Raw genomic sequence first — 72,089 nt, 5'->3', positions numbered from 1 at the left:
TCTGTGGTTCATTTCGAAGAGATCTTCACGTTTTTACTAACATTAGGGTATGTCTATGTCCCATCTAGATCCACAGTATCCTCACCTATGATAGGTTGATACCCTCGTCGATGGGTGTGTGAGCGGGAATGTTTCCGTTAAAGGCACGGATATCTTGACACCCACAACCAGCTATCTTTAACTTCTCCCTCACCCACCCATGTCTCTATTTTCTGCCTTCTCTCGCTCCTCGCCCCTTTTGTTTGTCCTTTCTTCTGCCTTACCACCCGGCCCTTCTACGATCTTCATCGTCCTCATATTTTACACTGCTGCTATGCTTCTATTACGACTACTTTTGAGAAATAATATGTTCTGTCCTCTTTCTCTCGCTGTATAGTTATCATGAAATTCATGAATATCCGTCCGTATACTCATTCAGCTTTGTTTAAAAGGGATGGTGCAGTTTCGATTGGATTGAGGCTTCAGGTTTCCAACTTCTTATGGTGATATTTGTTGAAGATAATGTGAACCCTCTTATGAAATATCAAACAGCACAATAATTCTAAGAGAAATTCGTAGTTAATTTGATAAGAAACATATACATACTGTAGTGTTGAAATTGCTGAGATGGTCGCTTTGTTTTACTTTGTTTTTGGATTCAGCCATTTCAAAACGGATTCTCATCAAGTAAAATTCTGAATTCCTCTTAGAATGTACACTTATAAAGTCGTTACTAAGTATCTCACAAAAAGTTAGAAGCTGGATCCTCACCTCAACCAATACTTTACTATACCATCCCTTGACACTCTGTGCTGTTGCCATGAGAGTGATCATCGCACTTTACTGAGATATGGAGCAGGTCACAACAGAGTCAAACAAGGTCAGCTTTCAGTACTGTGGAAGTAGATCCATTGATGGTGACTCGCGTGTCTCCATGACACTCCGTATAAAGCCTCGCCCTGCCAGATTTAGTTTTCCTTCTTTTGGAATTTTCGTCGGTGGGCGGTGGTTAGTTTGTCCTACTTAACTTTCCAGCAATTTTCCACACCACTGTAAGAAATGACAGAGACGGTTTTGGTTTTAGTCTCCCGTCAAAACGAAAAGTACCAGGTCCATCGTGAAAATGAAAGCGTGTGCGCTTTTTAGTCATATTTCTTGCAAATTTAGGCAGTCACGTTTCCACACAATTGTTCACCGACTATCCGTCTATAGGTCTGTTCTGAGTACAGATCTCACTTATACGCCATGTCTACTTAAATCATGAATTTGCAGTCTAAATCACGGATTAATCAATATTCTTTGGATAGAGATATGTCGTTGAGACTCTATAGTGTGTTGATTGTTGGCAAATTATAATATCTGCATAATTAGATAATTTTCGTGAAGAACCAGTCAGCCAGTCGGTAGACGAAATCACGCGGAGAAAGGTAGATTAGATGATTCATTAATGATGATCAGTCGATAGATTTACACTCTTTTATACAGGAAAACTTGTATAAATCCATACAAATGTGAATTGTCAGAGCTGATCATGCCGTTAATGAAGGCGGAAAGTGGGATGGGGGTAGACTGTCCGTATTCTTGTGCTATTCAATTTAGTTGCGAGTTGTCAAATCCAGATTTCAGCCATGAAAACAAGAAGAGTAAATGAATAGGCCTACTAAGTGTCATGGAATTGACAGCGAGTGATTTTATTTATCAATCATAACATTTAAGAATAAGACTACTCGGCATTGCACAGGATTGTACTGCAATACGAATGAGCTCCTAGTAACAGCCTTTTCTGGAAAGCAAAGTTTAAAGCTTATCTTGCCCTAAATTACAGGAGCTGTACAGTATGTATTATAACACGCATTATGACGTCACGCATGTGTAAATCCTGACACGACGGCTACACAGAGTGAATGACGAATCGGTGTCCGTAACCGCAGTCATGATGTGCTGTGTATTACTCACCGCACTGGCCCCGTTTAACTCCCTCCCGTATAAAGCTTGGCGACTCGTGTTTGACCCATACATCAATTACGATTGTCGGTGATAGACACTTGAATGACATTATAAGGAGCGTATGATCTGACATGAACCTCTTTTATGAGATCCGAAATTATCAATGCGTTAAACAGGAGATTTCCTTCAGGTTTAGCGGCACCCTCCCCCCCCCCCCAAAAAAAAAAAAGAAAAGAAAAGATTTAGGCCTACATGTATGGAGAACTTTCGTGGAAAAAACGCCAGTTAGCTGACAAAAGCGTCGTCTGTGATATCAACTTATAGGAACACAATGGAGTGCATGATGCATTGTAGGCCTACATAGCATCAACTATGTAAAAATAGTGCCTATCCGTTATTACTTGGAGATTGCTTCATGATGGAGTGGATATTCAAGTCCCGACCTCTCCTCCTCCTGCCCATCCCTTGATAAACTCTGTTTTGTCTTTTTTATTTTATGTCATTTTTGTGTTCTGGAATTATTGCATGTGCTACGACTGTTGGTGAGTCATTGCCTGCTATGACATTTATACATTCATGAATTGTTGCTGTATCTTTAGTGCATACCAGTTAAACTGTCGTCATGTACCTTCACTTATTGTATTCTTAACTTGAAAAAAAAAATAAACGTAATCCAGGAAAATTCAGGGGTATGTGAGATTGCATAGAATATATTTTGCCACAAAATTCAATCCGCAAGTTCATGTTTCAGAAGTCGGACATGATATTCCCACACACAGAAAAAAAGATAATTATTACACACATACACACACACACACACACACACAAACCAAACACAAGATTTGCAGTCACATATTTTTGATAGGTACCTCGTTAATTGTGTCTTTTGTGTGTGTGTGTGTGTGTGTGTTTGCTTGCTTGTTTGTTTGTTTGTTTGTTTGTTTTGTTTGTTTGTTTTTGGAGAGGGAGGGGTTGAGGGGTGCGGGTAACATCTACCGGGAATATCCTTCCCTGTCCCTGATAATGTTCTTTCACTGTGTCCCCTATGCACACCCCTTCAATGCTGTCAAAACACTGTACAGGTGTGAATGGACCATCGTTAGATTCTAAATCAAATTACGTCCCGCTTTGTCACCGGAAATAAACGCTTTCACCAAATATCCATGTCTCTCTCGCCTCGATTTAGTCATTTTCCGTCGCCCGAGATTGAATGGTCAATGTTAGGCCTTTAATTGTGAATTATACCGTCTACCAGGCGGATTTTCGTTGAATTCTGGCATTTTATTATTGATTTTGTTTTCTCAAATGATTTGTTGTAGTTGTTGTTGTTGTTGTTGATGATTTTTTAAAGGATATTACAAGTCAAATCTTTCGTTCCCATGGGATTATTGGATATTACGATGTATCATGGTGAAATTTTAGTGTCGCCGTCATACCGTCCCTATTTTTTTTCTTTGTGAAGATGAGGAATGCTTGCTCGAAGAATAAGACTTTGTTTGAGTGACATCAGAGGCACAGACAGTGAATTAACCTCACCAATTACCTCCCCAAGCCAAGAGGGAGACTCTCGAAATGAACAAAGGCATTATCGTCCTTACATGAAAGGATCGGTTCAGATCAAGAGTTCTAACGGGAGGTCATGCCACAGAAGAAACCAAAACACAAAACCATTAGCAGAAGGTTGTGTACAGACGGCGCGGAAACAGCTATTGTTCAAACATCATTAACTGCGAATGGGACCAGTGAATGGGCGAGGTTATAACGATGCGTTTGGGGTTGGATACCAAAGTAAATCTTTTGGCTCCTTCGCATGAAAAGCTTTATTTTGCACTCCCTTAACAGTTCAAGCGATTAACCCCCTAGCTCCCCCTCCCTCTTTAGAGGTGTCTGAGCACAGGTCGTATAAAACGAAGAATGGTAATTCTGTCAATATTGAGATTTAGCAAATAAATATGTTGGTTATGTAGCAATTTAATCTTCATTAGCTTTCGCTAAATCTTCCTGTGATGTGTAAAATGTATCGATAAGATCTGCGTATACTTCTTCCCTAGAACACGTTTCAGGACTCTGCGATGTGTGGTTTCGTCCTCAATGGTGTTGTATGTGTATAATTACGTTGTATAACTATAATCACCAGTCATACATGTATGGCGCGCTGCATGGGAATCCTTGTTGTACGCGGTAGATAAGATTGTGTGGTATATTATTAGCATTAAAAGCAGTTTGACATGATAAGGTTATTTACAGAAATAATCAAAGAGCGCCTATTCAATTTGTCAAGTACTAAGGACAGTAGTGCTTGCGTTGAAAACTGCAAAAGAATTGTTTTCAGTAATTTATTTCTCTTCTTTTTTCTGGTGATATTTCCAACCTCTTCAGATCTATGATCATGGCTCTCTGGAGATTATCGTCTTCATGAAAATTTGAGGTCCCAAGAGGGTGTCTTTCATCGCCGCGTACAAGGCCTACCTATCTCTCACTATACTCGCACATCGAGGGGACGACGCTGTGCGGTCATTTCAGCCTACTGTGTCGTCTGTCATGCTATCAAAGCTGTGAAGGCGGTCGTGCGCTTTGGACCTGTCAATCTTCTCTGTATAGTGACCCAGTTCTCTCGGATTTGTGTGTTGCACATTGCACCTGCAGATTTGAAGTTTTGTAAGTACACGTTGTAATATCGACGTGCACTTACAGACTGTAGCACGAGTGATATTAATAACCAGGATTTGAACCTTACATACACACTGTAGGGATACTCATAAAGAGTCCGTGTTGCATTGATACAGGCCTACTGAGTTTGCATACACTTGCAGTGATGCTGAACTTCAAAAGGATTTTCTTTCGGACGCCTCGAAAGACAGTGACCCGAGCTCGCTGGTTAACGGCAATGTACATCTTCGTGTTCGTACTGATGGTAAACCATTGCAGTGCCGTGCTCGGCCTCCATCTCGACCTACTCGAGAAGCATCCGGACATGGGATTCAACCCCGAATTCATCCAAGCGAACACATCGGGGAAATTTTTGACTTGCAGGGACATCAGCCGCATGCAGCAAGTAGCTCCCATCGGTAAGGGCACGACGAAGGAGGTGTTTGGCGGAACCTTCCGGGGTCGAGGCGTGGCCATTAAAATGGTGACACCGTCGGTGAAAGACGTGCAACTCTGCTTTAACAAGCGGGCTTACAGGCAGAAGGAGGAATGTTACGAGTACGCCAACTACAAACTGATGAAGGAAATAGCTTACAGTCTGCAGCTTAGCAACGAACGAATCCTGAAGGTAATGACTGGTCAGCGGAACTCGAATATATGTTTGTATTACATGGTCGTTCAGTGTCACACAACATGTTTTGTTTTTATATTGCGATGTGAAGAATAATGTCTATGTGTCCAGGATGCTGCTAGAGTCAGGTAAACCCCCACCTGTGTATCTTAAAAGGTAGAATATCAGTCGATACCCCACCGCATAGCACAACATCGTTATATTATGCCATATACATGTAGGCCTACTTGAGCCATATCACAGCAAACAGGGTATATTCACACGTGTTCATCATCCACTGTCAATATTAGAAATCACGAACTTTACTATTGTTATTATTATGATTATTATGATTATTATTAGGATTATGATTATTTCTTTTCTTTGTCAGTATTGTTATTTATTCATATATTTGACCATACAATCGGTTGTAACATGTTATACATAGAATTTAGATGTTAAGGAGTGGCTCATGTGATAGGCGCACATAAAATTCTCTACTACACCGAGAGGCATGTGAGCCCTAATGTGTCACTCCCTAGCACATAATAACGATCGATATTCGAAACAAACCTGATGAATCAACATTGTCAATAAAGCAATGAATAAGAAAGTATTCAAATACAACAATGACGACATTTTTAATGTAATATCAAGATTTGTAATACAATACATGTATGCAAATCATCTAATGGCGTAACCATAGGCGCCGGAAGTGGGGGGGGGGGGGGGGGGGCGGGGGCCCCCCCCCCCCCCCCTATCCAAAAAGTGGGGGGGGGGGGGCAAAACGCATTTTTGCCCCCCCCCCCCAAAAAAAAATATAATAATAATAATGATAATAAAAATAAATGAATAAACAAAGAAAATAAAATAAATATGTATATATATGAATAAAAGGAAAAAAATGTGGCTACAAACGGCAGCTTTTGGACTGTAAAATGTCAAAATTTTCAAGCTCGCTCGCTTCGCTCGCTCGCATCCAGCAGTTGAGCCCGGTACGCCTCCCCCTTAATTTCTAAAGCGAAAAACATACCTACGACGGCAGTTGTTGGACTCTAGAATGTCAAAATTTTCAAGCTCGCTCGCTTCGCTCGCTCGCATTGAATCGTTATGCCATTCTCCTAATGTTGCTGACAGTAATTGCCAGTAGAACAATTGCGCCCGATGCCCCCACCCCTTAATTTCCAAAGCGAAAGATAAATATAGCTACAAACGGGAGTTTTGGGACTGTAAAATGTCAAAATTTTCAAGCTCGCTCGCTTCGCTCGCTCGCATTGAATCGTTATGCCACTCTCCTAATGTTTGCCAGCAGTTGCGTCAGATGCCCCCCCCCTTAATTTCCAAAGCGAAAGATATAGCTACAAACGGGAGTTTTGGGACTGTAAAATGTCAAAATTCTCAAGCTCGCTCGCTTTGATCGCTCGCATTGAATCGTTTTGCCATTCTCCTAATGTTGCTGCCAGTAATTGCCAGCAGTTGCGGCCGATGCGCCGCCCCATTAATTTCCAAAGTGAAAGATAAAGCTACAAACCCCAGTTTTGGGACTGTAGAATGTCAAAATTTTCAAGCTTGCTCGCTTCGCTCGCTCGCATTGAATCGTTATGCCATTCTCCTAATGTTGCTGCCAATAATTGCCAGCAGTTGCGCCCGATGCAAATACATTTATTTCAAAGCGAAATATGTAGCTACAATAATTAAAACTCCAGTTTCGGAACTGTAGAATATCAAAATTTTCAAGCTCGCTCGCTTCGCTCGCTCGCATTTTATTGTTATGCCATTCACCTTATGTTGCTGACAGTATATAATTTGTCGATCGTTTCACACGTACCGTCATTCCATAATCCATGTAAGGAAAACTTACAATGTTCCTCAATGACTGCGTTGTTGAATGTATCACATTCCGTAATGTATTGTAGTCCCATTATTGCTCACGCACACACGCACAAGCATACAGACCGTCGAAATTACTTTATGGTTCCCCCCCATGTTTCGACCCACCGTACGCTACTTTACATATATATATATATATATATAATAAATGTGTGTGTGTGTGTGTGTGTGTGTGTATGTGTATATTGTGTAACATATGCATGGTCTAATCTTGAGCCCCCTCCAATGTTTGCCCCCCCCCCCCCCCCCCCCCCCCCCAATCCAAAACTGCTTCCGGCGCGCCTGGGCGTAACCACATTCGATAGGATGTATGATGAAATAGAAAACAATACTGAAATAAAAGATTTGTAGTCAATTCTGCTCAATAAGAACTGCCTCATTCCTTTGTCTAGGTACATGTAAATGAGTAGTCATCTGACTGAGCAAATTTGAACAGGTGTATCTCTTTCAACGATACTGAGTAGTCTATTTGTCTAGCATTATTCGTGCTTATAATATTTCTGTTCTGTGTACGTTTATACACTGAACATGGTATACGTTGAAACGTGTTCAAGTATCGATAACGTTGTATTCTCCCCAGCGCCAGCTTTATGTCTAACTTGACCCCGATTTCTGGGGAGTGGAGCTGAGAGACCTGCTGAGGTCACACCGTGCCTTTGACCCTTGTACAACCCTCAAGAATAAACATTCTTCCTTTGCTACCACTGAGGCTCTAGGAATCAAAATTCCCTGGGGCCGAAATGGTTTAATTGTCCTCCCTGCTGCGCTGGGGTTTTCCTGGTGCCCCCTCTTGGTAGGATGGGGTAACTTACAATCGCATAACTGAGAAAAAAATCTCGACAGGGAGGCAGTGACTCCTGAACACCCTGAAAAACAACAACAACAACAACAACAAAACAAACAAACAAACAAACAAACAAACAAACAAATCGACACTACATCTCGCCTCTCCTTCCTATGCCCCCCTCCCCCTCTCTCTCTTTCTTTCTCACCATAATGTGTATTACACCAGAATGTGATCTTCACGTAAGTACGGACGTAATGCGTCTGTATCTTTCTCCCTCTATCTCTCTAAAAATTAAGATTTTGATGGGGGAATGATAAGGTTTACAAAACGGTATTTTAAGTTAGGCCCATTCAAATTCACTGTATGGTCTAGTCACTGGGGGATGGAACGAATGAATTTAAAGCTTCATGGCATGTTATAAACAAAAAAAGCTTAAAAAAGACGCTATCTTTATGTAAGGGGGGTGTTAGAGTATGTGTACTGTAGAATAAAGTCACTTGTCAGGATGGCTTATTCTCACCCCGAATACATAATTTCATCCAAATGGATATATCACACAGAAGCATTAAACAAACCAAATATGTGGGCGTCAAAGCAGTGACAAAGACAATGTGGTACACATTGGATTACATTAATCACCTTGTTGGTGTTGAGATTTATTCAAGGTCACGCATCAGAGCAATCAGTTTGATCTCTTTGAACCATGAAAAATAAAAAGAGTTATTATACATATACAAATGACAGAGATAAGAATGTACTCACATATAAGTCCACTCTGAATTCAATAAAGGGGATTGGGTCATGCACTACCATTCAATTTTCGCGCAAAATGCTCACAAATACAGTTCTCGCGGTCGACTTAACATGCTAACTGATGGCGAATCTCGTCGGAGCGCTCAGTTCATGAAGTGACGAGGAGCCGCGAATGATGACTTGAAGACATCTCTGCGTTGAGTTGACTCACACATACAGTTGGGGGGGGGGGGGTTCAAGTCCAAATGAAAGTTACTTCGGGATTGCTGCACATTCTGAAAGCTGCATGTCTGGTCCTCAAAACACTAAGTAGTCATTTGACTCTTCCTTAGGTCGACCAACATGATAACAGACCATTTCGAATGTCCAGTAAAGCGTCCAGAAAATATCATTCGAAACATCTATACAGTTGGGGGGGGGGGGGTCCTCGTCCAAATGAAAGTTACTTCGGGATTGCTGCACATTCTAAAAGCTGCATGTCTGGTCCCCAAAACACTAAGTGGTCATTTGACTCCTCCTTAGATCGACCAACATAATTATAACAGACCGTTTCGAATGTACAGCAAAGCGTCCATAAAATATCATTCGAAACATCTTATCAACTTTGAACTGATGTACAGTAGACATGACTTAGTTATGTCAAGACGGAATTCGGTGTATAGATGCAAAAGGTTGAGTTTCTCCACTAAAGCATTCAAGTATATAACAGCTTGGTCTCTGAGAAATTTGAACACGTCCTTCCACTTCACAGGGCTTGGGGAGAGGAGAGCAGGGAGGTGGGAATCCACCTCCCTGGGGAGAGAGACTGATTCGAAGTCTTTTTTTCCAATATATAGGCCCTACTATCATATATACTTTCCTGTTCCTACTATCCCATAATACTTATCTCTGGTATCGTACCCAAGCTTTCCTGACTAACCCTTCTCAAAGAAACTTTATACAAAAACTTTATACAAAAACTGACCATGAATGGTAAGGGAGAGAGAGAGAGAGAGAGACAGAGAGAGAGAGAGACAAAGAGGCAGAGGGAGAGATGGGAGAGAGAGAGAGGGGGAGGGAGAGAAAGAGACTTAATACAAAGCATTTTACATGTATGCTCTACTCTGGTTCTTTGTACGGCATCACAAAGTGGCAAACTTCAAAGTAACGTAGAACAATACCAGCCACTTTTATGTGGTTTTCTATCTCTAAGTCACTGTCCAGTCATTGCCACTGTCCAGTCATTGCCACTAAATCCACTATTCAAGTAGGGTGGCAGTACCTCTTTTGTTTCATAAACTCATTCAACCTTTAGGTTGCGTGGTGGCACTATATAATACACTATGTACCAAGCAGCTATTGTATCTTGGTAATGAATAGATTCCAGCTTTCTGGTTCCACAAACACTATGTACAGTAAAATGGGCAAGTTGCTCCATAAACTTATATGACATGTCTTGGCATGAAAGCTACTCATATTCCAGCCTTCCGTCATTACAATCTCTACAGTAAAGTGGGCTTGTTACTCCACCACTTTACATTTAGAGAGTGGGAAAATGGATTCCCAGATCCGTTAAGACTATAAGTTGATACGTAATATTGTGATTCCACAGTTTCAAAAAAAAAAAAAATGATAAAGAAAGGCGCGAAAGTCAGAGAACGCTCAGAACCCAAAATAAAGCGAGTTTACCAAGATTACATTGTAGGCCCCATGAACGCAATTGTTCGGTTTTACCATGCAGTCGGATGTATAAAAAAAAAATGTGGAAGGAATCAGTCATTATTTTTTCTCTTTTCGTTACGTTTTAAAAGTCAATTCATTCTAAAGTATTCACAGGTGTTCTTTATTTGGCTATCCGCCAATTCACCACGCCGAATCAAGCCGAAACATGTGAACTACACCACCGTGAATTCCCTCAATCTGGAACACAGCCGTTTGCCAACACGAGTTCTCCGACTCACTGTCGCGCAATGTCAATGTTGAAGGCATTATGCAAACAGTAATCTCTCTGTACACGGACACGAAAAACACTTAATGTTGACGAAACTTACGCCTGAAAGGCTCCATATTGTGTTAGAGCACGAGGAATGACATAATCGAAGCGTGAAATGGCAATCGGTGTCTGGAGACACTTTTTTTTTGTTAAATCATACCCCTGGCAATTGTTCTGAAACCTTTGTTGTCGGTTGAGTGAAACAAGGTGTCAAAGTCTTAAAATCAAACCACACCAAAGCATGTCGTTCGGTAAATTTGTTCAAGGGTTAATAGTGTGAAGTATTTGAGAGATTACAGTGTGGTCTCTTCTCATCTGTAAAATAATACAGTCAGTCCACTATATTTGTACCGTAGGGTACCTACAGCAGTAGGGTACCTACAGCAGTGCCCCTCCCCTGTGGTGATGTCCTCTTTTCAAAAGTCCCTCTCAACCACAAGCTTTCCTATTATTTTGTTAAAAATACTGATGTAACAAATGCTATTTTGATCATGCTGTTTTGATCGGTTTTCTTTCGCTGTTGTGAGCAAGTCATACAAATTACTGTGTTGTTACTGTGTGCCACGTTTGGGCAACTACTAAGTAGCAGCTAAAGAAAAGGGGTTTATAAAAAGTTTCCCACTTTTCCAAATTTTCATATTGATTTTGCGGCAAGGTTTTAGTGCGTGCTTGATATGTGTGGTCATCTTCTGGTTGTATTTCTTGTGTACATAAAATCGCTTTCAGGGCCTTAAATAAAGGACAGAGCTAGTGTGATTGAACAACTTGCCGCTCTTCAGCACAGGCTACAATAGCTGTCTGTAATACTAAGTTTTATCCCAATCAGAATTAGAGAAGATCTGACCTGTAACCTTCTGTGCCTTAACAAACCCGGAGAGCCTTCCGTGCATCACAATCCGAGAGTGATGACATGCGAGCAGGCAAAGTAGATATATCGAGTGTCATGTCACTGTGAGATAGTGTAGCCACAAAACTCTGAAGAAGCTGTGATACGCGAGCTGACTGACAATTCAAATACGAGTTCTGAACCTGAAGTGAATATCAAACATTCAGGTGCGGATGCCTCCCGTACTGAAATCGAGTAGGCCCACTATACTTTATAAGGGCAGCTTTGCCGGAACGAGACGTCCTGTTTCTCTAAATGTTATTTAGGTTACTTAGCAATGTGCAGAAAACTATTCTAAGCCAAGTTTCACTTAATTGAACTTGGAATTGTTGCATTGATGTATGCTATGCATTATGAAGTTTCAGCGAAATAAGTGGTTTATGAAATCAGGTATAAAAAGAAAATGAGTATTTTCCTGTGTTTACGCGCTCGTGAAATGTCAGCTCGTAGACAACATGGCATAGTCATGCCGGACTGGTATAGAGCATTATGTTATGATTTATGTGTATTCTCCAGAGAACAGCTATGCTGTCGATTCCCGATCAGATTGACCTCACAGAGACCTTAATTTTCCGTATTTAAGGGTCATCTTGATTTGCGGCCTTGTACCATGATATAACAAATATAATTTCTGTATTAATATACATTAATGTATTTCATAAAAACAACACCAGAACGTTAAATGCTTCTACCTCAAGTAAATCAAGAACTTCACAATTCAACAGGTCATAAAAGTTTATTAAGTATAATTACACGTGTAGCAAGCATTAAGACGGCAAGGATGACATTTTTTTTTTTTTGTAATCAGTTGCGTCTTTCATTTTCACAGCTCCTTGGATTCTGCGTTCGAGGCGACGCTGTGACGGGGTCTGTACGCGACCAGGGCATCGTTTCTGTGGTCGAGGTTGGGAAGAAGCTCAGCGAGTACCGACTGAAGCAATTCACCTGGGCTGAAAGACTACAGGTTGGTTCAAGACACGCTGAAGTAGACCAAACAAGGGTTTGCTTATATTTTATAGCAAACCATGACTGGGATCGGTGGACTTTGAACTTTGTTCCATTCCATGTAGAGCTACTTGTATTTTCCGTAGAATAGGATCAGAACATGTATGACATTATGCAGTTACCGTATGGTATGCAAAGAGGTTCAAGAGCTGTAGAGTTCCCACTCGCTATGTAGGCTGTGCTTAGTTTACTCTTGAAGTTGTCCGTCTTGGGTCACTAAAGAACTTGAATTGTAGAAATTCTCACGTTCTATCTCTCATGATGATTAACGCGCCGAGTGATTATCCCGTCGAGCAGGTTTTGATGGGCGATGACGTCATCGAGATGGACATTACTCCAAAGGCTCATCGTCAAACGTCAGGTTTCTCAGTTGTCTTTTCATTTACTGAAGCAAAAGAAAGCTGTTGAATGTCAGTACTTTCGAATATTTTTTTTTGTTGTTGTGAATACATGTACTGTATAAAGAATGAAGACTGTGCATAAACCTGCAAGACGGAGGGAGGGAAAGGAATTGTTGATTAATCACTGAAAAATATAGATCAAAGCCTGCACTATATGCCTATACTCACCAATTTCATATCCTGGAGACTCAACACAGCTTCGTGCTTTTTCAATTCAATTCAATTCAATTCAATTCAATTCAATTCAATTCAATTCAATTCAATTCAATTCAATTCAATTCAATTCAATTTCATATCCTGGAGACTCAACACAGCTTCGTGCTTTTCATTCTTTCTTTCATCGGAACTTTGAATAACAAAGAGAGGAAAGAAATCGTGTTATAATTCCTCTAACACGAAAGAGAACATGCTTGCTATCTATGTATTTCTTTACATTTTTTTGAAAAAAGAAAGAACACAAGTTAGAAGGAAAGAAGAAAAACGAATACACAGACACCCGAAATAGAACTCGGAAGTGAAAGATAGAAATAACAAGAATATAATGATTGCACAAATTTGGACACTCGTTGTACGAGCTCAGTGTAGTGACTTGAAATAAAATCGAAGAAACAAAATATCTCACCCATGGTGACTCAACACAGTTTCCTTAACCCTAAAAAGACTGGGCTATTTTGGTAGCCCGAAAGACTGGGGGGAGGGGGGGGGGGGGGCTAAGGCCCCCCCCCCCCCCCCCCCCTTAAGATCTCGGTCGTGGATCGCGCGATCGCCGCGGAAATTTGCACAATGGTAGTGTGCGATGTTATCTACAAGATCGTATATCTAAATTTTTCAAAATAGTCTTCTTTTATTTTAGTTTGATTAATTATGCTAATTTATGCATGGAATCAGACTCTTTGATCTAAATCAGTAAATAAAGCTCCAAAAGTGCTCATTTTGTATCTAGTTATTCTTTGTGGCATTCTTAGCAAATGTACTTGAAAAAAAATTCGGTATCAAATTAATTTCTTATTTATTTTATTGTTTTATGAATTTCTTATGTATTTCTTTGTTTTTTCAACCTTTTGTTTTTGTTGTTTTTTAACAAAATTTGTGGCAGACACTTTTCGAAGCATAATACTCCTAAAACAAATTAATTATAGCCATTGAGAGTAAAAATAAGCATATTTATATGAACCATGTGAAAAAACTCAATTTGCATTGACTTTGTACACAAAATCACATTTTTGAGCCATTTTCGGACTCACGTGCATACAAAAAGTTATGTAACTTCAGAACCGTCCCCTCGGGCATCACAAATGTGGTGTCAAAATGTGCGGTAAACTCGAAAGAAAAAAGTCATACAGCATCGCAGCGAGAGCATTGCGTGTTGCAGAGTAATCGCGCGAAATGTCGAGGGGGAGGGGGCCTTTTAGGCCCCATCCCCCCCCCCCCAGTCTTTTTAGGGTTAAAGACACCGCAAGTCTCTCGTGGAGTCGGGCCCAAAATCTCCGACCACGAGATAACTTGCTAAATCTAGGCAATTTGATCGGAAGCGTATAACAGCAAGAACGAATTCACTAGGAAGAAACCACTTGAACATATTGAACGAGTATCGTTGTTTTATAAACAAATATGTTGCAAAGTTACATTATTACATGCTGTATTATACATTGTACGTCGCAGATCGTGAAAAGAGCACTCGCTGTACGCGCGGCGCGTTCTTGAGGACAAACCAAAGAGATTTGGGACAAACGCTCAGTGGCGTATCTAGGGAAAACGGCGCCCGGGGCAAGCGCGAAAATTGCGCCCCTAATTTTTTGAAAAAGTGTTCAACCCCAACCCCATCCCGGTAGGGACTTTAAACAAAGTCCACATGATATGCTTTTTCAAGCACTTAAAAGGGTTCTTTTGAGGGTGATTTAAATGTAATGAATTTTGATAAATTTTGGCGAGCGAGCGCAGCGAGCAAGCCGAAAATTTTGTTATTTCAGCTTAGAAAACAATGAATTCTTGTCATTTTTTGCTAATCAAATCTTACAATTCCAATCAAGATATAGTGACGGCCTTATAGATAACGATTTATACCAACAAACTGCATTCATGAGGAATTTAAAAAGTACTCTAAATTAGTACGCCCGATTTAGCCGAAATTTGTATATTTCCACGTCATCATCACGTTTTGTTCTTATCTCTTTTTTCTTTTTCTTTTTTTGGGATAAATTTTGGCGAGCGAGTGCAGCGAGCGAGCCGAAAATTTTTTGTATTTCAGCTTACAAAACATGGAATTCTTGTCAGTTTTTGCTTATTAAATCTTACAATTCTAATCAAGATATAGTGACGACCTTATAGATAACGATTTATACCAACAGACTGAGGACTGAGGACTAAAACTAGTACTCTAAATTAGTACGAGCGAGTGAGCCGAAATTTGTATATTTCCGCGTCATCATTACGTTTTGTTCTTATCTTTTTTGATTTGGGTTTTTTTTTGCGCCCCCCCCCTCCCATGTTCGAAACCGTTGGCGTCCTCTCTTGATCCAATCGGCGATCGCTTCAGACACGAATGAAATTGCAGCCGCTGCTCCGTGTAACATTTTGCCTGCTAAATATAAAATGACATGTGTGAACACAATAGACATTGTCATTTTGTCCGCGTCATCATCACGTTTTGTTCTTACCTTCTTTATTTATATAGATTTTGGCGAGCGAACGCAGCGAGCGAGCCGAAAATTTTTGTATTTCAGCTGACAGAACATGGAATTCTTGTGTGAACACAATAAACATTGTCATTTTGTCCGCGTCATCATCATATTTTGTTTTTATCTTGTTTGACTTGTTTTTCTGCCCCCCCCCCCTTTTCCGGGTGATTTTTTTTTCTTCTTCTTCTGTTCTTTCTCCTTCTTCTTCTTCGTTTTTTTTCTTTTTTTTCCTTCGTTTTTTGCGCCCCCAAGGAGTGGCGCCCGGGGCACGTGCCCCCCTTGCCCCCCCCCCCCCCCCCCCCCCCCTAGATACGCCACTGCAATGCGCACATCATTACGTCAAGTCCAGCATCTTGATAGGTATCATATTATATTATATATTCACACGTACAAAACAGCGGGTTACCGAGCGCTCTAATTCAGAAATAAGAGCAAGATTTCTTGGGTTGATCGCCCTGCTGATCGCGCTTATTTTCTTTTTTTCTCTTCTTCCTTTTGTTTTCGTTTTTTTTTTTTTTTGGTCGCGTGTGAATCCCCCTATTAATCCACTCAGGGTATTCCAACCTGTTAGTTAATTTTTATAAAGATTAACAAAACGATTTCACTCGTGCACTCGTGCCTTTGATACCACCTTTTAATACTTCCATGTTTCTACATTATAAGCACGTATAAACTCTTTTTGAAGTATAACACCATGTCGGGTATGGTTTGTTTGTTTACATGGAATTAGATTCTCCCTGTATAAAACGTATTGAAATCAACAGTAAAAACCCGTTCAGAAGTATATGTGCAAAGTGTAAATTAGATCTATGTGCTGTGGAAGTGTTTGAAATTTTGTACCTCAATGGAAAGCCGATTTCATCTCTTTCCCCACATTAATTTCCGCCATTGAATCTGATGTTGTAATTATATTCATCTTCAAGTACAGTTCCTGATAGATGGATATGTTCAGTTGCTGTTCGGACATGTCAGGTCGAGTAACATTCATTTTTATTTTATCAATCTTTGCACAATTATTTCGCGTAGCCCCTTGCTTTAGCCTACCATTATCTGATTTTGTACCGCTCATCATTTATAGATAGGGGTAGCAAAAAGTCACTACCATGCACGATAAAGAAATATCTTCCTTTGGAGAGTGACTTGTCAGTCAATAACTGTCTGCCTTTCTGTGGGGCAGATCCAGCTTGGTACATATATTATATACTGTACTTTGAATGTTTTTGAGTGGTGGCATTGAAATGGGTTCAAAGGGAATAAAACTGTAACGACTCCATCTCTTGAACATGCTAGGCGTAAGAAATTGACCAGAGCTGTGTAGTGGGCTGACGTTTTGTAATTCTCTCTCTCTCTCAAAAACAAAAACAAAAACAAAAACAAAAGCAAAAACAAAAACAAAAACACAGAAAAAAAAACACACAAAAATAAACCAAAGAACAAAAATCGGTCATTTGGAAAACACTTTAAATAAGTACATGTAACTAAATAATATCCAAGCACACGTTGAAAATACCCATCTCCTATAGGATCACAATAACCTAGTAAAACGTCCTATCAGAGGGAGTAATTCATGTTAAGATTGTGACTGCCAGTACATGTCTTGATGTGACCTCTGGCTAAAACTCCCTCTGGTCCGTATAAAACGTGACGCTGCGCTTTCATGTGCCGACTTTGAACTTCAAAAGCTTGCGTGGTTCGGAAGTGACCGTCATTTCCTTTGCATCATGGGAAGGGGTCTCGCGGGGAATGGGTATGTATCATAAATAACCCTGACGACTCAACAAGCGCGTATCTTGAAGAGCTGACTGCGAACATAAACACAATGATGGTTTCCATTACAAAGATAGTATAAGCCCACTTTAATACGCACACATGTTAATTCTGTAATGATTCTTATACTTTTTAATGTGATTTCAGGTGTAATGGGACATTACAATAACAAAGAATTTTGCTTCAATCTTGGTCAGAATAGGGCGACTTGATTTGTTATACGAAATATCTCATCTGGGGCAGATCCAGAATTCTATAAAGGGGAGGCACCTTGACAAAATTGAATGGGGAGGGGGCGCATGCACCTCCATTTTTTCTTTTTATGTCTTTTGTTTTTGATAAAAAATAAAGAAGGGGCGCACGCCCGGTCCACCCCCTCTGGATCCGCCACTGACTGTGATGAAATCCATATAGGAACGATTGCAGCTAGCAATGGAGAGGGAAAATTTTTATTGTAGATGTCTCCTCAAAGCCTACACTTCAAGGCGTGTCATCGATATATTTTTTTTTCTTCTCTCCCCTACGTCAAGGTCGGGAGCGACATCGCGGAGTTGCTCGTATTCCTGGAGAACTCGCCGCTTGGTTCACTGGAGATCGGAGACCTCAAACTGAGCCAGTTCATCATGGTCGACGGCAGGATCAAGTTGGGCGATCTCGATGACATGTCCAGCGAGGAAAGGCGGTGTCAGAAGTCACGTGATTGTGGGATACTAGGCGAGAACGCGGGTATGATACTGCGTGCTTTGCTTGATGAGATGTTTTTTAGCTTCGGATTTTGAAGGTAGTTTTGTTCTGGATTAGTTAGAGAGTTAGGTAATTGGTTCTATTCTTGTATTGTGCGTGGAAGGACTGAAACCGTCTAGCATTTTCTGTTTGCTAGTAGGGTATACATTTTGTTTGCTGTGGAGGTATACGTCTGAGATTCGGGTGCGAAGGAGACTGCACTTGAATGGTGAGGCGACCACTGATCTCTCAGAAATCAGTGGAGGGTATAATAGCCGGCCAAGTTTTCGTCCTTGCTCTTATGGTTGCCAAATTAGCTAAATTAAAGGGGATGGCTAGTAACTGATCAGTGGAAATCAGTGGGAATGCTGGGGGATGATTGTTCCAATTTTTGTGGGATTCATTTAAGAGTACATTATACGTCTATTGTTGTGTGAAAATTATTTGCTTCAGAACGGTCTCATATTCAAGTAATGTGCAGTTTAATGCCCCGTCACTGTACAGGCATGCTAACCTGGAAACATTAAACTGCACATTACCTGAATACGAGACCATTCTGAAGCAAATAATTTTCACACAACGATAGATATATAATGTACTCTTAAATGAATCCCACAAGGATTGGAACAATTATCCCCCTGCATTCCCACTGATTTCCACTGATCAGTTACTAGCCATCCCCTTTAAGAATGTGTGAAACATTTGCCTAGTGCAATGGTACGATAAAATACACTTTGAAGTATTGGTAACTCGCACTTTAGATGAAACACGTTCCTCACCGTTTCAGAATCAAGTTGTATATGTTTCGCTTTACGAACAGTTCTGCATGGGTTATATTAATTTTTGTCTTGCAATCTCATGAAAATCAAATCGATATCAACGAGCAGAATATACACCAAATTAATCAGGTGAGACATTGATAATTTCTTCAATATGTTATTCTTTTTTTTTTTGAAATGTAGTATTCTTTTTTTTCAGTTTCGTGCGTGTGCGGTGAGAGTTGTCAAATTTCAAATAAACGTTGTAACTATTCATTCCACTTTCTGCGGACTATATACAGACATTTTTACCCCTGACGTTTGCCTTGCTTCGAACCTTTTCTTACAGGAATCGAATGCCTGAACTCTACCTGCATGGGGATCAACGCCAAAGCCAATGTACTCCTTGCCACTATAGAAATTTTGGAGCCTCTCTTCGCCAACCCGCCGGACAGAATCAAGGGAAGGATAGACTTGCTTCTCAAGAAACTCATGAACTATCAACTAGACGCGAACGAACTTCATCAGTCGCTGGTCGACTTGGCTGATGTGTTTTCAACATTGTCGTGACTTTGAAAAAGAACAGAACTGCTGTCCAGGAGGCCTAGTTTTACTACCGTGTGTCTAAAAAAAACTATACACTTCCGAAATGCCCGCCGAAAAAAAAAATATACACTTCTGACGGAAAGTTTAAATGTATGGATAGCTCATGGACTCAACTTTCATATGACACCAAAAAGTCTGAAAATATTTCATGCTTAGATGAGCACTGCTCACTTTTGTAAAGGGTATGAAAATTCGGCTGCGCAGGGATTAGCCTTCCAATTTTGCGAGAGGAGAGTCCGTTGGAGCTTACAAAACTGAAGTTATTAAATTCATGATCAATTGCAATCTGTGGGAAAAGATTTATTTGTAAGGATAGTTACAATATGGTTTCATCTTTCATATGACACCAAAATACATTCTGCTACCATAAAAGAACGCTGCTGTGGTGTGAACTAAGGCCTCTCCATCTTTGGTTGTCAGTCCAACACTCCAAGATGAATTAGGGCTGAGTAACAACTTACAGCTCTTAATTTATTCGTAATGTACAATGTATCATGATCAAGTGACACACTGTTACACACTGTTAGATTTTTTAACATCAGTGTCTTTGAATAAAAACCTCCACCCCACATTGAACATCGTTCTCATTGATTTACTTGGCCAGGTAGAGATTATGTTACATTGAATATTCAAATGGATTGTCAAAAAAAAAAAATGTCGATGATGTCAGCTATTTATTCTTTATAGGTCAATGGGTAACCTAAATAAGTAGTCAATTTTCTGAGAACAACTGCAATGTAAGGCGAAGGTTTTCATTCAAGTCACAGATGTAAAAAATAAGAGTTTGTAACATGAAAATTGCAACATGAACCATCACCTCATCCTGACTCATATGAACACATCATTGAGTCTACCAGAGAAATTTGCAATGCTACAATAAAATAAATGCAACTGGGGTTTACTCATGCATTAAAGTTTGGTTTAATAACCACAAAATTCACTCAGGAAACCCAATCTGATCGCATTTGATCATGAGTTTATCATATCAACTTCAGCTTTGTATAAGCTCCAACGGACTCACATGTCGCAAACTTCAAATGCTAATTCCTTCGCAGCCTAATTTTCGTACCCTTTGTAGTGAGCAGTACTCATTCAAGCCTGAATTATTTTTAGACTTTTTGGTGTCATATAGTGTCGTCCATAAGCTATCCATACATATAAACCTTTTCCCCCAGAATCATTATATTTCTTATTTGGCAGCTATTTCAAAAATGTATATTTTTTTTCGAGACACCCTGTATACCAACTCCATCATGCTGCGCTGCGTACTACCATGGACCTACTACACATATGGACCATGAACGGAGGTCTTTCTTTGATCCAGTGTTCACCACCGCCACCGTACCTGATTATGTGCATTTTAATGAGTACATTCAGACGTTTGGACAATGACGATTGTGTAATCGTGCATCATCACTGACAAAAGAACCCGGTTTTCCTCATTTCGGTCCTATTTGGCTGAGGTGCCTTTTCAGACTCAACTGCCTTTGAATAAACACCAATGATGGGGAGCAGCAAACCTGAAACAAGGACAAATTTTGCGTCACAAAATTTGTAATTACTGAAGCGGCCACTTGCGGCCATGCATGTCACATCCCTGAATGGCAAGACAAGCATGTCTTCTACTGTCACTGCCCATTTTTATTCTGAAACAATGTGCGACAAATGGGGAAAAATAGATTACAAATCACAGTCAACCTGCTTAATTACTTGCTTTTTCATGTAAAGTACTTACATTTCGCAAATGAAATTGCTTTAGCGATGATTTCGCAATATGCACTACAGCTGCACATGCATATTTCTTGATTTAAGAGAGTTATTATCTTCTGCGCACGTAGTTTTTAGATTTCTCAAAGCGCCGTCTTGTTTTTATCCAGGCTGGCTGTCGGTGGACAACACTGGATCAAAGCAGGAAAGCATGTTCAAAATGTTTTTGTGCCGCTTTTGACAGAAACAGGTGCACGAATTAATTAACGAGCGATGAATGTCCATGTGTAGTAGGTCCATGGTACTACTAAAATGTATTCGCAATAATTGTGATCCCAACAGACCACTGTAGTACTGTAGTGAAGATGAATTCTCGCTCTGAGTGGCCTTCTGAGCAATGTAGGGCAACCCATAACGTGCCTCAATCATTCAGAAGAAAAAATACAAAATGGAAAAAATACTATGGGTCAGGGGCTTTGTGTGTGCGTATGGGTGTGTGTGTGTGTGTATGTGTGTGACTTTGTTGTGTGTGTTTAACATCATTACGGAACTACTGGTCCATGATCATTGATTCGCTCCAAATGACTTTTCACATGAAAGCAATATTTTGTCTTTGTCTCTATGTAGTTCAGTGACAAAACCATTACACTCAGCACAGTGAACTTTGTTGATCAAACCGAATGTGCCTGCAAGTCGTAATGAACAAAATGATTTCAACCATGTTTGCGAGACCAAACATATCACACTTTTGGTGAAATTCAGTGTTGATTTACACTTGTCATTTTGTCTGTTTTGCTTCGTCGGAGTAAAATGCCGTGTGGCAGGGGTTGTATAGTAGCGTCTTATGTCAAGACTTCATCGGTCAAATGAAATGGTTCCCTTCATTGCACTACTCGTTGCCAAGGTATTGTATCCTGGATATGATTATGAACAATAAACACCAAAGAAACAGAAAGAGAAAATATGAATATGTATTTCAGACTTCTGATAATAACTGACCAACGATTGAAGAGTGATTCTCGACATCTCAGAAAAATGGTTGTCCGAGTTTCTCGTGCGTATTGAATTTGACCACTGCAGCCGTTTATGAACAAAAGAATAAGCACATTTTGCTTTTCTCAGAAAGTATTTCTTGCCCTTTGCTAGCTAATAGGGGTAAGACATCAACCCTGTTAACTAACATAGGTTGCAATTTTTGCATTTTGAGCAGAACAACGTCATTACCTTGTAGGCAGAGCGCATGTTGGGTTTTTAAATTCACTGAGATAAGCATCTGTGATGTAATCATTATTCAACTAATCTTTGTAAAATGCTGCTTGCCAACACATCCACATGACAACAGTTAAAGTGGTATTTGGCAATACATGTAATAGAAAACGGTTGTTTATGTGCTTTTGTGTACATTTCCTATGGAAAACAGTGCTCTGTCATGAAAGTCATGAAAACTTGATTTTTCCAATTAATCACTTTCATTGATTAGTTTTGTGCTAATTATGGTAGAAAAGTGGTCAGTGACAATTTCCAATAGAAAAACAAAGAAAAAAACAAAAGTTGAAAAAGTTGAAAAACAAAGAAATACATAAGAAATTATGAAAAATAATAGAATACATTAAATTTCACCTAGAACAGCCACTTTTCGTTCCTGTTAACATCTTGATTATGTTTTAGTATGTCATGAGGATCCTGAAAATGTAAGTTTCGAGGAGTCCTGGGGGGATGCACGGTGACCCCCCCCCCCCCCCCCCCCCCTTAGGTACATAAGTATTGCCGAAGGAAAAATCCTTTGCAGGACAAAACCACCTTAAACTATACTAGTTTTCGACGTTGAGGGGGTTAATATCCTGAATAGCGATATGGTACGGGCAGAGGGTCTGGAAGCCAGACTAAAATCTGCTGCGCATTTGGTCCAGTTTGCGTTGACACGGAGAAAAGGCCGAGACCACCTCCAGAACGTGGCCAAATGCGCGGCAAATTTGGGTCCCGCATTTGGCCTTTTGCGCGTTTACACTGAAATGAACGCTCGGCCGCGGTCAAGCCGCGGCCCAGCCCCGCACTGTAAACGGGGTCCTATAATGACAGACCATTGTGGTCACCAGGTCTACGCAAGTTCATCCTTTCGTTTGAATATGACTGATGAATTCCATGAATATTTACATTTGGCAAGCTAATACATTGTGTTGCTTTAAAAACAAGCGAAGTTTGGGTCTCTGCGTTCTTAAGGTAATGATAAAACAATACAATACAATTTACCTCCTTATTTATATTTTGCCTCAACTTTATGTAAAGCATTGATGTAATAAATGTGAAATTGTTGTCTTATGGGTATTGATATTGCAAATTTTGTGTTCTTTGATCACTGAAGGCCCGTGTTTTTCATAAATTTTTCTTTGTTGAACAAAGTAGAATTGATGATGCAGTTGTTCCAGCAGGACTGATTAATGTACTACATACAGCCATACCGGTTCAAAATTCATGATGTTTCTTTTCCAAAATATTGACCGGTTTTGTCATTTTGCGGCTGCATGGAAAATCATCATTCTGTGACAATGTAGACAAGATGCTGCTCCATATTACGGGAACAACAACAACAACAACATTATAATGATAATGATAATGATGATAATGATGATGATGATGATAATAATAATAATAATAATACTTATGATAAAAATAATAATTATTATTATTAGTTGTACAATGTAGTATCATTATTATCATCCATTTACATATTGATTGAATGATTGATATATTTATTTATCCATTTATTTATTCATTGATTTATTATTCCTTTTGTGTATGTTGTTGAAAATAGTTAGGGATAAATATACGATGTATATTCTTTCCATTTTTCTATTTGTTCTCAAAAAGGAGTTCTCAATGATCTGGCTCCTTAAGTGTTCATATTCCTCAAAATGCAATGGCCACCCAAGATTTGTACTATACTTCCAGGAAAGTCAGCATTTGGGCTGGAATTCCTGTACATTTGCCATGACACTGTTTTCAGAGATCACATATTCTGGAATTGTTGTCATTGTAAAGATAAACTGAAAGGCTTCTCTGCACATACCCTGTTTCTTTTGCCGTACTCTCTAAAAAAATCGAGTGAAAATATTCGCTCTTAAAGGAGTGAATACAAAAAAGAGTGAAATTAGAGTGAAATTGGAGTGAATTTTGAGTGAAAATGTTCATTTTCACTCATTCTGGAGTGACCTCAGGGATCACTCGAAGATTTTGGAGTGATCCCTGACGTCACTCTAAAACGAGTGAAAATGAACATTTTCACTCAAAATTCACTCCAATTTCATTCTAATTTCACTCTTTTTTTTTTTGTATTCACTCCTTTAAGAGATAATATTTTCACTCGATTTTTTTTTTAGAGAGCAATCACCAGGACAGGTGACATTGGGGGATTTAGTTTGCAAATGGAAACACTTGAGTAACATACACGTAGTTCATTAAAGAAAGATGAACTTGATAATGATCAAATAGAATTGAACACAGAACATCAATATTAATGTAGAATACAAGAGAAATAGAAGAAAACGCTCAATACACAATTGTCCCAGAAAGCTACTACGGGTAGTTTATTAAAGGAAATCAAAACCCAAAGAGAAATGTGGATTGAGTGAAAGCAATAACATTAGTAGAACACATCAGTGAAAGTTTGAGAAAAATCAGACAATCGGTTCAAAAGTTCCAAATTTTTAAAGTTTTGTTGTTGGAACCCTGGATGAGGAGACTACTAGGGAATTCCACAAAAAAAAAAAACCAAAAAAAAAAATCGTTTTTCATGAAAACTACACATTCCATCAACTTGATACTGACAAATTATGTTAAGGGTAGTACAGTGTAATTATTCCCCCTGCTTTCCAAAAGCCGTTAGTCAAGTGCTCTTTCATTATGCTAGAAAAGTGAAAGCATAAATTTTCTTTATACTTCCTCTATAATTGTTGTCTACACATGTTATAAACTCAAGTAGTCCCCTCATCCAGGGGTCCAACACAAAAACTTTAAAAATTAATAACTTTTACATCAATTGTCTGATCTTCCTCAAACTTTCATTGATGCGTTCTACTAATGTTGCTGCTTTCACTCAATCCACATTGCTCTTTGGGTTTTGGTTTACTTTAATGAAATCACGTAAAATATGTTAAGCAATATATGCTGTTATATATGAAAAAAAAAAATAAATAAAGGGGGTGCACGCCTCCCACAACGATCTGCCACTGACTACTACTGCTACTACTACACATACACACATATAATACAGTGTATAATCAAAATACAACTGTATATAGCAAAATGTGAGTTGGGTACACATGTCAATTCTACAAAATGTATTTAATTGTAAACTGATGTACCATTGCATGAAAGTTCAGTAAACTCAAGCTCTCCCCTCCAAAATTGGAATATACATTCTGACACACACACACACACACACACACACAAACATGAAAAAAAAATTGAGTATAGCACTTGAGTTGACCTCCCTTTCCCCAATTTTGTTATACACAAGAATTGTCATGTACAACGGTGTACTTTGATAAGTTTACAAAGGCCATATGATTTTATGTCAAAATTTATGAGAGACTTTACTGATGGCCAATCAGAAATCTTGGATTTCCTCTTAAATCTGTGTGACCCCAAGTTCTACATCTGGTAGCTTTATATCTCTGTTTTCAGGATTGCCAACCTGTGTGGGATTAATGCAATGTTCCAAAAGAAAAGAAATAAGGCCTCTACAAAATTCAATATGACATGTTGACCCAGTGATGTCCACAACATACAATCTAAGGTCATGGAGATCTCATCTATGCAGAATACATGTACAAAGTTGTATATGCATCAAGTAATGATGCTGATTAAATGCAATACAAAATTAGACATAGGGCCTATTGGCAATCCTATTTTGACACTTTTGGCGATCAAAGTCCTTACAGTCAACATGTTTGATATCCATGCAAGACAAGCAATAACAACTGGAGAGCTCGTTATGTGTTCCCGCATCCATCATTTACTCATTTCATCTTAATATTGTACATGTATCATGTGAGATATTAACCCACCGAGGATGAGTCCAGAGTGTACTCGGGCAGGTGCCTATGGGAAATGCGAGTTGTAGCAAAATCAGTCCGTCCTCAACGAGCCAAACATACAAATGATCGGGTCTTTCCCTCGACCTGCTTTAGTGCCAAGTTTGTTTGTTTGTTTTTTATATACCCAGGAAGTAAAATGTTTCTTTTGATAACTTTTAATAATTTGCACCATACACTGTACATGTACATTGTACATGTATATGGAAATGTGATTTAGGGGAGCAGCCTGTTTTAACTTTGTACACACTGCGTGTATGAGCTACATAGTGTACAAAAACCTGCTCTTTCCTTGCATAGTAATGTTGCCAAATGGCTACCCAGAAATCATCAAGTTGGAGATTTGCATTATCCAGGAACTCTCACTAACCAATCCAATTATACACTGTAGTATAAGAAGAATAATGTACATATGTAACTCTTACAGTCGGAATTACCAGCATACAGAATATTCTATTCTCAAGGATAAATATGTTATTTCAAGAAGGCTCAAGCCCCTCTATGGCATTTCAAACTCTTTGTGGAAAATTCATCATGTTTCCTTTCCAGTTTCCAAATGCCAGTTACCATATCAACAAAGATCTCTAGATTCTATTCTAAAAGAGGTGGCAAATGCATAGTTCCACTATAGCAGGTATTTAACAAATTGAAAAGATAAGGAATACATCTCTGTGCATATTTGACATGGGGACTTCTCTATGATGATTATGACAAGGAAGAAAAATACTCAAGGAAGTCATTTCAGGATTTCATGATGAGCTTATTGCATGAGGCATTGGGGCACCACTGTCTTTTATTCATGAGCATGAAAGAACGAATAACAAGGTCTACAGACAATCCTGTAGAGAGTTTTGTCAACTGTTGCTGTGCCTCATACTGATGATCATAAGGTATAAAATGTGGTGTAATGCACATGATGATGATGATGATGATGATGATTATGGTCACACTTGAGCTCAATACACATTCCTTTTCTACATGTGACTCGGCCACAATGTATTAGTTGGATGCAGGTAATAATGAATGACAGCTTTCTATCTCTTACCAATACTGAACCATTTCCATATCATTCACTACATCACTTGAATAGCCATAATTGACTTATGCCTATAGCATTGGCCGGAAATGGTGGGTTTAATACTGATCTCAAACATTCTGCTTGTAACCCTTTACTATACCTAGCCAGTTTGTTGGTACTGTACCCATAAATCTTTGATTGAATAGATATTCAGTCAAATTAACTATAGGTGTTACAATGCCATTCTTCTAGACGGGAAGGCCATCGTGATATACAAGGGGCAAAATATCCCATGATCCCACAGTCAGTTGGCTCACAACATTATTAAACTGATTGGAGAACAAATCCCCATCAGCTAATGTGCCAATTTGTGTACAAGACACATTAAAGGGTAGAAAACATCAGTGGACTCTGCATAAATCAAAGTCGCAGAAGTTGAACATCGCCTATGAATGGTGATCACTTTTCCAGGGCCTATTCCTTTATTTTCTCTTTTTTCTTTGTTTTTTTTTTTTCATCCTGCATAAGTCCTCTTTTCTGTTAAGTCAAAGTTTTTTCTTCAGTCCCAAGAGATTCGACTTAAACAGAGTTAACTGCATTCATAAAACTCTCTAATGTTGATTCTTCAGTCTTTTCATCAAGAACAAAGCCAGACTATATCCTCTGCACAATACACTTTTTCCCCTATTGGATATATGTAGAAACTTTGGCTCCAAGTTCTGGCACTGTCATAACAGGGGGATTGCCTCCATCTTCTGAATGAGATCTGACTTTGACAGGAACTCTGTGCTGCCTGACTGAAGGTCAACCAGTTCATATCTGGGATCAGCATCCAATGCCTAGGGAAGGAAAAATAATAAACAAAACAATGAAAGCTGACATCAAATGTATGAAGGCAAAAGTAAGTTATTCAAAATCATATCTGAAAGTACAGAAAGTAAGTGGTGACAGAATGCAAACTCAAAGTATGAAATGTCAAATTACTAGTACAGGCAACTCCCATTAAAATGGAATCATTGGGACCAGCAGGTTTCTTTTGCTATGCAGAAACTTTGTTATAGCCATGAACAGTAAAGTATCATCAAGATAAATACACAGGTGTAGATGATAATTTGGAGACCTGAATTTTTACTTCACGGTAACTAGAATGTAATTACAGCTGTATATTGGCCCTGCTTCTCGAGAGTCTGGTCTGCCTTTTAAAGACATACTTCTAGAATGACTTGTCAACATCTTAATTCCAAATCACCATGCATAGTTTTTGTGTACACTAAACTGTTTAGTCATGTATCATGCCCTCATAAATTGCAATCTTTTATGAATTTTGGAGACATTGAGAGTTTTGCATGAAGTTGCTACAACTAGTGCTTTTTCCTTGATGTACTCCAAAAATACCTTTCTTGGTTGAGTGCAATTAATTCCTGGTCTGCAAAGGCTGATTTAGACCCTTGCTTGTGCAAGGTAAAGACCATTGTGTGCTAGTGCAATGTAAAGACCATTGTGTGCTAGTAGTCCAGTTTATCCCCCCCCCCCCTCTTTATCAGCATTATTTTACCCATCTCCCTCCCCTATCAACCCCCCCCCCCCCACACACACACACACACACACACTACTACAATGTATCAGATAAAGTTGTACTTATCCCCTCAGGTTTAACAATGTAGCTGTTCAAGCATCAAGGTTATTATGATACAAGAAGGATCTCTAGAGGCATTCTATAATCTCTATGTATGGTCACACCAGTTGAAGTGTGCCCAACTGCTCACAAAGCATGAGAAGAGTTAGGTAACATATGAACTCTGGCAATTCTTGCATCACTAATCCACATTCACTTTTTTCTTTTTTCACTCAAATGGCCAAACCTTTGTACTTGCTGAAAGGCTTTTATAGGATGGTGTTCTTGGTACAAAGTACAAAGGTGGGGACAGATCTAAGCAAAAAAGCAAGGAAAAGGGTATTCTTGAGATGGAATTTAGAATGTGTTTCAAATCCCATTCATGCTTGAGACAGATTACTTGGAATAGGAGAGTGTATTCAACCCGTTGAGGATGGACTGATATTGCTACAACATGCATTTCCCATAGACACCTGCCTGAGTATACTCGGGACTCATCCTCAATGGGTTAGCAGTGATTTCTACTTCCCACATATTAACACAAAATGTACAGCAACGCAAACTCAGCCCTTAGCTGTGTAGAGCCTAGAACATTGACACATAGGGAGCAATCCTAAACACAATCCCATGCACAAGCTTTCAGGCTTGTGGTTTAAATACTGGTCTATGAATTCAATGTATTGTGAAGAACATCAACCCATTCTTTCTTGTAGAACAAACCTTTTTCCCAACAACTACAATAAAGGGGTATCCCAGCCGATGCGCATCCTTCAGTCGTCTGCCTATAGTCATGTGACCCCTGTCATCCAATAGCAGTTCAGATGATAAGCGGGGTATGTGGGACCTAATGTCAGCACACAGCTCCTCAGCCAATGGAATAGCGGCGTCCTCCTTACCCCCTTCCTGTAAATGGAAAAATATAAAAAAAGGATCACCCCAACAGGATATTCATCTTCTCTCAAACCTACATGCCCCTCTATGGGGCACCACCACCATTTGTACAAACTATGATTCCCTCCCCAATTAGTGATTCCTGCAAATGTAGTAAAAATCCAACCACACATTTTTGAGAAGATGAACATGTGAGAAATCATGAAAATTAGTTACTTTGGATATTTGTACCTCACCCCAGGGGCCTCTGGGGGCACTGCCATCATAATGATTAGGGACTACAACGTACTATGAGCCCCCTCCCACATTTATAATTCCTGCCTAGTTTTGTTAACCCTTTTATAAACCCAGGGGCTTATTTAATTTTCCAAGCTTTTTCATCAGCACTCAGCAATCCATCCGTACTATCCATTTGTAATAGCTTCCAGACATCTGTACCAACTGGCAGCAAAGAAAGCACTGAAGCATGTGTATCAACTGGTCAATGTAAAGCACTGCATGGGTTAAAGTCTAGTCAGCAGTCTTCCAAAGGATGCAAATGTGAAGAGTTTACGCATGACAGACAATGCACGATAGATGCCAGTATAATACAGTGGACTCCCTTTATACATTGTAACAAAGCCCTCAGGACTGGCAATTTTCTTTCATCACATAGAAATGTCATTATGACTTAACAAATGAACAATAACATAGTGCAAATAATGTTGCAGCCTGAATATTTTCTTCTTTGTAACTGGAATTTCACTCATTGTAACAGGAGTGCACTGTAGCTCACTTGAGTCATTCAGCTCAGATGAGCTAAAAAGGTTGTGATTATAAACAGAGGCATATGAAGTTAGAAGTTGCAGAAAACATGACATTGTGTAATATGTAGTGCCCATATTCACAAAGGTGGATTGCAACTTTTTTCTGCATAAATACATTTGACAGATTGCGTAAGCCAAAAGGCATCCAGTAACGAATGTCAGAGGTATCCCTATTCCACACTTATTTGAGTCCATGGTCTAAATGTAAACCTATAAACAAAACTATAAGACATGACGAACAATTGTTACACTTATTATCATTATTATTCCATGAATGAATACAGTTGAAAATTATGTGATGTGGTTTATGAGAGCAAAGAATACGGATGCACAGTGCCTAACACACCAAAGCAATATGTGATTTATGAACATTGAGATAATGGTCCTACCTTGGCAGAAACAATACAGACTTGATAAGGGGCCATAACTTGTGGCCACCTGATTTCACTCTCTGAGGAGAGGACTTCAATTGCTGCTGCCAGGATTCGGGTCACTCCCAGTCCATAGCAACCCATCTCTGTTAACCTACGGAAAAGCAATGTGAACACAGCTATCAGCGGCAAAACCTTTTACCATCCATCTGTACAAGGAAAATCTACTTTCTAAAAAATGAGCTACATGTGCAGTTTTAAAATGGATTCATATTCGTTAAATCATTCCACCGGACAGGGAGTTTGTTTTTGCAATGACAAGATACCCCACTGATAAACATCACTGTACAACTAATTTTATATCTCTAAGTAAGTCCTTCCAACTCCATAAAAAGATCAATGCTGTTTTGTGCAATATATAGCCGAGTTGGTGCTCTGCAATGATACATCACTCGATGCAATTGATGCAGCACGGTTTGAGTTATGCCCCTGCATGCACCCAGTCACAACCATTTCATGCATATGCACAAAAAATAGAGTCTGCACAACTGTATATACATGTCAGGGCCTGCGTTAACAATTCTTTGTAGGGGGTGGGGTACTGCGCGTTGATGGAGAGGAGGGGGGTCAGGGTCATTGGTGGCCCCTTCTAAAATATATACGTTAGCCATAATTACAACCTAATTACCAGCTACAGTGCACTCCCGTTATAACGAAATGCTCGGGACCGGCAGTATTCTTTCGTTATAATGAAATTTCGTTATAACCGAACAAACACAATATATAACAAAAACAAGGAAACCACGCATAGTAGGCCTATTATATTCTGTTTGTTGAATACTCATCGTACACTGGAAAGCAATGTGAAATGGGATGGTACCTTTTTAATTTCGTTTAAATATTACATAATTTGAAACTGTGCATGACACACGGAGCAAACACGCGGTGATGTGAAGCGTTCTCCCATGCAGAGACGCTATAAAATGCTTGTTCCGCTACGTATTTTCGAAAGCGATCCGCATTTCGTTATAACGAAGCACATTTCTTATGTGTTTCTTTGTCAGTGGGGCTTGGAAAAGACTTCGTTATAACGAAAATTTCGCTAGATAACCGTCTTCGTTATTTATAAGCCAATTTTGTACCATAAACTTTAATGGCGATAATTTTGGGACCAGAAGTTCTACTTCGTTATAACGAAATTTCGTTATAACCGTGTTCGTTGTTACGGGAGTGCACTGTACTGTAAAAGTGGACATTTTCGAGGTGTTGAAATTATCGTGCATTTCGCGCAATCCAAAACCGGCACGAAAATAAAAGCACGCGAATATTTCTCCTTACCATAATCTGTTCCAGTATTTGATGTCTGGATTCCGCGGAATTAAAAACACGCGAAACTATTCTTACCCAGCCGAGCGTGAAAAATCAGTCGCACAAAAATATCCACTTTTACAGTATTATGAAATTTGGAATTCCTTCCTTGATGCTGACCTTCTGTATCCGCTATGAAATTTATCTGAAATGATCACATAATTGCCTGGACCTGATGATTGACATACTACAATATCTAGCCTATCATAACAGTGAAAGCCTGGAGATATAAATATGATGAGATATCAAATGCCAGATTACCAACGAGACCAACCCCCCACTTACTTTGCACGGCTATCTGAATCAACAAAGGTTGCCTTGAAAACCTTGGAGTACTTGGTGCCAAGCAGAAAGGCGTGGCCCACCTCTATTCCGTGTTTCAGGGACAAGCAGCACTCCGAGGGCTGAAGGTCCTTTGGACAGGAGGGCTCTCCATCTGTTGGATTAAACAGAGGGCAAAGGGAATGAACAAAATAACGAAACAGATAAAATATTGTGTCATTACATACTGTATTCGAGATATGCAATGCAAGCACAATTGGAGTTATGAGCAGCACCATAGTGCACTCCCGGCACTGTCGACAGTCTAGATTCTGGATCACAGTATGTCAGTATGGACAAAGACCTCTCCCTGGTGGTTCCATAAACAGCAATTGCCTGTTCACCCCACATCATATTCGAATACAATTGTATTCGCATGAAAATTTTACTTTTGTAGAAAACAAGATTAGCCCCAAAAGGGTACAATCCAACCAATCATTGTAGAAAACAAGGCTTGCTTTTACACGTAGTCTAGTTGCTTCACTTTTCTTCCTTCATGGTAGCTTGATTGATGAATATTTTAGAATTCTTACTAGTTTCATGAAGGCAATGCAATTATACTATGTCTACATGTTTACATAATAAGTAGCCTGCATGAATATTGTTGTCAGTCTGCATACATATAGAAAGGTTAATGTTTTCAATTCCTGGTAAAACTGCATGTATCTAGCACTGCACACTATGCTAAAGATTTGAAGGGGCAGCTGAAACAGGTTTGCTAAAATAATCATTGTGATGGACAAAACTTTTAGCACAGACTATTCGAATCAATTTGGTAAGCTTTACACCCACTAAGCTGTGAGGAAGGGGCAACCAGAAAGAAGGGCAGAGTTGGCTAGGATTAGACTACTTTTGCAGTGTGCTTCTTAGACACAGACAGGCAGACAGATAGATAAAAAGACAGACCAACTCAAACACACACTTTTAAGTACTTTTTGTTTTCAGTCCAGAATCAGAAAGTCCAATGTCCAAGGTCCACACACCTGCTGATGAGATTCTTTAGTACATGTAATACAGACAGGTATGCATCTACATACTTGCAGCACCTCTAATCCCTTGATGACGGGAACTGATTATGCCAGAACATGCAATTCCCACAGATACCTGCCTGAGTATACTCGAGATTCGTCCTCAACAGGTTTAAATGTAAATCAATGTCTCTAACGCTGCCCTTGCCTGCAATGGTGTATAAAACCTGATGTGTGGAGCAACTCTTGGGATGGCCTCTTACCAACTGTTTCCTGGTTGGCTGCATAGCCACACTTGGTGCAGTGATAGACAAGATCCTCCCCCATCTCTGACAGCAGGTGGAACTCGTGCGAGGATGAGCCCCCTATTGCCCCTGTAGCACCAACAGCTGCATGGAACATTAGGCAGGAGGGCTAGTCAATCACCTTCAAACAGATATGCACTTGATTTTGTGGCATTCACTTATTTCGTTAACCTTACAGGAGACCTCCAGATGATTTTCAGATCTTTACATTTGAACAACTATAAATTAGTTTGTCATACTGAGGACAGAGTTTCAGAATTTATGATTGGGATGAAGAATAAGAATATTTTCAAAATTTATAACAAACTGCAATGAACAAGGATGATGACATGGCAGGGTGACCATAAGAATGCATGAGTTGGGGCTCAAGGAAGCAGAACAGACACTGAATACATCTGAAAAAGCTTGGAAAGTTAATGCTAAAAGAAGAAGGCATGCATACAATGTAGATTATACACAGGTGAACTTGCAAGCAAGCGGTATTGTAATGGAATTACACTGCTACATTTCTGAAATATGTGAACCTCCTATGTCATCATCCTTGCTCGGTGTAATTTGTTTCAGACAAATATATACATGGAGCTGTTGATTTATGTACTACATAATGTGAAATTATGAAAATCGTCTGGAATGCCCCTTTAAACCATCGAAGATGGGCTGATTTTGCTCTAAAACACATTTCCCATTTGCCTGAGTATTCGGGACTCGCCTTCAAAGTGCCTTGTTCACAGATAGGCATGCATGCTTGCATGTTTTTTGTTTTTGTTTTTGTTTGTTTTTGTTTTGTTTTTTGCCAATTAGCACAGATGTCTGGAAAATAATTGTCAATGAACAGAAATACAAAATCCTCCTAATCCCTATTATGGGCCAAGCTGACCTCCTTGCTAGACCGAGGCATATTTCAACACCTGAGTGGACTTGTTGCTAAGACTTCACAACTACAATAGGCCAAATTGAGATGGATCACTGAATGCATCTGAAAAAGCTTGGAAAGAGAGACTAACTGCATTGGCACATAAAGAGGTGTTTTTTCTGGGGTTTTTCAAGTCTTCAATCATACAACTGCAATATCATCATGCTGTTAACAGCCTACATATTTCAAAACCAAAAGCTCAATGAATCATTAACAAAAAATCAATCAAAACGGAGCATCCTCTTTACTCAGCTGGCTTCATTTTCATGGAGTATTGAATACAATGCTCATAAAGCTATAGGTGACTGTAGTGTGGGTAAAGAATGTTTGCCCAAATTTACTCAGTTAAAAATAATTGCAATGTACACGTAGGCGCCTGTTTTTATACGCAAGCATGATATGTCTTCTTTACCTTGTATGACTTGCAATCCAAGTTGTTTGAATATATTCCTGTAAGCCTGACACATGATGGAATATGTTTGACTCGCAGCTTCAAGACTTGCATCAAAGGTATACATATCTGGAATAAGTGAAAGTATTTTAAAAAATATAATTAAACATGTGGAATATACGAAATATAAAGGAACAATAAATGCAATCAACATTAATGTCTGAACTTGGGACAATGGCACAGAACTACGTGTACTAAAAAAATGATTCTTCCTAATTGGTAAAAACAGGATTCTATTTGATGACTCATTTTGTAATTCAATAGTGAACATGTGAGCATGAGGGCGGCAAGCAATTTGTTCACATTCTTGAAGGGCCACTGCCATGCTTGTCTGCAATGGCATTCTCCCTGGGCAATTTAATAACAAAAGCCATGGTACTGCAGCTTACATCAAGTCTTGTGGAATACAATGATAGTAAGGTCACCAGCTGTTCTCATCTCACCTTTCATGAGAAACTCCCGACCTCTCAGCAAACCAAACCTTGGCCTCCTCTCATCTCGAAATTTGTTAGTGATCTGACAGAAAGGAAAAGAAGAAAAAAAAAAAAAGAGTTGTAGATATTTTTAAAAGACATTTTAATGGCCCTAGGGATCTGCATCATGCCTGCCAACACACTAGTATGTGGATACACCTACAGTGGACTGTACTATATGGAAGAAGAAGGAGATGTGAGTAGCTGCTGAACATTCTGATAAGAACACTTCACTAGAACAAATATACTTCACAAAAGTTTGTACAAAGGCCATTTACTCTGCTTTCTATACTCGGGCCGCGTGTTCAACAGAAGAGCCACAGCTCACACACTCATACACATATTTATACCACTTCACTTCTTGTATACAGCACACTAAAAAAAACACAATAATAAATGAATAAAATAAACACACTAATAAAGCAAAACAGAACAAAACAAAGATGCAATACCAGTCCTAAATGATAAGGCTGAGATTACCAGAAATGGTCAGGACATGTTACATATTAAGCAGTTTGAGTCAGTCCAAAGAAGTGGGCTCTTTTGCCAGGGTCTTAGAAGTGCACTTCAAACAGAGAATGAAAAACAAAAACAAAGAGAAATAATCACATCGTTATGAATTGTGAGCAAAATTAGAAACACTAATGGAATCGGATAAAATCAAGGAGGATCACTGGAATGTATGCAGGTTATGCACACTCTCCCAATTCTTATCTCGCCCAGCGACTTTAAGCTACACAATGTACAAGGCTAACAGCAATAAAACAATTGAGGGTATCGCCAATATGTAGGCACCGTGCGCAGAGCAGCGTTTTAGATGTATTACTGTAAAAGTGGATATTTTCGCGCGACTAATTTTTCGCGCTTCGCCGGGTAAGAAGAGTTTCGCGTGTTTTTAATTCCGCGGAATCAAGACATCACGCACAGGAGCATATGGCAAGCAAAAATATTCGCGTGCTTTTATTTTCGCGCTAGTTTCTGGTTGCGCGAAATGCGCGAAAATGTCAACTCCGCGAAAATTTCCACTTTTACAGTATGGGATAGCTCGGGTGGCAAACTAGCCCCGGTTTTGGCTGCACATGCACTTACAACATGCTCTGTCTTTATGAAGAGGTATTTTTTGTTGAAGATTTCTTCGCTTTCCATCATGTGACCAGCACATTGAAGCCTTGCATTAGTGAACCATGACTCTAGTAACCGCAAATCAGTAAAGCTTAGCCACTTTCAACTCTCTTAAGCTGAATTACAGCCAAGAAAAAAAGGGCTAACAATGGAAAAGCAGACAAAGAACTCCATTAAATCGTATGGGAACTGCGACTCGCGTTAGACAACCGGAAGCGAACAATGGACCGAGGAATCCCACAGTGCACCTGTGACAGAGCTCTTTAGCGTGCGCAGGAGTTTTTTACATCATTGGCGATAGCGAGAATTGTTTCCATTTTCATTTTCCATTGTTTCTCTTTGTTGCTACTCTCTAAACATCTTTTTCAAATCAGTGTTCTCATTCCTAGTAGTACGACTGGATCTTATTAACATTTTTTTGTGTGTTAAAAAAAGAAAAAAGTGTAAATTTTGTAGTACCTGGTAAAGCTTGATGGGAAGGTGTCTGTGTGAAAGTAACTTCTCCGCCCCTATGATTTCTGTCACAGCCTCCTCGTGCGTCTGAAATGAAAGGTATCCACATGTAAGATGTCTTCACATAGCCTAGCATAATAACAACACAGTATACATTGTAAGCTCATGGCATCATTCATTTCACTATCATCAACTTCTGCATTTACGGCCACAGCTACAATAGTATTAACACCACAGAGTTTGCAATCATTTTTTCCAACAATTGTTGAAGAGTACAAAGGATTGGTATACAGTATATCATCTGTTCAGTGAGCACTTACATATAGGTATTCATAATGAAAGCATTTACATTTGTATTTCTATGATATATGTCGCTACTAAATAAGACTTCTGATCTATAATAAAGTGAATCCAATCTTCTCGCTTGTTTGTTTGCATGTGCCCATTGTGACTGAAAACAAACAGGGAGAATTGGGACAAATCTCTTCTCAGTGCTGGGTAGGTGAATCATTCAGTTATACAGTATTTGAGCAACTCCACATTAAACCATCAATGGGCGTCCAAAATACAGTGATGTGATACAATGGACTCCCGTTATAACGAAGTCCTCGGGACCGGCAGTTTTCTTTCGTTATATCAAAATTTTATTATCACTGAACAGATAAACAATAGAAATACATAGAGCAGATAATGTTATAGCCTGAATTGTTAGTTTGTTGTAACCAGAATTTCGTTATAACCGTGTTCGTTATAATGGGAGTGCACTGTATATAGATGCCTTCTAAACAATGCTTCAAGCAAGTTCAGCTGCCTAGTTCACTTTTTGCCATTAAACTTCATTCCATGACAATCTGGCTAGAGTTCATAAGAAGCATTGTCCAATTGACCACATTATCAGTATCTTCTTCTTTTTTTCAGTACGAGGGCTAGTAGAAAATCATAAAAACAGCACCTATGAAGACTACACCTACGCATGCAAGTACTGTAGGACCTATATAAAGTATATACAAATGTAGAACCAGTATGACAATCTTTCTCTCTCTTCTCTTCAATCTTCCCCTTTCTTAGAAGCTATTTGAGATCAAGAAACTTACAGGTCCCAGACAGTATTCCACTCCATGTCTGTCTCGAAGTGTAAGGAGCTCAGGGCCATACTCTGGGTATCTGTCTGGCACAATGTTTGGTAAGAATAGGACAATGCGTTATTACTAAAAGCTACAATAGTGACATAGTCAGTATGTCTTCATAAAATGATTGTCTGTTCAAACCTGTCGGCAATACACGTCAACTGTGTATATCCAAATCCAAGTGAAAAGACACAAAATTTGACCAATATCTGTTACAATGCATGATATTTTGCAATCACTGTGTGAATTGTCTACTGCACTGTTAGTTTCTTAAGGTTAGCAGATGTCCCCCCCCCCTTTTCTTAGGGGCACTCTACACATGTACATGCTATTTGTAACACCATGCAATTCAGCTTATATTTGGTAGACATGATCATCTGCATATAATATGCACCTTTCTAGTGTAAAATCTATTCCAATGTGCAGACCTAATCATTCTTTTTCTTCTTAAAATTTCACACCATGGACCATATGCAGTGTATATAATGTGACCCTGCATCACAAAAAACCAACAAAGAAGTCGCCAGACATGGATTTCTACAATGTAGCTCAGAACAGATTCTGAAATTTAAGCTTTGAAATGATATATAACTCAAATGAAATGGACTCTCCTATTTCATTTTAGGGGACAGTCAGTCCGCAGCGCGAGCGAAAACGCACGTATTTATTCAAGTCGTATGCACGGCTGAGCGTTGCTTGCATACGTAATGAGCAGATACATGGTCATGAATAAATCCGTGTAGAACGAGTATTTCTCGTCAGTTTTCGACACTTTTAGTATCGACTGAAAGAGAAAACATAAGCATATATGCTCATGATAAAAATAAACGGAAAAGAAGAATATAGAATATCAAAATCCCTATCGAAGTTTGGTATTGTATTCAAAAATATTCCTTCACGTTTGACGCCTAAAAACTAATCTGAAATCTTTCATGCCCCTCTAAAATATGGTGAAGACTATGTCCGCTAAAGTATATAGTATCACAATAAGGGCACGTTTTCCCATCTTCATTTCAATACGGGTCAGGAACTAGCAAAATTCAGAGACATGTCTAGCGTCGAGTTTAAAAAGATTATCCTCGCATTCGCACCGGAATTCCGGGTCTGTGATTGGTCGAAATCTGTCGCAAGACGCGGCGTATCGCATTGCGTATTATGCATTGGCTGCTGACTCAATGTTGTGAGTTTTAAATGTTAGGTTCCAGATTGTGATCGAATTTTCACTCTCTATACAAAACTTGAACTTTACACAGGAACCAATGATGTGTATGTGAGTGTGCACTTACAATGACCCTGAACAATGGACCTGGCTGCCACCTGTCCCGAGCTCTGCTGCAAGGCACATGAATGCTTAATCAATTATTCATGTGGATTGCCCCGAGCGCTGCTAGTCTGAATTCTTGACACAGGGTGAAATGCATGCACATGAAAGAAGTAAGCATATGTTTCCATGTGCTTGCACACACCACATTTCAGAATGAACAAAGACTAGCTGCGATAGTGGAATTCCTCATGAAACATTCCAATCCTGGCCATTGTCCACGACCATTGTCTGGGTATCAACAACACATTCCACGGGTGTTCATTCACTACCCCACTTCCAGTAAGAAAACATAATTTGCCTTGTTTTCAACAGGAAAATTCACAACCTTAAAAATGGTGCCCCTCTTCGTTTTTTAATTGATCATACTCGCTCAAGTTTCACGATTGTGAAATCGAAGAAATTACGGAGATCTATTTTCAATACCAGTCAGGAACTAGCAAAACATCAAACTATGATCTAAAAGCTTCTTGAACATTGGCAAAATAATCGTTTACTTTGATGCTAAAATGGACTACTGTATTGACATCAAAAATAGGGAAATTAGGTATCAAATTAATGAGCATAATCAGCTCTATAACTTACCTAACCATCCTGGGTCAAACAATGCACTGCGAAAGCTATGAAAGCTGTTGTTGCGACCTCTGCAAAAACTCTCGCAAAGTATCACGAAATCTCGTCAGTCTCAAGGGCACAAACTGCGTAAACGTGATTCTGAATAAAATTGTCGTTCGTGCCTCATTATCGCACACGCTGCGGACTGACTGGGGATCTAATTATTGAAAAGAAAGCACACACTCAGGAAAAGTGTGGACTGAGAAAAGAGGCTCTGAAAATTGTACATGCACAGGGTCTACTCGAGCACTTAATCTTACAGGGCCATGCAATGAATGGGGCAAAAAACAGGGATGTAAAACTTCATAGTAACAACAATGAAGAGATTATCAGATAAAGCTGAAATTGATCATGCTATATCAACACATTCTGTCCATGAATAATACTAACTTTCAAAGCAGTAGCATCATCCTTTTAAACGTTATTAGAGTTGAAAGTGAAGAGTGTGTAAAGAGCAATGAAAAGGGGACTCTAAGATATACCTAATCACACTATTCTACAAAAAGGTGGTACAATTTTACACAGCTGAGTTCTTCACTGTACAGATATCGAAAGCATTGAACATATATATCTGAAATCTCTCTTAACAAAAACATTTAGCCCTATTATATAAAGCATTTAACCAAGATTCATCTATTCTTCACCAACCTTCCTGAAGTTTTCCACAAACTTGCTGGGGTCATCCCAGGCATGGCTATCTTCTGACCACCAGCTAAAAGCATTTCCTTGTCAATGACTTTACTCAACTTCTCCAGTGACCTCAGGGCCAGAGGTAAGAGGTGAAAGGTCCCATTTCCTGCTTGTCTGATCAGGCCATTCTCTAACATTAACTTCACACACAAGAAAATATCAGACAGATGAGAGATAGCTCCATGTCCAATAGAAATATGGGGACAAACGGACAATTTTGCATTCAGAAGTGCACAATTTAAAAAACAAAAACAAAACAGATTTATCTCCTTGATACTTAAAACTCGTATGAAGATAGCCATCAAGGTTGAGCACACTACTACACTAGCTTGACTTTTGCCGACTCCATTCAGGTGCCCTTTTAGTATAAAACAAGAGTGTGCAAGCCCATAGTGCACACTACTTTATGTCCGCTTGATATTTTGCATCTGTTTGATGGTACATGCAGTTGTTTGTAGCAAGGGGAAACATACTGCTTGACTGCTTTCACACAGGAGGAATTTTAACCTGTCCATTCCTTGTCGACAGGCAAAGAGAATCTCATTTGGGGGCATTGAAGGCTCTTAGTGGATTGCGGGAGGAACAGGTAAATAGAGGAATGAAAGTTTAATCAAAATTTTTGTACTTACATGTAAGTATCTACTTCAGTGTCGTTAGACGCTGAACAAACTGACATAATGATGTAGTGTAGTAAAGTAGGAAATACTGGACTTACTCGATGACTCTTGCATTTCAAGTCAGTAATCTTGGCACCCTCTGGCAGAACAAAGGATGGCTGGTAGAGCCGAGTCACTCTTTGGCAAAATGACGCCATGCAACGCCTTGTGTGGAATACCATGATGTTTCCCACTGCAAACACCAAAGGGGTCGTCTGGACCTGATATACATAGAATCCTGAGTGTCATTGCAGCACAACTTGCAAAATACAGATGATATAATATACTATGTGTGTTTTTGTATTCCATTCTTTTTTTCTAAACACTACAGTCTTTTTTTCATCATAATACATTTAAGTACTGAAGTTGTACCTGGTACATTTATAGCCTTTAAAAATCCTTGCACTGCAAGTACAATAGAACAGTTCCAACATGCATCATAGTCTTAACACTGTGCAAGTTGGGAAATATTTCAGATATGGTCAATGGAGGTGTGTCATGTAGCAGAACTGGGTTATCCTCTTCAAAGACATTTGGATGCACCAAATTTAGTGCCTAGATTAAAAAATTTCTGTGGTTCAGACACATGCTGCATTCATTGGAATTTCCTGAATACTTTGTGTGGTTTAGGCTTGGGTTGTAGAGAATGGCAAATTTTTATTGCTTATGTACAGAATGTGCAGAGATCTACAGAGTGGACAGTGTTAAGCAGATAACTGTACTGTGTACACCTGAGGTGTGGAATTCCAGACTTGAGACACAGGACCAGTAACAGTCTCGTCGTCATAAATTATACACTACACGACAGTGTAGACTGTATGAACACAATCAGCAATGACTAATGTACAATAGACCCGTCTATATGTACAATGTATGTATAACTATTACACATCCCTCTAGGCTCATGCATCAATCTTGAGCTCGGAGGATGAGTCCTGAGTATACTCGTGCAGATGTCTATGGGAAATGCATTTTCATAGCAAAATCAACCCATCCAACGGGTTAAAACAAAAAAAAATAAAGAAGAAAAAATGAAATGCAACCCGAAAATAGCACCAGAAATATTTTTGTGCCCCTCACCCCTTTAGAGGGGTGATTACACATCGCCGGTTTAGATGACGGTTCATGACAGTTCTCAAACCGCCGTGAACCATGTCCCAACGATGGCGGAAAGCACTTAAACGCGATGTGACTACGTTCTCAACACGTTTTGAACACGGCGCTAACACGGATTGGCGCGGTAGTAACACAGATCTCCCCGAAAGGTGGAGGAGTCCATACCAAGCCCTTGTAGTTGGATGCAATCAGAGCCCTCTTACTCGTCTTCAATGGGTTTAATACAACAAGGAGGTATTGCTTTGTTAGGTACAAAAAGAGAATTTCAAAAGAAATTGCGAAACGTTTAAACACCCTGTGTATTTACAGATGGACATAAGTGATGCAATAGCAATTGTCTTCAAGTTTCAGCATGCTTTTTTTTCCTCTCTCTCTTTTAACTTTTGAAATATCTGTATGAACTGTTATTAAAAGACATACATGTCAAAGTAGAATCCAACATAGTTCACAAATTTCCTGTTCATTTACAGGTTTATATGTTATATCAAGTGATGTAGAAGTACTTGCTTGTTTCAACATCTCTTTTTTTCCCTTTCTTAATTTTGAAGTTTTCACATATATCTAACAACAGTCAATAAAAAGACATACATATCAAAGAAGAAAACAGTATATCTACATAGTTTCCTGTTTATTTATAGGCTCACGTAACATGATAATGGTGTTGGTTTTTTCTTCAAGTTTCAACATCGCTTTTCCCTTTACTCTCTTAATTAAGTTTCAACATGTCTGTATCAACACGTAGTCTTACAAAGAGGCATACATAATCGCGAAAGCAGAATCCAACATATTTACATAAGTCTTCTGTGCATATAACTTACAGGTTCACGTAGCTGGCCATCTTTTAAGCTATCAAGCTTTAACAAAATTATGCACACGCCTTTTAAAGTAACTGACGTAGGCTACTATTCAACAAACCTACCAACTTTGAATATCAAAATTTCTGTTTTACGCTGTGTTAAAATAAAAAAAGTACCTGGTAATGAAACTTTAGCATTCAATACAATATTTACCCGATCTAGTATTATGGGTTCATCTTTGCATTTTTCCCCATTTTTTTCATTGCTCAGCCATGAAGTGTCGCCGGAGGCATCATTCTCTTTTAATTTTTACATTTGTTTTGGTATGAAAAGTTATGGCTGTGTTGACACGGTATCATCACCGATTTTGCAGTGGAAACACTGAGGAGCCGTTCTTTACACGGTGGATGGCGTTTTGAACACGGTCCATTTTAAACCGCCAAGACCGCCACGAAAAATTAAACATGTTTAATTTTTCTGGCGGTTCTCCGCGGTTCTCGGGGTTTATGGCAGATGAGTGACGGATGACCAGGGTTTGTGTACGGTGTGAACACAGTCTTTGGCGGAGCACGGCGATTTGCCGCACCGCCGTGAACTGCCATGTAAACCGGCTATGTGTGATTGTACCTTTAGGAACTCCTGATCCGCCCCAGATCTGATTTGCATCAACACTGACAACAGTCAACAGAAGAATTAGAATGCAGTCATATTTTATAAAATTTTAATCTGTGACACTGTGTGCCTTAAGTAAAGCCCACTGCACACTATACAACTCACGACTATACAACCTAAAGACCATAATAAGACCCAGTCATATGACCTGCCAATGCACACTAGAATGTATACGACCTGACCTTACGAGTAGGCTTACGACTGTTCTGTCTTCAGTACATTTTACCAATGGTACGAGTACAACACAAAGCGCACGCAGTGCACAGTTACTGTATCTTGATTGGCTGAATTAAAAGCCCACGACTGGTCGTAGTTTAACATGTCAAATCTCTATGTCTTTCTATGACTGGCGCTAAGACCCAGTCATACAACTGGAAACTGGCAAGACTGTGACGTCACATTTTCAGTTTTAGGGTCGGATCGTATACAATAGATCTACATTATTGTAGACTCTAGCGTGCGGCGATCCTTCGTTCTTGCTTGATTGAAGTTGTACACACTATTTTTTTTACACCTAACGTTAAAAGAAAAACACTTTAAACACCCATTTCATTTCTTCCTCTTCTTTTTTCTCTTTTACATGATCGACATGTGTACGTTACATCGTATTTGCACCACTGACTGTTTTCGTTTATTAAATTCAGAACAAGAACACCTGCACAAGAACGCGAAGCGGAGCACACCGAAATGTACACACAAAATTTACAGTTTGTGGGACTGAGCTTCGAGCCTAGCAAATATTTGTTGAAGAAATATTTGCACAACGGAACAATGTGAACGTTGTTGCAGTGATAAATGAAATACTCACAGTAAGCTAATGATTACCCTCTGATCTGACTATTAAAGTGGCTCTACCTAAGTCATGGGGCGTTGTGAACACCGATGTCATACTAGTATAACATAGCTCTGCTCAAAACAAGACAACCAGCACGGGATATGGCTCATCACCCAACTCCTCACATCACATGTGCTATAGACAAGCACAGTACATCCAGGCTAGCGAGCTCAGAGGCTTGATGTACTGGTAGTACGCCATCTGCGACCATGGATCGTGCAGAATGCTGTCAGAGCAACTTTACAAACGCAGAAAAAACAAACAAACAAAATAAACAAACAAACAAACAAACAAACAAACAAACGAAGAGTTTGTTCGCAAAAAAACCGATAAGTCCATTTTTGCCAAATATAGATAACTTGAAAAATGTACCTTTTTATGTAGTGACCTATATATTATTTAAAAGGTCTTATTTTGTACTTTGTACTTTATGACAGAAACCGTACTTCAAAATCTTACAAATAATGGTTTTTGCGAACAAACTCTGAACATTAACACACCCAACAACAATAAAAAAACAAACAAACAAACAAACAAACAAACAAAAAACAAACAAAGCGGAAGTGGACAAGAGTACATGTGACTTTTTTCTTATGAATAATGTGCCATCGACTGGAACGCATTGGCATTGCACGCGGGTGTGACGTGTGCATACGTACTTTTTATAGGATTCACCTCCCAATTTTGATCGCACCAGGGTAAATCTTTCCCCACATAATCATTGTGTATGCATCATTTCTATCGTACATCTCTGTACCCATGAAGAAAATAATAATTTCAACGTACGTTAAGTAGTGTAATTTTCACATTTTAACCTGAACTTTGACCTCGTGACCTAAATCTCCCAATATGATTATTGCCAGGATGGTGTCACACAATCAGAAAATGTACAACATATGATTCAAGAAGATATCTTGAGTAATTTCCAAGACTTTGAGAAAAAAGTGGAATTTTTGCATTTTCTCTTGACCCTTGACCTTTGATCCAATAACCTAAACCTTTCTCGAGAGAATGCTTATCTGGTTCTTCATATTATTATATACACTGTACACTAAGCTTCATTTTAAAAAAAAAAACAGTTTTATAGAAATATTAAAGAAAGTGATGAAATTTTAGTATTTGACCTTACGTTTGACCTACATGCATGAGCTTTGACCTTCAGGCTGTGCGCCAAAAAGTTGATACATGTAGGCACAGCTTCGTTCACTGATTCATACATAATGTGCCAAGTTTCATGTGGACACCCCTAGGGTGAAGCGCTTCCTCGTGGTTACAGCCGTCCACAAAATCAATTCTACGGACGAACAGAAGGACGGATGGACAACCAGACAACAATGCCTCCAGCGACACTACGGAGGCACAAGAATGGTAATTCCGTTCCGTTTAGAACTCGACTCACCTACACGTAAGTACACCCACACACACCCACACACACTCACACACACGCACACACATACACACACACACTGACAGACATACATTTCTTGCCTTGTTTCTTTTTTGTTGAAATAGTATTGCCTTGTTTCTTTTCTATGTGCACTATTATGGTCCGTCCGAGAATGCTTTTTCCTCTCTGTTTTTAATTTCCGAGATTTTTAATTAGCCTTTAATAGATAGTATTCTGTCTTCTTCCGCTTGTTTACGGTAAACTCATGGGAACTGATATCACACAAAAACATATATACACACACATGCACACACACACAAACTGTATATGATTACGTATTTTAACAAAATACATGAAGTCTACATAAATGCTGGTCCTCGGTGATTGGTCATGTAATGCAAATACGTGACAAAATGCAGCAATAATCGAAATCGTTGCATTGCCTGCAGTGACGTCGTGCCAGGTACAGTGAATTCTGGAGTTTGATTGGTTGCCGACGGGTCTAGAGTGAAACGATGTGTATTCATTTAGGAACTATACAATGCTATTACAAAATTGCCTTGCCTATGGTTGGTAATAATGCTTGACAATCCCTCAACCCTACATAATCATAAAGGGGCCCCTCGACGTTTTGCGTAATCATGGCAATAGGGAGCTTTAGATTTTAGACGCGCGGACGTTCAAAGGGGAAAAAAAACATGGTCTGAGCGTGCGCAGTAACTTGACGTGCGCTACTGCGCACGCTCAGACCATGTTTTTTTTCCCCTTTGAACGTCCGCGTGTCTAAAATCTAAAGCTCCCTAATATATTGCAAGGCGAGGCCTCTTCACGATGCTTCTTTGCTTTTCAATTCAAGTCTCCGTCACTTTTGAGACCACAATTGCAACGTCCGCGCGTTATACCGTAACGAAGCCTCGCCTATTTTTGTAACTGCAGGTCAATTTTGAGATTTTGTATAGATTTCCTATGGAAAACAGTGCTCTGTCGTGAAACTAATAAAAAACATGTCTATTTTGTACTACACTGTATTCACATTTTGATTGATTGATTTTATGCTGATTATTGTAGAAGAGTGGTAAGTGACAATTTCTCATGACAAAGCAAAGAAAAACTAAATTCAAAAGAAAATACATGTACATTGAAAAAAATCAAAGAACAATAAAATACATAAGGATTCACTTGATTTTGGGGAGTTTTTATGATGCATTGTTGAATATGATAATAGATATATAGGCCTACAAAACAAAAAGTAGACTCTCAATGCTTTAAATTAGGCAAAATAAGATCTTGAGCTTAATTTGCATAATCAATTATTAAAATTAGAAATTGATGATTTCACAAAAATTTATCAAAGATACAATGTTGTAGATTACGACGTGAGTGTCGGACGTGCCAAATACTGTCATGATCGCGCCATTGATGGTCGAGATGGTGGGGGGGGGGGGGTGGCGGGGTGGAATAGGTGTCCCCCCCCCCCCCCCTCGGATTAAGCATTGCTGAAAAAGCCTGATTAGGGTTCAGACTTACGTTTCCCCTTGTGACAATTCACCAAGCGCTGCGCACTTCGGGAAAATCATGATCTTTCGGGGAAAATTAAAATCTATTTAACTGTACAATCATGTAATGCCTGTGCTATTATAGATGAACTCTCGTAAATAGTACGTAAAACACGCTAAAGGCTCAGTAAACTCAAAGCCACCCCCTCCAAGACAGGGATGTAGATCAATATTCTACAACACACGTACACACACACACACACACACACACACACATACACACACAATTACGATCAATTTATGTTGCTCTGTGTATAAGAATAGAAATATTTGTGTATTATTATGGACATTGATCGAAATATATAGAAAAACAGACGGCAGATAAATTGGTCATTCATATGACTCTTTATTCCTTTATATTTCAGCTTGGACAAACAACAACAATGACAACGAAAGTTATTATGTGTATTACATAGTTGAAGACGCACCTTATAGCAGTCTTGAGAAAGTTGTGAAATAGCGAAAGGAAAAATGATTAATGAAATCGGTAGAAAACCAGATGTACGTCAAGATTCAGGACGTAGCTTTGTATACCTAAAAAAAGATATAAGCTATTTTGCTCATTGTCCATTATCCTCGAAATGATTACATGCTAATACAAAAACCGGAAAAATGTTATCAACTGTAAAATCACTGAATGAAAAGCAGAGGACATACGAAATATTCAACCCATTTCAAATACATGAATTACATACAGCGCCATTCAAATTTTTCTTGACTCACCTCAGCAAGTAATGTACTAGATGTATCATGTTTGAAATTTTGTATCCAGTGGCGGATCCAGGTGAGGCCCACCGGGCGCGCACCCCACCCTTTATTCTTTGTTAAAACGAAAGAAACAAAAAGAAAAAATGGGGGGACTCCCCTTTAATTTTGTACAAGTGCCCTCTCCCCTTTACGGAATTACTGGATCAGCCCTGGTATCTGTGCAGAAAGGGTGACTGGCAGTATAGGTCAGGACAATTGACGTAAAAGATCTCAACAAAGATACAGACAGAAATAATAACTGTACTAAATGCGCTTGAATGTACAAATCTATAATAGAATATACTGTCGATCTGAAAGAGTTGAACGTTGACTCCTTTCAGTAAGAATGAAAGGGAAAACTTTGCTACAATATTTGTATGACAGCGCTATACCTTGTACATGCAGATTAGCCATACTACAAGCAGTAATACAAAAAGCTAACTCCCCCTCAAAAAAAAAAAAAACACCACAAAAAAAAAAACCCTAGGAAGTTAAAAAAAGAGAAACAATCACATCAACGATACCATATTGATAAAAACTAACCAAAGAAATAATTGGAATATTGCTCCTAGATATTATGACACTCTTACTTGAAAAGGGATTCACAGAAGAGAAATAAGCTCAGAACAGAACTTAACAAACAGTATAGAACTAAAGGACCTAAGTGTCGGATGACGTAGAACAGGTGCAAAAACCTAATAATGGTTATTCTTATAAGTGTTTTCTCACAACACTTTGTGACTGAATGAAACAATCTCCCAGACTAAAGTAATTATATCAAACATCACATCACTGAACTCAAAATTAATCTACCATTGAGAAAGCATGAAAGACAAAAAAAAAAAAAAAAAAAAACCTTAAAAAAAAGAGAGAGAGAGACAAGGTTAACCGTGAGCAGCACTCATTTTCATGCCCAGGTCCCCAGTATACTACACAGCTCAAGAAAATATGTTTATTCGTTCGTTACCCTAACGCGTTTTTATTATGGAGAACCAGAGAGGCAAATTTGTTATGTATAACTTTAAGCCCACAACCATGTATGTTAAGCTGGTACGTATAAAGAAACCGGGAGGTTATCGATGTCAAAACAATAAACATTCTCCCTTGGGAAAAAAAAAGGAAGAAGAAAAATAAAACAAACTAAACTCCCTTTTTTTAGGGGGGGGGGAGCTTATTTAATCATAATTTCTTCATTTTTTTTTCTATTAATCTGTTTCGTCTTGATCGCGTGTGTTCTGTGTGTGTGTGTGTGTTTGGAGTGGGGGGGGGGGGTACCCATATCAGACAATGCTTGTCTGGAGTAGCTGTGGGAGTAGGGGTATCGGATAATCTGACTGCCCCCAAAGTCCCGCAACCTCGGTAAGCATTCTACAACTCCATACAGCAGCCTCTTCGTTTTCTATAGTGTGTCTGACTTAAAGCGGCCAACTATGGTATGTATTCACGCCCTTATGCCTATGTACGAAGCCTGGTGACTGTCATGGTGTCTGTCATGGGTTCAATGTGCTGTTGCTCCTGCTTCATTCTCCGGCTTGGTGCAGTGGAAACACCACGTTTTCTTTCCAGAACCTGGCTTTGTGGACACTACTTTGAAGCCCACTCCTTCAAGCATTTCTTGACACCTTTCTTTGCCCCACGCTGCCCCGAGTCCCGCTGCATCGTCCGGTATGTTCGCCTGAGGCAGGCAGCAATACAGACTGTATGTATACACACAAGCCATCGATGGATCCTGAGCGTTGTCCGCCAGTTTCGTTCTCGCGTAGGGCTCTTGAATCATGGCCTACACAGGGGTTAATGCAAATGTTAACAGAGGGGAAAAACACAGTTACAAAGGCCTATATAAGTAAACAACCAGCAAAAATCATGTTTCTTGCCGAAGTACTTCACGACAAAATAATGTAATCTGATATGAAATGGGCCTTGTCATTCTTCCATTTACCTGCAACGGACGTCTACCATAAAGCTGAGTTAATAATGATGTACAAAATTAATGGTGCCCACAATAGATATGTCCCCATTTCGATAGCGTACGCCTTCTTTGAATGCTAAATTGCCTCAGTAATGATGGCACGAAGGCTACAGTACTAAAATGATCAGTTAAATAAAAACAAAGGAAAAAATGGAGGGAAGGGGTGCGTGCGCGACCTTTAATTTTGTAAAGCCCTCCCCCCTTTTTTTTTCTTTTTTGAGGGAATTCCTGGATCCGCCCCTGATGATCATTCTTTGTTGGTCGTCATTCCTGCTGGAAAGAACTCAGTACTCCACGGGGTGTTCACAATCTATTCACAATGCCATAATCGACAATGTGAAAACACTCGAATCTAACAGTGTGAAGTTGATTTCACACTGTGGTGTGGTTTTTCACGGACAGTTTACACAGTGATGTTTTGTTCGACACTGCGAATTGATGATTCAGAATGTGTTCACAATATGCTTGAATTTCACAGTGTGGAATCTCTTCACACTGTGTTCACAATGTCTTCACACTGTGGGACTCTGCAGTGTTCTTTCCAGTAGGGCCAAGCCTATAAAAATGGTATTTACCCACGGAAATTATTTTGAAACTAGTAAAACGTTAAAATTGTGCTTTTGTGAGTCTTTTTTTGTACTTGTGTACAGTTTGTTTTATAATGACTACATACTGTGCACGAATGAAAATTTCTAAAAACTACTTGGGAAAGAAGAAGGATGCCTACGGTACTTTGCCGTCGTATTCATCAGAGGGCAAGGCCTACAGCAAGGTAATCCTCACGGTGCACGCACTTCCAGATAATAAAAATGCGTAGCCTTTTTTCCTCTTACCATTAGTTATCAAAACCGCTTTCACATATAACTTATACTTCAATTCATATCAACATTTTAGGACGCTAACCTTTGCTCCGGGTTTCAGGACGCGGAAAGCTTCTCTTACGGCCTTCTCCGGGTGAAAGCAGTCGTGAATGGCATTGTAGATGAACAGAAAGTCGAATTTCTCCGATAATTCCGAAGGGAGTCCTTCGGCGGAAACGCACTGAAACTCCACGTTCGGTAGACCCTTGGCCGCCTCTTCTGCCTTGACTATGACGTCAGGACTGATATCGAGGCCCATGAAGCGACTGTTGGGGTAATGCTTGGCCATTAGGATCGAGGCAGAACCGGGCCCGCACGCCAAGTCCAGTACCTGAATGCCTGATTCTGTGTATGTGAAAGCAAAGTATCATGATGGTTGACATTTCATGAAAATAAATTTATGTCAGTTATGTGAATATAGGCCTTCTATACATAAGTCGCAGCAGGAAGCTCAAAATCATAAATCTGGCTGAGATGAAGTCATTATTTCATATTGACAACAGATGAAGAGTGATGACACTTAAATGGACGTACATCTGTATACACGTAATCAAAAGCCCCCTTTATAAACTTCCTGGCCACATCTATTACATAAAATAAGTAGCATTGCATATAGTGTATAGGCCTACACTAAAAGTTAAATATTACATAAGAAAGGTAAACCCCAAGACTTTTCATGCTTAACAAAATGTACCGTGTTGGCTGTTATGACACCAACATTTTTTAAAAACATAAGTGGGTGTGATAATAAACCGATAAACTGTAATGGAGGAATATTTATCGCTGTTACAGGGCCAGGATGGGGTGGGGGGGGGGGGGGGGGGGGGGGCTCAAAGCAAAACAGCAATACATTGTGTACTTGCATTTATAGTACACGTATTTGACAACATTGTAAAAGTGTTGGTGCATGCAATACAAATTTTTCTGTGTGCTTAAGAGATTTATTGGGTGTACTTCGACCTTTCGGATATTCATCGCCTCCGGCGTGAATGACCCGGATGTAAGTCGAGACGTACCGAGCTGTTCATGAAGTCCTGGGAAATCCTTTAACTCGTCTAGTAGATAGTGCTGAAAGCGTAGAGAGCTCATTTCAGGCATATAGGAGAAATGTTCATTTGATAGCCCTTCAAGGAAAAGGGAATGCACAAAATATTACTCAGGAAAGCCTCTTTTTTCTCCCCAAATATGCATCTTTACTGTTGGGATCTTCCTAAGTTTCTTACTATTAAGTATTCAATCTTCCAAGTTTCTTGCTGCGATCACAGCGGATTCACATACAGAGCTTTATGACATACAAAAATTTTAATTATTATGTGCAAGCTTCACGTTTCTTCACGGGGAACAGATACATGTACAAGGAATGACCGACACGTCTAACGTATGCATATGTAGACGTGTACCTGTTCAACTAGTCTGTTACAGTGTGATATATCAAGATTGGAAGAAATTTATAAAAGCTACATAGCCTTCTTGTTTGCAATTGCGAACAAACTTTTGAAACCATAACACACCATAATGCAAGTCTTGTCAAACGCGACAGCCAATAGATGGAATCTTATCTGATACCGCTACACAGCTCATTATATGTGCTTGTAATAATTGTCTTGCTTCTCCCAAAAGAGCGCTAACATTATGGAAAATAAGTTTTCCCCATGGCTATTCTTATTACGACAGCTTACGTACAGCTACAATTAGTGTATTAAGTACATTTTGGGCGTATAAAATTATACAGTATATGTCACCCCCCCCCCCCCCAAAAAAAAAATAATAAATGAATAAATAAATAAATAAATAATAAATAAATAAATGAATAAAAATAGATAAAATAAAAAAACAAACATAAATAAATAAATAAAAATAATAAAGAAATATAAAAATTAAAAATGTAAACAAATAAATAAAATCGGATTTTCACATTGATAACATCCAATATGATCAAACTGTCTAAATTCCACTTCAGGGCCTTAAATATAACATATTAGCTATATTAAGCAGAAACCCCCATTCAGTTTGGTTAAGTGGTCACAGACAAAATAAATGTGGATTGTTGTAACGCATGTCTGATTCTTCCAAGTTTAGCACTTAACTGCTTAATGTGTGAACACAATGGACAGAACTTGGAGGGAAGGGATTCCTGACATGCTCTCTACAAAACTCCTCATTTCTCTTTGACCACTGAAAGCAAATCGGATGGGGTTTTCTGTAAGATGTGGGTAATAATTATAGTTTCATACCCTGAAATTGTATTTGAATTGACTCACTTCAAGTTATCTTTGCGGAGGGTCCCGCTGTATTTCTTTTTTTTTTGGGGGGGGGGGGGGGCATGCGGTACTTTTACAGAAATGCATTATATCAAAAGTGAGAATAAGATTGAATTACCCACCTCGAGGGCCATTTGGCGAGAAACATTCCCTCACGTCATTGACGGCATAAGATAGTGATGTAACATGTCCAATTCCGATTGGAATCTCATGCTCGATATTTCCTGGTATGAAAAATGAGCGGCGATGGGAAGGGAGAAAGAAGGTGTCAGATGCCGCGTTGTAGTCGACGATGCGGCCGCAAACCAAGATGCCGAGTAATTCCCTGACGTATCTATAACCATGGCAACAAAGGACACAAACAACTGAATTGATAATGCGTCTTTAGTAGCTCTGAATTGTTCCGTACAGAATCTCGGCGACACAAACTTCTTACATTCATACTTCTTACACCTTACGTCCAACTTCCAGGTATACATGTTTATATTATCAATTTTCAGCTAAGATAATCATTGTATAAGATGCTCATTTTCTTTGATGATTATCCGATCGAGAATCAGCGATTGTTAGCAATCCATTTGTATATAGTTAAATATATACTCTCATGGGAAACATAACAGACCAACTGCATCAGTCGTTCAAATTAGGCCGAAATAATGAAGTTCTGCCTTGTAATCTTAAAATCAGTGACATCAGGTCATTAGAATAATTAATCTATATGAATTACATGACATCGTTCTACATTATTTATATCTTTTGTTTGTGAAAAAGTCTCACAAACTATTTTTTTTTCCAAACATATCTACATGCTGCTGGTTAAATATACTATAGTCACAACCACAAAACATTTTGAGGGGAAGCATTTGATTGACCTAAAGGGGAAACATCCGCTAATTCTCAGGCCATCACTACTTTCGGCTAAAATGACGACCCCTCATATTATGATGCGGACGTCACTGTTCATGACTGAAAAGAATATTACCCCAAATGCATAATGTTGATTCAGTGAACGCAGAAATATTAAATGAACACATCAGTGAATTTTGAGGAAAATCGGACAGTCCCTTCAAAAGCTAAGATCTATTTACTTATTTATTTATATATTTATTTATTTATATATATATATATATATTTATTTATTTATTTATCGATTCATTTACTTACTTTAAGTAGTTCCATGTGCTGTCAATATGGGAAATGAAGTTCTCACAAAAAAATCGTTTTTGGATGCGAAGTACTACTTCATCCCCTCTATATCGGATTGTATGTTAAGGGTGATATTCGCACTGCCTCTATGAATCAAGTGCCAGTATAGATAATGAACTCATTCCGTACGCCACAAAAATGAAAATGGGAAGTCTCTTTAAATAAGACGTATTGTCTTTACATCGTTCCAAACTGTTACATCTGATCTCACATTATTTTTGTAGCTCGCCTATCCAGCGATGACGGCACATGATTGTAATACACTACATTGTACTTGAAACACACATACAGTCAAACTGTTCCACCAAAGGGAGACACAGAGTGACGGATAAGGACAGGTGGCCGTTGAAGACAGATCCTCGGATACAATGTATTTTGGTGTGTGTATCACATAAAATTACACGTATCATCATTCTAATGGTACGTACATGTACGTGTGTTTCATAAATCGAAAACGCCTTTAATACTGAATTTATGTCTTTATATCGCATTTACTCAAGCATACAGCAAGCAAGCTTTTCACGAGTGCATATGCCTGAATGGCGGGCGAATACATGGTGGTGGCCATTACTGAACATGACCGCCATGGCTGCAAAGCAGAAAAATACGCTGAATTATCGACTCGGCAGAGGCGTTATATACAGGCAGTATGGTCGCTATTACAGCTCAAAATCTACCGCGGGATACAAAATTAGTGGCCCCTAATGCACATTATAGGGTCTTTATTCTCTCAGGGGATTTTTATTTACAGTATTTTTTCTTAAATAGCCGTATACGGCAGGTGGCCGCAACAGGTGGCCACTAAGGCAGGTTTGACTATGCACTCACCAATTTTACAAACACACACACACACACGCTCACACACACACACACACACACACACACACACACACACATACACACACAAACACGCACACACACCACACACACACACTCACATTTCATAATTTCCATCAGGATATAAGTCGCTAAAAATGACCATTTTCATTTTGATAATAATTATATTTTGTGTATGGCATTTTGGCGAGAATCGTAAACATGCGTATTGAGAATGATTTCCTGTCCTTTCAAAGATTATTGACTTGAAAAACTGGCGGGCACCATGAGCTCCTTTTGATTTTCCAAATAATTTGCTAGCTTTCCTTCCTGCATCAAAGCAATGAAAATTTCTATTGTTCCAAACCAATGTCAGTAAATATAATTACATGATGTTAAAAAGAATCGAACCACAGCTAATGGACTTACACTGAACAGTGCATCGGGTAACTCCACAAGAGCTCATGATTAGACATAAATGCGTCGTTTCATCTGCATTGCATATACATTTTCTTTGGGCTTTCCTGATGCATATGTACAAATAAACAAGCAAATTGCAATTGTGCATGCAGCAGGGTTTAACAAAAAGAAAACACTGCCCACACGTCCTTAACATGAACGCCTCTTTTATTGATTTTTTCTTATGACACTGAAACAGTTGACGATATGAAAAGTGCAAGAATTAAATCGATACATAATGATGCACGGTACACGGTACTAGGCCTATTATAGTACATGTATGTGTATCTCTAATAAAGCTGAAGACATAAATCGGGAATGAAAAAAAAAAACCAACAAAACCATCATTTCGATGACAACTATATTACAGTAAATGTAACGTTATAGGTCAACGGAAGTTTTCCTGGCGGCCTCTTCAATAAATTCAATGCGGACCACTTCTGTCTTCTGAGACACATGACCAGCACTCCTTATGCAGGTCTATATTAAACGTGAACCATGCCAATCCCAAATCTCAAATCAAGTCATTCAACAGGGATTCGATTAGATACATGAATAACGTGAGACACACGTACATCGTATACAGTATCTGTCGCCCAAATCCATTATGACATTAATCTGAGTCTTTAGATACCGCTGCACTATATTATATGACAATTGCAGCGTATGATGAATATTCCTGGAGTAGTATATAGCGCTATTCATTTACCAAAATGTGATATATACCTTTGTCTCAACGAAATGCATCTGGACGTATCTTCAAATCATAATAACACTGTCTTAAAAAGACAATACAGTAGGTTTATTGATCTGATTTCTGAAAGCTGATGTGGTTGCCATTCATAATGCACCGTCCATCTTAAATTCTCTGAGGGACTTTAACCTGCCAGCACAAATACTTTACTGTTTTCACTTTTCTTTACCACACTATAAAACATTTCCAATTATGTCTAAATGTTCATTAAGATTTTAGGAAGAGAGTTTAGCTGCTCAACTGTAATAATTATGTCTCCGTTTATTTTTTTTTTCTTCATATAATCGATGCTTTCATGCGAATGATTACAAGATCCTTAACCTTGAGGCGACGCTAAGATAAATATACTGAATTATTTCGAAAGTCATGGTTCTTTCACTATGATAATGATATTGAAGAGTCTTGAACCGTTTGAAACAAATTTCTTCGAAAAGAGAGAAACATCTCAAAATTTTCTAATCGCACATTTGTAAAAAAAATAAATAAACAAAAACTAAACAAAATCTATAGCTTAAAGCAAAGGCGACATTGATTTACACAGCAGCGTAAACAATATCGTCTTCGCCTCTTGATTTCTCTTCAATTTGTTATTTCTGACGATTCCACTTCGTGATAAATATTCTCGACTGAACCCTATCGAGTTCTGTCTGCTGTTCATTTTGTTCCTTATACCTCATGCCTTTGGGACCGCACGGCTCTAAGATCAGGTATGGCTCCCTGTCGCCATTTCATTATACATTTACATCTAGTTTGATCTTGTGAATTTCTTACCTCGTTTCCACGAATATAAACCGAAAAAAAAACAAAACTACGTCTCATCGAGACATCTCAATTCGTACTAAAGCCATTTTGGCAGTGGTTTTAAACAGACGATGAAACTTTTTTTTTTTCAAGTTCACGCAAAGCTTTTTGTCTAATATAAACTTTTCATTTTTTTTTCACCGACGATATTTCCAGGAAAATCTACGAATGCTAATCTTAAACCTACCCAATCTTATTTGTAAAAGTTATTTTCAAAAAATGAATCAAGGATTTCAGAAATTTTCTTTTTTTTTTCTTGTAACACCATCAAGTACACCTTCCAATGTCTTAAATATACTTGACACTGGAATCAATGTCAGATATTTGTAATATTCTTGAGGTAATGATAATTGAATTTCTTTCCAAATCTGTTTTGTCCATTAGGCGTTTTCACATCAGCCCGATGTTTCGAAATAGCGCGCTATTTTCTGATATGGGAAACCATCCCGATAGCAAAATAGCGCGCTATTTGATAATGTGAACACAAATTAGCGCGCTTTTATTGTATCGCTCTGATCGAGAAAATTTCTCGAGTCCAACTCGAGAAATTTCTGAAATAGCGGGATAGTAGCGCGCTATTTGATAATGTGAAAACGACTCGAGAAATTAGCGCGATGCATCCCATCATGCCTAGCGTTTGTGACCCGATCGATCGAGGCAAACTGCACACAAGTCATGAGGAATTTTTGAGAGGATACACACATTGCTGATGCTGTTTGCACATACTCAGCTGTCGAATTAGCTCAAAAAAAATTCGGGCTAATTCTCTTCGGGCTGATGTGAATAAGAAATGAAATAGCGCGCTAATTCGCAATCGCGAAAAATATCTCGAGCTTGGATTTTTATCAGGCTGATGTGAAAACGCCTAGTGTGATGATTTTGTGATAACGTAATTTCAATCTGTGACATAATTAATGTAAACCATGTAAATTATCAGTAATAAATCTTCTGATGAGGAAGAGAAATCAATGTTACGTTGAATATCTAATAACCCCCGACACAAATGGCAATTGCATTAGACGAACCAATTCCCTTCCTGGCAAACATGAGTCTAATAACCCGGTAGACATGAGGCAGTTACTGAAAAACAGAATAAAACACAGTGTACATTAAAATTAACTATGATGACAGTTCACGTATAAGAATTATAAAAAAAAAAAGTTCATCTGAGTAATGAGCTAATGATGCTGGCTGGGTTAGGTCTCAGTGAGTTCAAAAGTTCCTGCTGGATTCTGAGCAAACGAAGTCGCTCTTCGTGCTCAACCCGCTCGTTTTTCATTTCCATTCTCAATTTCTTAATGCGCAGTTCGCATTCTTCTCTTTGCAAGCGTTCGAGTGTTCTCGGGCAACCACGCGACACTCGGGGGCGTTTTCGACTGTCTCGTGCTGTCAGGGAAGGCACATCGAAAAATCCATTGGCTTCCATGGGTGTAGTTGATGATGTTGCAAAGGTGCGACGTGATGCACCCCGTGAGCTTCTAACAGCTGCTGCGCTGCGCTGGACTTGAGTAGGTCTTCCTTCCTGAGACGTGGTGGGCACATCTCGTGCAGGAGTTGGCAATGAATGCGGTAGTTGCATGGGGCTGGCAATAAATTCCGTGTTAGCATGCGATACACCAGGAAGCGGATGTCCAGATGGTGATGTGCTGTTGCTTTCCCCGTCGGTTCTTACAGATTCTGGATATGCGTTCGTATCGTTCCTGGAAGACTGGGCAGCGATCACGTTGGTGATAGCGATGACGTCGCTGCTGGTCGTTACCGCATCCCTTGTCTGGAGTGCCGGTAAGCCAATGTGTTCCTTGTCTGTAAATGAGAATTAGATAAAAAGGAAGTCACATGACCTCAAAACGTGATCACCCTGGAAGTGAAATGGTGGTCCTGCTAGCACAATGTTCTGGAAAGAGAATAGTCGATTCGTGTAATAACCTTTTGCTCTTCGCCTGTGCAAAATTAAATCCAAAATTCAGCATGAAACAGCATGAAATTGGCTTACAATGACACTGGATTATTGTGTATTTGCACTAATAAGCATAAACTACAGGCAGTTGCCAGACACAAGAAATCCGACTGACTATAAAAGAACGCTCAGAAATAGGCTAACCTTAGACCTTTTTTTTTAATGTCGCACTGTGAGCACCTTTACGGGTGCAATTTTGCACATTGGCAGACACTTTTTTATTTGTCTGAAAGGTGCAAAGTTGCACCCGTAAAGATGCTCACAGTGTGACATTGGTCAGCATCTTTAAAGGTGCTAGGTTGAACCTATTTTACGTAGTGTACACAGTATATAAACTTGTTATAAACAGGGTCAGATAGGCCCAGGTATAAAATACCCTCATATAACAAGGTGAGTTTGCAGGTTCCAAATCTTATTTGGTTGTTTTGGATCCTGATAATGTGAGAAACCTGCAAACAGCTGTGATAAGGTAGGCCTACTGTACTGTCGCGGTTTTAAGATCCTCGGTATATAGTGAGGCTGACTTAAGTTGGATTCCATGTATGTTCAGCTTATGCAGAAAGCTTACGCTATCCCAAAGACTTTTTTCCCCCTTTTAGCGATAACCCGTAATTTGTCATCACATAATCAGGAAGTATGAACAGTAACTGTTTGCCTTCATTACGAAACTTGTAATGTCCCTACTTGTATGCAACCTTCGTAATTTTGACTTAATTTCTGGTATAGAAACACGATTGAGAATCACGGGGCTTGAAAACAACAACAAAGACACAAAGTGATTTGGCTGATCATTGATCGTGGGCACCAGGTGGCACAACCTTAATCATAAACGCCCAAACGTGACTACTATGGGTGATATTAAGCCTGTTCTTAGAGAATGAAATTTATGTGGATTGAGCGACTGCAGAAATTATCATTCGTTCAATACTTTCAGTACAGTTTGAGGAGAGTCGAACAGTATACGTTCTGAAGTTATGAACATTTAAAATTTCGTTGCCGAGTTCGTTGCTGAATATTTATAAGACTACATGAACAACAATTCGTGATATGCCAGTTGGACAAGGATATTCATCTTCTAAAGAGAATTTTAAAGAAAATTCTTTACATGATTTCATTTTTCGATCAGTATGAAAGCGCACTTATCCTTCCTTTTTCGTATTCAAGGCCGAAGGAATATTACCCTTGATGTCAGTAACAAACTTGTGGAAGAGAATTTATCGGAGCTTATCATTCAAAGAAAAAAAAAGGTGAAATTCTGTTTATAATCATTGTCCAAATTTGACGTCATGAATTGTTGTAGTCTTTTTGTCCGTGTAGCGATGGCGGTATACTGAAACTCTGAATACTCAAAACTTTTTCAAGAACGGATTGTCTGATTTTCCACAAACCTCACTACATGTTGTAGGTGTGATTTTACTACTAGTATCAAGTGCATTTTTTCATTCACTGAATCCAAATAATTGGGTTCAGTGCACGATGAATAATATACCTTCATCCAGGAAGTGGTCGTCTTCCATTTCGTCGTCCTCGTCTACGACGACAGCATTGTGAGTACCTCGAAGTGCGGATTTGTTCATGTAGTAAATCACCTTCTCCGCGATTGAGTCATCCCCAATTGCATCCAGGTCGGCAAGATCTCCGGGATGATCTGCTGACGCAGCTGGCAGATCTGCATGCAGTGCTCTTTGGAGCCGCTGATCCGCCACCATACGTTTTGACCTGGTCTTGATGTTGTCCCAAAGTTTCTTGACCTGCCGAACACTGCGAGGATAATTGCAGCAAGGGTCGCAGTTAAAACGATGGGCAATGTCTGACCAGGCGTCATGCTTCTGTTCCAAGGTCAAGGAGTCGTTCTGCTTCTTTTCGACAATGTGGATCACTTCGAGGACCATCTGCACCAAAGTCTGCTTCTCCAGGTCCGAGAAATGACGATTCTTGGCCATTGAAGAAACGTCGCTCATCTTGAATCTTCAATCATTCACTAGTCTTGCTCCGCGCAACTTGACAGTGGTACAGTACCTGTTGAAAGTACCCTAGTTAGGGAAATAATTTAAAAAATATCAGCATTTGGAGAGCATTGTCCTATTAAAATACCAACAATTAGGCGCATCAGCTCCTGGAGGGACTGGCGTTTCCCCATCAAGCACGGACTTTTGCGTTTTGTAAACACCTGGTTCTCCCACTTCTCCTGATTCTTCCTTTTTCAAAACGCGTTCGATGTGATGTACATGTACTTATATCAATGAGGTATACTACCTCCTATATACATGGCAAGGGTAGAACAGAAAAGTCGAGACATCTATGTTCTCTGCTTTCCTTCACAATAGCCTTCATGACTTGTGCAATCAAACTGTAAATTTGGTAGGCCTTGTATAGTTTCCTTCATCTAATTACAACTCGCCTGGTGCGGAGCCTCTGTGAAATCTACAGTAGAACAGCTATAGGTTGTGAGTGGTATCGTATCTAACATCATTGCATATGGGCCTAAAAATCAGAATTATCTATGAGTAAAAATAAATTAATGCTTAGAAAAGCAACAATGGAAGAAAATCAAAGCATGCAAGTACACAAATCGAGGCATAACTTGCTTGTAGCACGGTAGGAACGCTGCGTACAGCTGTCGACGTTGACAAGGGCCTGCCACAGTCAAACTGTGCGTGTTGTTGTATGCAGATTCAACGGACGGCCTCAATGGCGAGCTCCTATTCACTTCCTACAGTGCTTGATTGCACGCCCTCGAGTTGACCTTAAGGACATCCTCGTGTGAATGACGTCACAATACACAAACTGTGTGGCTGGGAAGAGCACGCGCCAGGGCATGCACACACCTCGTATTAGTCTTACGATTCAGGCTCTATTCGTAAGAATCACTTATTGTCGTTCGCGTCCATTTTCAAAACACCTCGATATATATAGGCTTATGCAAGATAAATCGAGGTGCTGCTGCGAACTTGTCAAATAAACCGATATCTAAGCAACCCACATTGTTGGCAGATTGAAAATGGTACGGCACCGCAGGTAGTGGAATCTCTTCGCAATTTGTGCAAATTTTATGCGTAGCACGACAACTGAATGGTTGCAGCATACATTTCTGACTTTGATGTTCCATGGAGCTACATACGGGTATTACATAATTGTATCTCCTATTGGCCGTCAGCATGCTCCAGGCCGCTCTTCCCTCTAGTGTTTGGATATACGGGAACGAAAGAATTTAAGCTGTATCTCAGAGATATTGTTGAAATCCTGTTTGGAACTTTGTGCCGGTGATATACGGGAAAAAATAAAATCCTTCCAGGTTTTCTTCAGATCTTCATCATTATGTTAATACCTGTGATGGGGACTGAAAAAAAGAAGAAGAAAAGGAATAGGCCCTATATATCTCATAACAACAGACCCGAGGGTCTCGCGCTCACCCAAGTATCGCAAGTTCACCTTCCACGCATTCTCGCGGACTTACCTGAGAATATAATTGCAAACTTTGAGGGGTGCCTTGAGAGCTGGAGGCATGGTGTCCATTTAAATGTTACAGTATTCCATCACACTGGTAAAAATACTTGCAAACTACATAAAGTTGACTGTACTTTAATAGAAAGTTTGCCTATGTAGTTTGAAAAAAAGACTTTAAAGCTCTATCACTTCTGATTCTAGAGAAGACATTCTTTTTTTAACATTTCTTAATTTTGAAGGTTTGGACCCCTGGGGCAATCAGGGGGAGCATGGTGCCCATACCTATCCCCCTACGAAAGCTACCTGCCAAGTTTGGTGGAAATGCATCATTATTATTGTATTCAAGAAGATGAAAATTTACTGGAAAAATAGGCCTGGATCTGCAATGGACAAGCTTGAAAGTACAGTCATGAATGTATTAATGTACTCATAGTATTAATTTCGCTTTATCAATTAGGGTTCTAGAGAAGAAAATTTGTAAAATGAGGTCTATCCCTTAATTTGGGGGTTTGGGCCTCGAGGGGCCCAAAGGGGAACATGGTGCCCACTTGAGGGAGATCCTAACCCCCTATAGGCATGCTACCTGCCAAGTTTGGTAAAAATCCATCGAGGGATTTTTAAGAAGATCAACATGCAGGCCTACAAGTTAAGTTCTCTTGCCCCCCCCCCCCCCTTTTTTTTTTTCGTTAGGGGGTCGGGCACCCCTGATTCATCCATGAACAAACTTGAAAAAGCAGTCATCAATGTAGGCCTATACTAACCAGGCCCGTAACTAGCGAGCAGGGTCCGCTTGAACAAAAAAAAAAAGTGAAAACTTCCTCCCAAACCTCTAAATACGACAGAAGAATGATTTTTAAAGATAAAACAACAACCAAAATAAAACAAAAACAAAAACAAAAAGCCAGCCTTACCCAAACTCGACTAACGTCTCTTGCGCTTCTCCACAGTCATGGGGGGGGGGTGCCCCTCATAACATTTTTTTGGGGGCAAAACGAGTTTCCCCCCCCCCCCCCTGCCCCCTGTAACAAATAATTTATCAATTATTCAAAGAACAATATGAACAATAAAGGCACTTTTCTTGTCTAAAAGGTGTCAATTTCATAACCGAAAATGCAAAATTTTCGCCCCTAACGGGGCGGAAATCATAATTCATTATTAATATACACTACAATATCTATACACTAATATTTACTTATGAGTAAATTTAGTGATAGATGGCAGCCTCGCGTCGTCGATTGTGCCCCCTGAAACATACCTTTAGTAAACCTTACATTTTCCCTTTCTTCTATGCTTTTTAGCAATATAAGAATAATCTTTATTGCTCGAACAATGCGATCACTTTTAAGCTTTTATTGAATACATTTTAGACGAATGGCAAAGTGAAAGTGGCTCGCTCGCTCTGCCCGTACATATATAGTAAAATGCACAGTTTTCATACATGTAAGTTATGATAGTCCTTCGCAGTGATGTTTGTTTTACCCCCCTCCAACACCCTCGCCAAGGATCTCACACCATCACATAATGTACACCCCGTATATGTCATAATCGTAGTCCTTCACACTATTTTTTTTTTCGCCATGTTTAATTCCCTTGAAATTTGCTTTTAAATGCTCCATAAACGCGACTTTTGTACTCTGTTTTTACAAAAAGTCCCTACCGTGGGAGGGGGATTTCCCCCCTCCTACACACTCCCCCCTCCCACACCCTCCCCCTGCTCGGTCGCTTCGCTCCCTCGCCGAGGATCTCACACGTTCACATAAATGTACCCCCGTGTTTTAATCATAGTCCTTCGCACTATTTTTCTCACTATGTTTAATTTCCTAGAAATTTGCTTTGAAATGCTCTATAAGCACGACTTTTGTACTCTGTTTTTACAAAAAGTCCCTATATACCGTGGGAGGGGGGTATTCCCCCTCCCACATCCTCCCCCTGCTCGGTCGCTTCGCTCCCTCGCCGAGGATCTCACACCGTCATATCAAAATGTACCCCTCCCCCCGCATGTTATAATCATAGTCCTTCGCACTAATTTTGTTTTTTACTTAAGTTTAATTTCCTAGAAATTTACTTTTAAATGCTCTATAAACACGACTTTTGTACTCTGTTTTTACAAAAAGTCCCTACCGTGGGAGGGGGGTATCCCCCCCCCCCCTCGCCGAGGATCTTACACCGTCACATAAATGTACCCCATATGTTATAATCACACGCACTAAATTTTTCCATTATGTGTAATTTCCTAGAAATTTGCTTTTAAATGCTCTATAAATGCGACTGTTGTACTCTGTTTTTACAAAAAGTCCCTCCTGTGGTACCCCCGCTCGGTCGCTTCGCTCCCTCGCCGAGGATTTCACACTGTCACATAATGTGCCCCCGTCGAGATTTTGCCCCCCCCCCCCCCAAAAAAAAAAAAAAAAACACACGGCACCAAGGCAAGCCTCGTTAATATTAAGTAGATAGTTACTTAATATTAACGAGGCTTGCCTTGGTGCCGTGTGTATTTTCTGCGTCAAATTTGTACGCAAATTTGTCAAAGAATATAAAGCAACAACAACGACAAAAGTACACATCCCTGAACGAGTGGATAAAGGCGGCTCGCTCCACTCGCCGGCCAACAGGTTTGTGGGGTAAACGCGCTATACGGGGGCACGCAGAGCGAGTCGCCTTGTTCAAAGGCTACAGGGCTGCAGGAAAAAAAACAACACGCTGAATCATGACTTGGCTATGACTACGACATATTTGTGTCCGCCATACACATGTTGCTGATCTGCCACGCGAACGCCAAACGACGCTATTATGAGCTAAAAATTGTGTTCTGCACAATGCGCAAGGAAGACGTTTCCATTATTCGTCTTTATAGCATTCGCGTCGCTGATCTACCACGGGAAACACAATCAATAGTATCCGCTGGTCGCGTTAGACAGGTGGCTGCTATGCTTAGGGTTTTTAACGTGGCCTTTTTTTTTTCTTCTTTTTTTTTCGGGGAGATTTTCTTTTTTCAGTGACGCATACGGCAGGTGACCGCAAGTGGCCACTAAGTCAGGTTTGACTGGTAGCTTATGAAATTTAAAGCATGCCTTCCGTTATTTTTCCCCGCCTATCAAAGGTCGATCATGTTTAAATTGCATAATAAAAGTACGAACAACTTCTGACATCATTACCGACGAGTCTATGTGCCCTTAAGGTATGGAAACACTGGGCACTGGACTAGAATGAATAATTGTGTCCTTTTAATTTATGTCGATTACTCACTGGTTCCTCAATATGATAAACCAACGTCAAGAAGGTTTGGTATAAAATCGGGGAGGGGTGGGGTTGTTACATGAGTTTGTTTAGTCGACCAGAAATACAATGATTATTTGCAATTATCGATTAGGGCCTGCGTGGTGAAGTCATAGTGCATAATTATGGTGTGATGACATTTGATTAGGCCAACGTAATAGAATGTTACATGGCAGATTGTAAACTTTCTGTCTTCATTTACATTTATCAATTCATACAATACGACCGTGTCTCAGTAGCAACAATTTAATCAGCTCAAAACCAAGCCGGGAGTGACGCACATATCGAATGTAGTGTATCGCATAATTGGCTACAAATAATTATCGGGCTTATAACAAGCCTCGCCGCCGCAATTCCCACCTCTCTTTCAGGAGGGCTATCTCGGAGATTTCTCGACATGACTTTGGCTCGTCAAGATGGCTCATCTTTTCCAGCAACCCCGTAGCCACGCCCATCGCCACGCCCAGTGCTGTGAAACCTTTGACCTGCACATCAGAGAGGTACTCTCCGAAAGATTCCTTCGTCTGATCTTGCGGCCTGGATTCCGCAGCCATTATTGTCTCGCAGGTCGGCGTGCTTGAACCCGGCTATCACAATACGTGCTCTTACAGCTCTTTGAGTTCACTCCCAGTAGGATGTTAGACCTTGATAGACCATCAGCTACTTTGCTGCGATAAATGTCAGATGCTAAGTCAATGATATGTTCGCTTTCGAAGCTAACAAGATGTTGTGTCATACGCTGTAGGTTGTACGAGGTGTGACAAATACACGTGTACACAATTAGGAATACACGAACCTGAATGCATGAACGTACGTCACTACAGCTAGCAGCGTGCACGTGTCTCTTGTTGAGAACCGATAAACATGCGACGTTCGACAGGCAGCTGCCACTGAGTATGCAAGAGGTTATTGCAAGGGACCACCGATCACCTCGTCCGTACTTGACGGTACTCTGGGCTCGCAACGGACGCCTTGCGAAGCGCAATGAGCACGGCCGTCGCGACTTCCGCGTACTGCAGCGACTGAACTGTGTACCTGCCTGCATGCAATACTAGTACATGTAGTATCATTACAGAGCCAAACTTCGGCGCCCATAATAGCACCCGTACACAAAGAAGCACTATAATGCTAACCTAACAGCATTGTCACCGCTCTTCCTAAAAGGGGAGCAAGCGAACAATTTGCGAAGGACTCGAATGGCAAAAATTCAACATGCGGAAAAGTTTTTCTCCGAATGTGTGCCGACAACGGAGCCGCAAACCATTCTTGCGCAGTTTGTGCGAAGTTCTCACGACGTATGGTGTGCGAATGTGTACCATTCGGCCAGTTATGTAGGGCCTACTAGTATACAGTCAAGCCTACCTTAGCGACCACCTGTCTATAGCGGTCACTGAAAAATCCCCCAGAGAAAAGCCCTGTTACAGACCCTGTGTACCTATAGCGGTCACCTGTCTAATGCGCCCAGCTGCCACAAATTTTGTTTCCCGCGGTAGATTTTATAACCTGTCTATAGCGGCCACAGAGCCGATAATTCAGCGTGTTTTTCTGCTTTGTAGCCGTGCCAGTCATTCATGGGGCAACGTTCATTCATCACTCATTCAGTCACAATAACAGGGGCGGATCCAGGAATTCCGTAAAGAGGGGGCGCGTTTACAAAATTAAAGGGGGCGCACGCACCCCTCCCCCCATTTTTTTCTTTTTATTTATTTTGTTTCAACAAAAAATAAAGGGGGGGGGGGGGCGTGCGCCGGTTGCGGTCCTCCCTGGATCCGCCCCTGCAATAATGCATTTAAATCCAAATGCATGTTGATTTGTGTTGATTTATGATACCCTCAACATCACTTTTGCGGTGAAACGAAAATCTAGAAACATTCCATATACATCTTCAGATTACTTGGGAATCCTTCCAAACCAATATTCCTCAGATGACCTCATCTGTCAATCATTGCTAAAGTAATGAAATGTTTAACAAAAAAGACATTGGAATGCACCTTCTCCCCGACTCAGCATAACTTGCATGTTCCCTCGCCATGTATTTTGTCGGTCACATATGCAAGTTAAAAATCGTTTAATGGAATGTTTCTAGACATTCGTTTCACCTCAAAAGTGATGTTGAGGGTATCGTAAATCAACACAAATCAACATGCATTTGGATTTCTTCACGACTGTACACATGCTAAGTACTGTGCAACAATTTGCATAAACACCGGCATTGTTCAATGCGTGAAACACGTGACGTGGATATGTGCATATAACGTACACACATACATGTATAGTGTACATGTAATTACTCAATAGATGTATACATATATGACTACGGTGATACATGTAGGCCTACACGTAGGAAATGCGCACAACGGTGAATAACCTGTCCATAGCAGCCACCTGTCTATAACGACCACTTTTTTCTGTCTCCCTTGCAGTGGCCGCTATAGACAGGTTTGACTGTAAGAACACGCGACGAAAATGCTAACAACGCAATTTTTTTCAGTAATCATCATGGGAGAAAATAACATTTCCCAGGAGAGTTCATAGTTGTCTTGAGTCTTTCTCTTTCCTGTATTTCTCCTTTCTTTCTCTGTCATTTCTCTCCCAGCTATAGCAGTCTTAATTTGGTCGCAACTGGACAAACTGCATGGTCACACGTCATATAATGACCCGTAAAATGACGTGATTTTAAAACGTCTTTTTGAAACGTATAAAGGTATCACACGTCATGTTCGGGACGGGTGCACGTCACGAGACCGACAACCACGAGTCATACAGCTAGCCCACAAGTCATCGAGCTCATGAGTCATATACAGCCCATGAGTTATACAGCTCACGAGTCATACAGCCCATGAGTTCGACACTAAGCTAACAAGGCCCACGAGACCGACACATATTATGCCCCGTGTTGTATCTGTCGAACTCGTGGGCTGTTTTTACCTAGTGTCGAACTCATTTGCCTATGATTATAGTGTCGAATTCATGGGCTGTATGACTCGTGAGCTGTATAACTCATGGACCTCTTTTTAATGTCGAACTCGTGGGCTGTATGACTCGAGGGTGTCGGTCTTGTGGGATGACCCCGTTCGGGACTACCTAAGATGACGTAAACCTTACGTAAGTTTTCCGACATATTTATTACCTAATATTAGTGACGTATTAATGACGTAAAATTTACGTCAATTTTGCGACGTATTTTTCATGTCATATCAACGAACCGTATTAATGACGTAACATCTACTTGCTTTGCGACTTAGGCCTATTCATCACGTCATATCTACGACGTATAGGCCTAAATGACGTAAAACTTACCAGTTTTAAGCGACGTTTCTATGACGTCAGGATATGAGGGACGTATAATTAACGTGAAATTTACGTACGTCAGTTTTGCGACGTATTTATGACATATTAGTGACGTAGTAAAGACGTATTTGAAATTTAGGTCAATTTTGCGACGTGTTTTTCACGTCATGATATTAATTTCATTGATTACTGACGTAAAATCAATATAGGCCTACGTTGATTTGCAACGTATTCATCACGTCATTATAGCGACGTATCAGTGACGTAAAAGTTACGTTGTTTTTTATGTATTTATGACGTGTTATTATAGCGACTAATTAAGAACGTAAAGTTTGCGTCACTTTTGCGACGTAGTTATGACGTTATAATCAACGTATTACAAAATTATGTCATTTTGCGACATTGATTAATAGGCCTATACGTATGACGTCATAATAACAGCGTATAAATGACGTCGAATTTGCATCGCTTTTTGAGGATTTATCTATCTCGTTATATTAGCGACGTATTCTCTGATACTAGAGACACGTCAGAATGATGTCAATTTCACGTAAAAATAGACGCCATTTAGATACGACGTCTTAAACTGACGTCAAAAAGTCGTATTTCTGCTCAAACGTAATGGAGGACTTCTAAAACACGTCATATTTGTGATGTCTTTCTGACGTCTGTGGGTGGTCATACAAAGATGTCCTAAAAACGTGTAAATTGATAAAATTAACATTAAAGACAAGATCTGACGTCAAAAAAGTGTTTTGACGAAAATAAACAAAGAAATTGAAATGCCGGACGTCGCTAAACGTTTCAAACTGACGTCATGACGTATTTTTAATCAAAATGGAAGTTGTCCAAAAGACGTAGGCCTACGTCATTTTGGTGGTCATGATAATTATAGAGACGTCTAAATGACGTGTAATTTACCATTTGAAAGACAAGATGTCACGTCAGAATAACGTCATAAGCACGTGTTCGTCGTTTACACGTTAATTCATGACTTTTTAACGTATACTCGTCTTGTAAAGAAAACAAGAAAGACGTCGGTTAAAGACGCCTTTTTGACGAAAATTAATAAAGAAAATGGACGTGATTTTGACGTCATTTTTAAATCGTGACCGCTATAGGTTAATCAATATATAAAGCTGTGAGTTGCTCAAGGTACAACCATGATACGAATCTACCCTACACTCCTATAAATCCAAAGTGCTATATTTTACATACTCTACCACCTATTCCTATAGTTGCTAGACTGTTGTATTACGTAATACGGGCCAAAAGTTGTAATGCCTGATGACATGGTTACTAAACTAGGTCACAGTATATGCTCATTGAAATATGAAGATACTATGTGTTCATAACGCAAGTTGGAAGTTTGAATAACATAACGTTACAGAGTGTATACAATTTCTGACAAGTTTATGATTATGACTAGGAAGTTTACTTTTTCAGACGTGATTTACGGCGACCAGCTGTGACCTCGCTTTCATTTTCTTTCAGAATAAATCTTGATTATGTTTTGTTTTGTTTTTAACTTTAGCATACACAAGCCCTTTGCAAGTAACGATATAGTACTGTACACCTACCACACCCACAACAAACACAAAAAACACATAAACACACAAACACAACACCACACACACACACACACACACACAAACGCACACTCACACACACACACACACACACACACACACACACACACACACAGTGCATGGAAAGTGCAATCATTGCGCTATCAGGCCCCCGCCGTCGAGTTTTCGGTACGAAGAAAATAATTTTAAAAAAAGCTGCAACATTGCTCATGATAAATTCCATACGTTTGTTTATATGGAGCTAGAACACCATATGGCTATATGATATCATTCAAATGTGCGTAACGCCAAGTGATTGCCAATGTCAGTTTCATATCATGTATTCTTAGGTCTATACTTGTTATTATTACTGTCAATCATTAACCACTTCATTGAGAAATTAATATGAAATGAATTTGAGCTGAACTGAACTGAGCTAAACATGCATGACTTAAATGCATGACAAACATGCATGATTTACATGCATGACTATAGTGACATATTTGTACAGCAAATATGCATTTCAGGATGAAATATTGTATAGAAAACAGTTTTCGCAAAGGTCATGAAACATAATTATTACGTTAACTAGGCCCCGATACCCACATCTCTCTGCATC

At 39.5% G+C, this 72,089-nt stretch overlaps 3 protein-coding genes across 3 annotated transcripts in view; 1 reads left to right on the top strand and 2 right to left on the bottom strand.

Annotated features, from left to right (window-relative positions):
- Positions 1-21,219, top strand: part of LOC139717427 (extracellular tyrosine-protein kinase PKDCC-like) — a 24,156-nt gene extending 2,937 nt beyond the window's left edge. Inside the window, exons 2-5 of the mRNA XM_071628927.1 lie at positions 4,306-5,203; positions 12,303-12,437; positions 17,855-18,050; positions 19,155-21,219. Coding sequence (XP_071485028.1) covers positions 4,742-5,203; positions 12,303-12,437; positions 17,855-18,050; positions 19,155-19,375 — 1,014 coding nt within the window. The 5' untranslated portion in view covers positions 4,306-4,741 and the 3' untranslated portion in view covers positions 19,376-21,219. The remainder of the gene's footprint in view (positions 1-4,305; positions 5,204-12,302; positions 12,438-17,854; positions 18,051-19,154) is intronic.
- Positions 21,220-27,915: 6,696 nt separating this feature from the next.
- LOC139717426 (probable proline--tRNA ligase, mitochondrial) lies at positions 27,916-45,201 on the bottom strand. Its single transcript, XM_071628926.1, has 12 exons — positions 45,089-45,201; positions 41,755-41,916; positions 40,998-41,179; positions 38,381-38,450; positions 37,293-37,373; positions 35,682-35,754; positions 35,200-35,307; positions 33,833-33,958; positions 32,566-32,716; positions 30,931-31,066; positions 29,565-29,747; positions 27,916-28,068 (listed from the first exon to the last, which is right to left on the bottom strand). Exons 2-12 carry the CDS (start codon positions 41,875-41,877, stop codon positions 27,958-27,960), a joined length of 1,344 nt encoding a protein of 447 aa, XP_071485027.1. The 5' UTR covers positions 41,878-41,916; positions 45,089-45,201; the 3' UTR covers positions 27,916-27,957.
- A 5,102-nt stretch (positions 45,202-50,303) lies between these two features.
- Positions 50,304-67,386, bottom strand: LOC139717489 (S-adenosylmethionine-dependent methyltransferase Rv2258c-like). Its single transcript, XM_071628995.1, has 5 exons — positions 66,972-67,386; positions 54,018-54,229; positions 52,651-52,758; positions 51,678-51,979; positions 50,304-50,585 (listed from the first exon to the last, which is right to left on the bottom strand). The coding sequence occupies exons 1-5, from the start codon at positions 67,163-67,165 to the stop codon at positions 50,304-50,306; spliced, it is 1,098 nt and encodes a 365-aa protein (XP_071485096.1). The 5' UTR covers positions 67,166-67,386.
- Positions 67,387-72,089: the final 4,703 nt, after the last annotated feature.

The sequence above is a fragment of the Diadema antillarum genome, unplaced genomic scaffold (assembly GCF_040938485.1).
Source record: "Diadema antillarum isolate AM-2024a unplaced genomic scaffold, OU_Dant_1.0 scf00000075, whole genome shotgun sequence".
NCBI lineage: Eukaryota > Metazoa > Echinodermata > Echinoidea > Diadematoida > Diadematidae > Diadema > Diadema antillarum.
Note: the sequence above shows the minus strand (reverse complement) of the source record. Positions and strands in the feature narration are given on the sequence as shown.

Bases quoted from the DNA above. Each gene is read 5' to 3' on its own strand.
- LOC139717489 (XM_071628995.1), bottom strand. From the start codon at position 67,165: ATGGCTGCGGAATCCAGGCCGCAAGATCAGACGAAGGAATCTTTCGGA. The intron at 54,230-66,971 runs GTGGGAATTGCG...CCATGGTTATAG, and splicing joins ATAGCCCTCCTGAAAGAGAG to ATACGTCAGGGAATTACTCG. The intron at 52,759-54,017 runs GTGGGTAATTCA...TTTTCCTTGAAG, and splicing joins CTCGCCAAATGGCCCTCGAG to GGCTATCAAATGAACATTTC.
- LOC139717426 (XM_071628926.1), bottom strand. From the start codon at position 41,877: ATGGTATTCCACACAAGGCGTTGCATGGCGTCATTTTGCCAAAGAGTG. The intron at 41,180-41,754 runs GTAAGTCCAGTA...TTGTGTGTGAAG, and splicing joins TGAAATGCAAGAGTCATCGA to TTAATGTTAGAGAATGGCCT. The intron at 32,717-33,832 runs GTAAGAGGCCAT...TTAATCCAACAG, and splicing joins AGCCAACCAGGAAACAGTTG to ATGGAGAGCCCTCCTGTCCA.